This window comes from Orbicella faveolata, unplaced genomic scaffold, assembly GCF_042242905.1.
Source record: "Orbicella faveolata isolate gen_17 unplaced genomic scaffold, um_ofav_v1 contig_50, whole genome shotgun sequence".
NCBI classification, from domain to species: Eukaryota; Metazoa; Cnidaria; class Anthozoa; order Scleractinia; family Merulinidae; genus Orbicella; species Orbicella faveolata.
Window position 1 is genome coordinate 1,503,497 of NW_028301581.1, and position 61,814 is coordinate 1,565,310.

The 61,814-nt window shown below is 39.0% G+C and overlaps 2 protein-coding genes and 1 long non-coding RNA gene across 5 annotated transcripts; 1 reads left to right on the top strand and 2 right to left on the bottom strand.

Moving 5' to 3' along the window:
• Positions 1-25,518: 25,518 nt before the first annotated feature.
• On the bottom strand, positions 25,519-31,191 carry LOC149095541 (uncharacterized). 3 transcript variants are annotated; one of them, XM_089281915.1, is made up of 6 exons: positions 29,916-30,952; positions 29,485-29,541; positions 28,732-28,779; positions 28,439-28,485; positions 27,349-27,391; positions 25,519-25,567 (listed from the first exon to the last, which is right to left on the bottom strand). In XM_089281915.1, exons 1-6 carry the CDS (start codon positions 29,958-29,960, stop codon positions 25,550-25,552), a joined length of 258 nt encoding a protein of 85 aa, XP_089138041.1. In that variant the 5' UTR covers positions 29,961-30,952; the 3' UTR covers positions 25,519-25,549. The 3 variants fall into 3 exon arrangements, with proteins under 3 accessions (XP_089138041.1, XP_089138042.1, XP_089138040.1); XM_089281914.1 differs by lacking the exon at positions 25,519-25,567 and adding an exon at positions 30,966-31,191 and having other exon boundaries at positions 27,070-27,391; positions 29,916-30,193; XM_089281916.1 differs by lacking the exon at positions 28,732-28,779.
• A 12-nt stretch (positions 31,192-31,203) lies between these two features.
• Positions 31,204-36,835, bottom strand: LOC149095542 (uncharacterized). The gene is made up of 3 exons (XM_089281913.1): positions 36,409-36,835; positions 33,536-33,802; positions 31,204-31,617 (listed from the first exon to the last, which is right to left on the bottom strand). Exons 2-3 carry the CDS (start codon positions 33,602-33,604, stop codon positions 31,330-31,332), a joined length of 357 nt encoding a protein of 118 aa, XP_089138039.1. The 5' UTR covers positions 33,605-33,802; positions 36,409-36,835; the 3' UTR covers positions 31,204-31,329.
• Positions 36,836-52,128: 15,293 nt separating this feature from the next.
• LOC149095543 (uncharacterized) lies at positions 52,129-56,465 on the top strand. Its single transcript, XR_016204846.1, has 2 exons — positions 52,129-52,489; positions 56,370-56,465. It is a non-coding gene; the product is annotated as an uncharacterized LOC149095543 (long non-coding RNA).
• Positions 56,466-61,814: the final 5,349 nt, after the last annotated feature.

The following is a 61,814-nucleotide window of genomic DNA, read 5'->3' on the forward strand; positions in this document are numbered from 1 at the left end:
TTAAAAGAAGATTTTTATTGTGGATTGTGCTTTATGCAAAGTCGGATAAATTTGCGCTCACCGGCAAACTGATAATACGAACACATCGTCTATACATACAACTTTAGATCTACAAGCAAGTTGCACACGCGATAGGTCAAGGGTCAACATTAAATTTACGTATTGGTGAGCGCTGTTTAGCCCGGACTTTTTGCTGTCTTGAGGTGAATTCAATTGAATGAGCACTGTCAGAGCAGTGTATTAGCACTGGAATATCTGAACTATGTTTGTCTTTGAACTGAAATAAACTGTATTGGTGAAAGTCTGGATCCGCCACTGGATTTCTCTTGGGGATCTATCACATTATTCTTTTACATTGTTTTATTTCATAAGTCTCACTGCCGGTCATAATTTGAAAAGTAAACAGAAGGGAGAAAGGTGAATTGTATTAATCAGCTCAAAGAGGAACAATGGAACAAAGGGAACAAGTAAGCATTACATGCCGTTTACTGTAGTCTGCATGATTGATACTCTTTTTGATTATGATTTTTTTGATGCCCTTGGCGGTTTTAGCATTTTCACCGTTGTCCTTGGTGTAAGAATACATCTTACTTCGAAGACCAATGAATTCTGTTATAATTATTTCTCCAGCAGCTTCATCCTTGAATTTGCCGATTACTTTCTTATTGGATTTATCGTAAAATTTACTGATTTCTGGATAATCACTGTTATCAAATTTGTCTTTATTTTTGAAGAAATCCTTATACACATCTTTTGTTTGAATTTCTTATGTTAAACTATCAGTGTCAGTGAATAATAACTTGGCTTTTGATTTATATTTTTGTTTGATGTAATTATAATGAAAGTCGTACATTAAAGTCTTACTCAAGACCAAAATACATATACCTATATAAGCAGGTCTATTCAAGGTGAGTGCTTCTTTGATTTTGTGTACTGCTACTAGATAGACTGTTCGCAGTCCCCTATTTCTCCGTGATATCGTAGATGTCGATCGTTGAGTTCGACGGGCCGCCATCTTGGTCTCTTGATGCCAGCGAAACTGGGGAGAGTACAAAATGCCCGTGGGTAGTGGCGGTGGGGTTTATAGCGTGGGAACGAAGGGGCGGAAAAAATAGGGAGACCGTAACAGCTTCCCTCTGTCTCGTGTTCGCTGCGTTAGTTGTTCCAGCAACGGCAACACCGGATTGGTCGAAGGGACAATAGAGTTCATCAGAGCGCAGCAGAGCGTTGACAACTTGAGTAACAGAAAGTAGACTACGAGTAGTCCCTCTTTCGCTTAGTCCGTCGTGCGTGACGCGAAAGAAAACCGCGAGAAAAAAATGGCCGCGCGAAATCCTGGAGGCGAGGAGCGCGCGAAAGGAGGGACTACCGCCTAAGCTCAAGAGTTTGAATTACGCGTTGGTCTCACAACGCAAAAATATGATTGGCTTATGTTAGGAGCGTTGACAACGTGTTGTCAACATTCGAGATACCTGTGACGTCTTGCAGGAATTTTTTGGAACCGGAGCAAATCGAAGCGTTGGATTCGAGCTTCGCAAGCCGTGATGTTCTTGCGAATCTGCCACCAGGCTTTGCAAAGATTTAAATTTATCCAGTGTTTCGTTTGGCAAAGCTTTCTGCCTCCAACTCGACTGCGAGCGTGTTAGTGATTTCGCCGCTCAACAGCATCGTCTAAGTCAGCAACGACTATAAATTCACTGAGCTTGGCCTTTTTCTGCCGTCCATTTGAAAGATTGAACCGGCTTCTTACTTGAAACCGAACATTCACCTGAAATTTTCCGCTGCTATCGGCAAACATTTCACCGCAGTTGGATGATCTCCTATGTATAATGTATAATGTATAATGTAAATAAATTCTCGGTTGAAACTCTGTTGAAATTTTCGCAATAACTTTTAGACGCAGCGAAAATCGTTACAAGAGGCCTCTTTCGCCGTCTTCTTTTTAAAACTTCTTTGGCTGTTTCGCTGAATGAACACTGAACGCAGATATACTTCTCACGGCATATGTTTTTGCCTGGCTACTTGAAGAGTAGAGTAGAGCAATTTTATTCAGATCTCCTGGGGCTATTGATAACAGGCGATAATAAGAGGACGTCAAGATGAGAAATCCTACACCGAAAAATCACTCGGCCGTGAAAGGGCAAACTCTTGGGCTTAGGAGGTAGTCCCTCCTTTCGCGCGCTCCTCGCCCCCAGGATTTCGCGGGGCCATTTTTTTCTCGCGAATTTCTTTCGCGTCACGCACGACGGACTAAGCGAAAGAGGGACTACTCGTAGTCTAAACAGAAAGTGACATTCATCACTTCGCGGCTCAGGCCAAAATGGCGTCAGTTTCAGGAGAATTTGCTGGAGAATGTTTTGATTTTGATCGTCTGTCTGCTTCTTGTCTTGGAGGATTGGTGTTAAAGTGCGAGCAAAAGGAGGCTGTTTCTCGTTTACTCGAAAGGAAAAGATGTTTTGGCGGTTCTTTCAACTGGTTTTGGCAAGAGTTTCGAATATACTAGTATCAAAGTTTCGTTTTGGCGAAGGAAATGGCTGAAAGCTCCGTTGGTTGTTCTTCAGGCAGACCTTCCTGCCTTGTAATTGTGCCGCTACGTAGCATCATTAAGGAGCAGATCAGGTTTCTGAGGTTTTTTGATGTTTCATTGCGGTGAAACGATGTTCATTCTTTTCAAACGCTGTTCATCTTGACTTTCCGCGGCGGTGTTTTCGCGATTAAGAGCTGTCCTGATGAACTCGATCAAGGTACTTGCATTGCGAATCTTTAATGCGCACTTCGCGCAAACACGAGAGATTTCTCATCTTGTTGACTTCAACATCAAGATGTATTTTCAAAAGATCTCGCAAGGGAATTTTGTCAACTCCAACCCTTTGAGGGATCTTTAATAAATTTTCGGTCGAAATGTACTCTTCTTTCCCCCGAACTCACTCACTGAAATTTTATAATTAATGCCGCAAAGACGGCACGCATCTGAATAATTGGAATTCTCTGCGGGCTTTGCCGCTTTTTTTGGAGTCAGAGAAGAGTTCTTCTGTCCCGCATTCATTCGACTCAACTTAGTAAACGTTCAAAATGTTTCGAAATTCACAACACAGTAACATGTAATATCATATTTCCCTGATTTGACAGGTTTTTTTCTCAGGGGAGGAGATTGTTAATTGATGTGATTAACAGAGGCGCCAAAATTCGGCCGCGCCCCTTGAACACGAGACACATTGAAGCTGTTACAGTCTCCCTATTTTTTCCCTCCCGCCGTGCCCTCCACCACCCCTACCCACGGGCATTTTGTACTCTCCCCAGTTTCGCTCGCATCAAGAGACCAAGATGGCGGCCCGTCAAACTCAACGATCGACATCTACGATCTTACGGAAAAATAGGGACTGCGAACAGTCTAGCTACTAAATTTTTATCGAAAGTTTTGGATGAAACATAAGTTGGCTTAACAAGTAACAAGCTTCACATCAACTCACTTACGAACATTCTCCACTGTCTTACCAAACACTGCATTATTCATCGGTTTGAAGAAGTCTTTTTCAAACGAGTTTTTAGCATTAGTTGTTTTCTGTGAGTTGAAATCAATGTAGCTCTTCAACCAGGGTGATTGATTGAATTTTAAAACACGATGGATTTTGGTCAGCTTCAATCCCAAGGAGAGATACAATTGTAGATTCCTATAGTGGAGAACATATTTTTGTTTGTTGCTTAATGTGGGGATCAATTTATGAACCTGCACTATTGAGATATTAAATTTGTCTTTTATTTGCCGGCAATATTCTGAAAGCATATTTTCGGTGACTTTTACCTGTTCAGGAGCAAGAAGAAAATCATTGTGTAGATCATGCAATTCATGAGGGTATACCAGTTCCACTTATAAAATCAATCCTGTTTTGCCATCATCTGTGTATTTACTGAGATCTACTTTATTGGCCTGTTTGTCTGTCATCCATCTGAATTTACCAGTTAGAAGATACTGACTCATAGCCCAACCATATAGGTTATTAGCATCAAGATAAGTGATGTACTTTGACGGTTTGGTCTTGTCATATGATTTCATGTACTTGTTATTAGCCCCACCAAATCTGTTGGCGATATAGCTTGTTCCTCCACGCATACCCTTCTCAATAAATTGAAACATATCAATATCACTCATTAATTCAAGTTCAATCTTTGTCATCTTAAGCATGGCATCCCGAGATAAACCTGGACTCGTGAAATAATGAGCTGGATCGAGCTTATAGTATTCAAGGCATGGTTTCCTGAAATTTTCAAATCAACAGAATATCTGACATCAAATATAGATCATGATACTCACCCATATTCTTGAGCTCAAATCCTTTCCAAACACGCTTGGCATGTTTATAGTCATCATCAGAGATATGTTCATCATTTAGAATACTGTAGAATTAATCTTTTGTTGGTAGCTTGGTTTCATTGAACTTTTCAAATGAGTCCATATAGTCGTATGGATAAACACCTTTCTTTGACATCAATTCAAGTGCTTTTCCTTGGAAAACTTCAGATGTGTATTTTAATGATTCCTTGGGCAGATTATCGACTAGTTTATCCAAACTCATGAACTGGAAACTATCAATAAATACCAAATTGTGGCCTAACATGAATGCCATATATTTCTCCATACTATTCGGGATGCAATTAATCTTCATTTCTTGCTCCTCACCTTTCTTATTGGTATAGGTGTTATTCTTAGCTATTTGACCAATCTGCTGCGTTATAAAATGGCTGTCATAACCTCTAAGATTATGAAATATGACTGGTATCTTAACTGTTAGTTGAAAATTGAGGTTGCAAGCCTCATGAGCAGACCCTCTGTATTTACCTGTCACGTGACAATGATCTCTGACTCTTTTGTCCTTGTTGTTATACTTCTTGCCACAAATATGGCACTCTGTTGCTTGTTTGAAAGTCTCTTCGTCAGCAGGAGTCATCTTGATTGGTTTATTGAACTTGTATTTGATAGTATTTCTGCAGTATTTCACTTCATCTATTATTTTTTCCATGAATTTGCAAACCGCATTTTCACCTCGGTAAATTTGAGCTGGTTTGGAATACTTATCATCATAACAGCAGACGACTTTATAACTGAATCCACCATCAGTATGTTTTTGATAAGCTTCAGTATATGAATCATTATCATTTGGTTTACAAGAATCTACTTTTTCTGTAATTGCTTCGAAATCAGCATAAATCACAAATGGTGCTTGTAACTGTGGGCTGTGATTTTGAAACTTAATTTTCTCACCCTTCTCAGGCATTTTTATTGCTTGTTCACCGTTAATAACAATACACTCAGTCTTGTGTTTACTAAGAAGATCTTCAGATGACAAACACTGTAGACAGTACATACAAGAGTGTTTTCTATGCTCATGTTTGGTTTGATTGTACATGAATCTATCAAAGTCTTTGATCAACAAATAGCGTTGTTTGTCCTCATTGGTTATTAATAGAAGATTCAAATGATCATCAAATCGTTCTTTGGAAACATACATTGGATATGCTTGTTTATTTTCATAACCGAAAACATTAATTCTGATACTGTTCTGTTTCTCAATTTTATTGAAACTAGTGACTTTAACCGGAAATTCAACATTAGAATAATCTAACTTATTAATAAGTGATCTGTCTGATTTCTTGATTCTCTCCGGATGAATCTCTTGTGGATTCAAATACCTGATATGACACCATCTGAAACATTCCGATTGTCCTTATTTTTCACATTGATCAGGCGTTTTTTTGGGTTTCTCAACTCTTTCGGAAGTTGGATATATGACTTGGCTGACAGTGGAACATATTTGACAATATTCAGATAATGGTTATCAATTTTATCGATTATCCAACCACTACCCTCTGATAGCCATTGTGCAATCTTTTTCAGAATCTCTTCCTGAGAAATTTTCAATTGTTGATTTAAATCAATGATATTTGTGACAGTCTTGGCTTTACTATTGAAATGAGCAATTTTTCGTTTCAAACAATGCTTACCACCCATATTATCAATTTCAACCTCGATATCATCCCTTTTCTCATTACTAGGAACTTCTTTGATGAAAGTTACTCTCATAGTTTCATAAAATTTGAAATTCTTACTTTTTTCCAAGTGAGATTTATTAAAATGATGACCAATTGCTTGTCTGGTTGTTTGTAATTGAACCAACGGATCACTTTTATTTTTCAAATTAATCTTATAAGTTTTAACAGCATCTTTCAGAGCTAGTTTAACCAGCGCTATTCTAGTTCTTGGAGCTGGTATTGGTTTTTTAGATTTGATACGAGGTTTAGGGATTGGTTTCTCTATCTTCAACATAGCTCCAATAGATAATTCTACTACTTTTGTTCTAGGTTTTGGAAAAGGTGGTTTTTTGGATTTAATACGAGGTTTAGGAATTGGTTTATGTCTAAATTCCAGAGGTGGTGCAATAATATTTTCCTCATAATCTTGTATCATTTGTGTTACAGTTTTCCGAGGTGCTGGAATAGGTTGTTTTGATTTTTGTTGATCTTTCAACAATAGATCAACTAATTGTTTCTTTGATAAATTATTCAATTCTGATTTATTAATCTATATTATAGTTGGATAATTTTTTATGTTCATAATTTCTATTTTTCTTACTCATCATTGCCACTGTATAATTGTCGATTTCTCTTTAAGTGTCAATCAAAAGCTCTGTTTTGCCACTTGGTGAGCCATTTTTTGATTTGCGGAGACCCGGGACAGCCCAATTTATGCTGTTTCTGGCAGAAGGATTTTTATGATTTCTAGAGGGGTGGCAAGAGTATTTTTTGGTAATGAGCCGATTCCGCACAGTGTTTCTAGCAGAAGAATTGTTTGATTTCTAGAGGGTTGGGAGACATGAAATTTCCTCATGAGAGGGCTTAGGACGGAACATACTCTTAGAGGCCTGAAAATGCATTTTTCGAGTTGAGGCCCGGCGAAGGTATTTTTTGGTTTCTAGGGAAGTAAGAAGGCCGCTTTTTTGCATAATGTCCTAGTACCGCCGTTTACTATACTACTATCAAAGTCTTCTTGAATTAGTTTAGAGTCCCTAGGGCTGAAAAAATATCGCCCAAGTTCCTGGAAATCGACCCAAAGTTGGTCAAAATCGCGCTGCACGTAGCCCGCTCTCGGCGACACTCTAGTCATAATGATTGGACGGGATTACTGGTCATCGCTAACGACCTCCCAGGGGACTGCGGTCATCTCAGCAAGCCCAGAACATCCCCAGCAATGGTATATACTTCATGGCAGAATACCATATATGCATCCGCGTATAGTTACATGTAATAGTGAGTACTTGGTGTACAGCAACATATTATGTCCCCAGTTACTGTACGGGCTTCCTGTACTTTACTTACTTCGTATACTTAACTCGCTTGATCTACTCTGCTTGCTTGGTGACCTTTACTTTCTTGATTTACTTTACTTGCTTGATATACTTTACTTGCTTGGTGTCCTTTACTTGCTTGGTGTCCTTTACTTTCTTGGTGTACTTTACTTGCTTGATGTACTTTACTTGCTTGGTGTACTTTACTTGCTTGATGCACTTTACTTACTTCATATACTTTACTTGCTTGGTGTACTTTACTTGCTTGATATACTTTACTTGCTTGGTATACTTTTCTTGCTTGGTGTACTTTACTTGCTTGATGTACTTGACTTGCTTGGTGTCCTTTACTTGCTTGGTGTACTTTACTTGCCTGATGTACCTTACTTGCTTGGTGTCCTTTACTTGCTTGATGCACTTTACTTACTTCATGTACTTTAATTGCTTGGTGTACTTTACTCGCTTGGTGTACTTAACCTGCTTGATGTACTTTAATTGCTTGGTGGCATTTTTGCAAGTGCGGCGCATTTTGCCAAGTGTGGCCCGTTTTTTTTTTTTAAGGTTGCGCATTTTGACAACTTTGCCGCGTTTTTTGAAGTGTAGCACATGTTTCCAAGTGTTACTCAACTTTCCAAGTTTGGCACATTATGGCAACTTTAGCGCATTTTTCTAAGTGTGGCGTAGTTTTCCAAGTGTGATGCATTTTTTCAAGTTGGGCACATTTTTCTAAGTGTAGCGCATTTTTCCAAGGTTGCTTCATTTTACCAACTGTGTCGCATTTTTTCAAGTGTGGCACATTTTTCCGAGTGTTGCCCATTTTTCTAAGTGTCGCATATTTTTCCAAGTCTGGCGCATTTTTCCAAAAATTGCGCAGTTTTCCAATTGTCGCGCATTTTTCCAAAAATTGCGCAATTTTCCAAGCGTGGCGCATTTTTCCAAGTGTGGTGCATTTTAACAAACGTTGAGCAATTTTCCAAGTGCTGCGCATATTACCAACTGTTTTGCATTTGTTTACAAGTGTTGCCCAGTTTTCCAAGTGTGGCACATTTTTTGAAAGGGTTGCGCATTTTTCTAAGTGTGGCGCAGTTTTCCAAGTGTGGTGCATTTTTCCAACTGTGCCGCATTTTTTCAAGTGTTGCCCAGTTTTCCAAGTGTGGCACATTTTTTCAAGTGTGGCGCATTTTTCTAAGTGTGGCGCAGTTTTCCAAGTGTGGCGCTTTTTTCCAAGTGTGGCATATTTTTCCAAGTGTAGAGCATTTTTCCAAGGTTGCCGCATTTTACCAACTGAACCGCATTTTTTTAAGTGTGCCACATTTTTCCAAGTGTGGCACAATTTTGGAAGCGTGGTGCAGTTTTCCAAGTTTGGTGCATTTTGCCAAACATAACGCAAAAACAGTTCCACGCTCGGTTTCGAGCTTCTAGTCCCGAAATATAGCCCCACTTTATTTTCAGACTTAAAAAGTAGCCCAGACCGCCTTACGCGTAGCGTGATTTTGACCAACTTTGAGTCGATTTCCAGCATGTTAGGGGATATTTTCCCGTCCTGGGGACTCTAAACTAACCCGTGATGGCCTTGGTTTTCGGTGAAATGGAGAGAGGTAAAACGATGGCACGCTCGCTTTCGAGCGTCTAGGCGGAAATATAGCCCCACTTTATTTTAAGACTGAAACAGTAGCCAGGACCGCTTTACGCGCAGCGTGATTTTAACCAACTTTGGGTCCATTTCCAGCAGCTTGGGGGATATTTTTCAGTCCCAGAGACCCTAAGCTAACTCGTAATGGCCTTGGTTTTTAGTGAAATGGACAAAGGAAAACTAATTAAACGCTCGGTTTCAAGCTTCTAGGACAAAATATAGCCCACTTCATTTTAAGACTGAAAAAGTACCCGACACCGCCTTACGTGCAACGTGATTTTGCCCAACTTTGGCTCGATTTCGAGCAAGTTGGGGGATATTTTTCAGTCCCGGGGACTCTAAACTAACTCGTGATTGCCTTGGTTTTCGATAGAAAGAAAAAAGGAAAAATATTTGAACGCTCGACTTCGAGCTTCTAGGCCGAAATAAAGCCCCACTTCATTTAAAGACTGGAAAAGTAGCCAAAACCGCCTTACGCGCAGCGTGATTTTTACCAATTTTGGGCCGATTTCCATCAACTTGGGTGATATTTTCCAGTCCCAGGAACTCTAAACTAACTCGTGACGGCCTTGGTTTTCGTTGAAGTGGACAGAAATAAAAATAATTTAACGCTCGGTTTCGAGCTTTTAAGCCGAAATATAGCCCCATTACATTTTAAGACTAAAAAGCAGCCCAAACCGCCTTATGCAAAGCGTAATTTTGACCAACTTTGGGTGGAGTTCCAGTAACTTGGAGGATATTTTCCACTCTCAGGGACCCTGAACTAAATCGATGTGGCCTTGGTCTCCGGTGAAATGACCAGAAAAAAATTTGAACGCTCGGTTTCGAGCTTCAAGGCCCAAATATAGCCCCACTTCCTTTTAAGCCTCAAACAGTAGCCGAGACCGCCTAAAGCGCATCGTGATCTTGACCAACTTTGACTCGATTTCCCGGAACTTCGGAGATCTATTCCAGTCCCGGGGACTCTAAACTAACTCCTGATGGTCTTGGTTTGCAGAGAAATGGACACAGGTAAAACGATCGCACGCTCGGTTTCGAGCTTTTAGGCCGAAATATAACCTCATTTCATTTTAAGACTGAAAGAGTAGCTTAGATCGCCTTGAGCGAATCGTAATTTTGACCAGCTTTGGCTCGATTTCCCGAAACTTGAGGGATATTTTTTAAACCCAGAGACTCTAAACTAACTCTTGATGACCTTGGTTTGCAGACAAATGGACACAGGTAAAACGATCTTTGCTCAGTTTTGAGCTTTTAGGCCGAAATATAGCAAATCGAAAGGAAATCGAGCAGATGTTGCTTAAGATCGCGATGTGCGCAAGGCGGTCTCGGCTACTCTTGGGGCTATATTTCGGCCTAAAAGCTCGAAACCGAGCGTGCGATCGTTTTCCCTGTGTCCATTTCTCTGCAAACAAGGGCCATCAGGAGTTAGTTTAGAATAACTCGGTCTAGAAAATATCCCTCAAGTTCCAGGAAATGGAGCCAAAGTTGTTCAAGATCACGACGCGCGCAAGGCGGTCTCGGCTACTCTTTCAGTCTTAAAATAAAGTGGGGCTACATTTCGCCCTAAAAGCTCAAAACCGAGCGAGCCATACTTTGACCTGTGTCCATTTCTCTGGAAACCAAGGCCATCAGCAGTTAGTTTAGGGTCCCCGGGACTGGAAAATATCCCCCAAGTTCAGGGAAATCGAGTCAAAGTTGGTGATAATCGCGATGCGCGCAAGGCGGTCTCGGCTACTCTTTCAAGTCTTAAAATGAAGTGGGGCTACATTTTGGCCTAAAAGCTTCAAACCGAGCGTGCGATCGTTTTACCTGTGTCCTTTCCTCTGCAAACCAAGGTTATCAAAAGTTAGTTTAATGTCCCCCGGAATGGAAAATATCCCCCAAGTTCCAGGAAATCGAACCAAAGTTGGTCAAGATCACGATGCGGGCAAGGCGGTCTTGAATATTCTTTTAGTTTTAAATAAAAGTGGGGCTATATTTCGCTCTAAAAGCTCGAAAGCGAGCGTGCCATCGTTTTACCTGTGTCCATTTCTCTGCAAACCAAGGTCATCACGAGTTAGTTTAGAGTCCCCGAGACTGGAATATATCCCCCAACCTCCGGGAAATCGAGCCAAAGTTGGTCAAGATTGCGTTTCGCGTAAGACGGTCTCGGCTACTCTTTCAGTGTTAAAACGAAGTGGGACTATATTTCGGCCTAAAAGCTTGAAACCGAGTGTGCAATCCTCTTACTTGTGTCCATTTCTCTGCCAACCAAGGCAGCCAAGAGTTAGGTTAGAGTCCCTAGGATTTAAAATTCTTCCTGAAGTTCCGGGAAAAGGAGCCAAAGTTGGTCAAGATCGCGATGCGCGCAAGGCGGTCTTGGCTGCTACTTCAGTCTTAAAATGAATTGGGGCTATATTTCGGTCTAAAAGCTCGAAACCGAGCGCGCGATGGTTTTACCTGTGTCCATTTCGTTACACACCAAGGCCATCAGGAGTTAGTTTAGAGTCCCCGGGACTCGAAAAACATATCCCAAGTTCGGCAAATCAAGCCAAAGTTGGTCAAAATCACGATGCGCGCAACGCGTTTTTGGCTACTCTTTCAGTCTTAAAATGAAGTGGGCCTATTTTCCGGCCTAAAAGCAAGCGTGCGATCGTTTTAGCTGTGTCCATTTCTCTGCAAACCAAGACCATCAGAAGTTAGTTTAGAAGCCCTAGAACAGGAAAATTTTGCCCCAAGTTCCGGCAAATCGAGCCAAAGTTGGTCAAGATCACGATGCGCGTAAAGCGGTCTCGCCTACTCTTTCAGTCTTAAAATGAAGTGGGGTTATATTTCGGCCTAAAAGCTCCAAACCAAGAGTGCCATCGTTTTACCTGTGTCCATTTCTCTGCAAACCAATGTCGTCAGGAGTTAGTTTAGAGTATCCGGGTCTGGAAAGTATCCCCCAAGTTCCGGGAAATCGAGCCATAGTTGGTCAAGGTCACGATGCCCGTAAGGCAGTCACGGCTACTCTTTCAGTGTTAAAATGAAGTGGGGCTATATTTCGGCCTAAAACCTCGAAACCGAGCGTGCGATCGTTTTACCTGTGTCCATTTCTCTGCAAACCAAGGCTTTCAGGAGTTAGTTTAGAGTCCCCGAGACTGGAAAATATATCCCAAGTTCCGGGAAATCGAGCCAAAGTTGGTCAAGTTTACAATGCGCGCAAGGCGGTCTCGGCTATTCTATCAGTCTTAAAATGAAGTTGGGCTATCTTTCGGCCTCAAAGCTCGAAACCGAGCGTGCGATTGTCTTACATGTGTCCATTTCTCAGTAAACCAAGGCCATCAAAAAATTAGAGTCCCCGAAACTGGAAAATAACCCCCAATTTACGGGAAATCCAGCCAAATTTGGTCAAGATCACGATGCGCGCAAGGCGGTCTTGGCTACTGTTTTAGTCTAAAAATGAAGTGGGGCTATATTTCGGCTTAAGCTTTGAAACCGAGCGTGCGATGGTTTTCCCTGTGTCCATTTCTCTGCAAACTAAGGCCATCAGGAGTTAGTTTAAAGTTCCTGGGACTGGAAAAAAATCCCCAAGTTCCGGGAAATCGAGCCGAAGTTGGTCAAGATCACGATGCGCGTAAGGCGGTCTCAGCTACTCTTTCAGTCTTAAAATGAAATGGGGCTATATTTTGGCCTACAAGCTCGAAACCAAGCGTGCGATTAATTTACCTGTGTCCAGTACTCTGGAAACCAAGGCCGTCAGGAGTTAGTTTAGAGTTCCCGGGATTGGAAAATATCCCCGAAGTTCCGGGAAATCGAGCCAAAGTTGGTCAAGATCACAATGATCGTAAGGCGGTCTAGGCTACTCTTTCAGTCTTAAAATGAACTTGTGCTATACTTCCACCTAAAAGCTTAAAACCGAGCGTGCGATCGTTTTACCTGTGTCCATTTCTCTGCAAACCAAGGCCATCAGGAGTTAGTTTAGAATACCCGGGACTGGAAAATATTCCCTAAGTTCCGGAAAATCAAGCCAAAGTTAGTCAAGATCACGATGCACGTAAGGCGGTCTCGGCTACTCTTTCAGGCTTAAAATGAAGTTGGGCTATATTTTGGTCTAAATGCTCGAATTCGAGCCCCCGATACTCTTACCTGTGTTCATTTCTCTTCAAACCAAGGCCATCAGGAGTTAGCTTAGAGTCCCCGGGACTGGAACATATCCCCCAAGTTCCTGGAAATTAAGCCAAAGTTGGTCAAGATCACGATGCGCGCAAAGCGGTCTCGCCTATTCTTTCAGTCTTAAAATAAAGTTGGGCTATATTTCGGCCTAAAAGCTTGAAACCTAGCGTGCGAGCATTTTACCTGTGTCCATTTCTCTGCAAACCAAGGCCATCAGGAGTTAGTTTGGAAAATATCTCCCAGTCCCGGGGACTGTAAACTAACTCCTGATAGCCTTGGTTTGCAGAGAAATGGACACAGGTAAAACGATGGCACGCTCGGTTTTGAGCTTTACGGCCGAAATATAGCCCCACTTTATTTTAAGACTTAAGGAGTTGCCCAGACCGCCTTATGCGCGTCGTGATCTTGACCAACTTTGGCTCGTTTTTCCGGAAATTGGGGGATATTTTCTAGTCCCAGGGACTCTAAACTAAGTCCTGATGGCCTTGGTTAGCAGAGAAATGGACACAGGCAAAAGGATCGCATGCTCGGTTTCGAGCTTTTAGCCCGACATAAAGCCTCACTTTATTTTAAGACTGAAAGAGTAGCCGAGATCGCCTTACGCGCGTCGTCATTTTGACCAACTTAGGCTCGATTTCCCGAAACTTGAAGGATATTTTTTAAACCCAGGGACTCTAAATTAACTCTTGATGGCCCTGGTTTAATTTGCAGAGAAATGGACACAGGTAAAACGATCTTTCCTCGGTTTCGAGCTTTTATGCCGAAATATAGCAAATCGAAAGGAAATCGAGCCAAGGTTGCTCAAGATCGGGATGTGCGCAAGGCGGTCTCGGCTACTCTTTCAGTCTTAAAATGAAGTGGGGCTATATTACGACCTAAAAGCTCGAAACTGAGCGTGCGATCGTTTTACCTGTGTCTATTTCTCTGGAAACCACGGCCATCAGGAGTTACTTTAGGGACCCGGGACTGGAACATATCCCATAAATTCCGGGAAAGCAAGCCAAAGGTTGTTAAGATCACGACGCGCACAAGGCGGTCTCGGCTACTCTATTAGTCTTAAAATGAAGTGGGGCTATATTTCGACCTCAAAGCTCGAAACCAAGCGTGCGACCGCTTTACCTGTGTCCATTTCTCTGCAAACCAAGGGAAACAGGAGTTAGTTTACACTCCCTGGGACTGAAAAATATCCTTCAAGTTCCGGGAAATGAAGCCAAAGTTGGTGAAGATCTCGATGCGCGTAAGACGGTCTCGGCTACTCTTACACTCTTAAAATGAAGTGGGGCTATATTTTGGCCTAAAAGCTCGAAACCGAGTGTGCGATCGTTTTACATGTGTCCATTTCTCTGCAAACCAAGACCATCAGGAGTTAGTTTAGAGTTCCTGCGACTGAAAAATATCCCCCAAGTTGCAGGAAATACAGCCAAAGTTGGTCAAGACGACGATGCGCGTAAGGCGTTCTTGGCTGCTCTTTCAGTCTTAAAATGAAGTGGGGCTATTTTTCGGCCTAAAAGCTCAAAAGCAAGCGTGCGATCGTATTACCTGTGTGCATTTTAATGAAAACCAAGGCCATCAAGAGTTAGTTTAGAAGCTGTAGAACTGAAAATATCCCCCAAGTTCCGGAAAATCGGGCCAAAGTTGCTCAAAATCACCAAGGGCGTTAGGCGGTCTCTGCTACTCTATCCGTCTCAAAATGAAGTGAGGCTATATTTCAGCCTAGAAGCTCGAAACCGAGCGTTCAAATATTCTTCCTCTGTCCATTTCACTGAAAACAAAGTACATCACGAGTTAGTTTAGAGTCCCCAGGACTGAAAAATATAACGCAAGTTCCTGGAAATCGACCCAAAGTTGGTGAAAATCGCCCTGCGCGTCAGGCGGTCTCGGCTACCTTTTCTTTAAAGTGAAGTGGGACTATATTTCGGCCTAGAAGCTCGAAACCGCGCGTTCAAATATTTTTCCTCTGTCCATTTCACTGAGAACCAAGACTATCAGGAGTTAGTTTAGAGTCCCCAGCACTGGAAAATATCCCCGCAAGTTCCAGGAAATCGAGCTAAAGTTGGTGCAAAACGCTCCACGCGTAAGGCGGTCTTGGCAACCTTTTCTCACTCTTGATATGAAGTGGGGCTATATTTCGGCCTAGAAGCTCTAAACCGTGCGTTCAAATATTTCTCCTCTGTCCATTTCACTGAAAACCAAGGCCATCACGAGTTAGTTTAGAGTCTCCAGGGCTGGAATATATCCCGGAAGTTCCTGGAAATCGATCCAAAGTTGGTGAAAATCGCTTTGCGCGTAAGGCGGTGTCGGCTACCTTTTCTTACCCTTAAAATAAAGTCGGGCTATATTTCGGCGTTGAAGCTCCTAAACTGAGCGTTGAAATATTTTACCTCTGTCCATTTTACTGAAAACCTAGCCCATCACCTGTTAGTTTAGAACTCCCGGGACAGGAAAATATCCCGCAAGTTCCTGGAAATCGATCCAAAGTTGCTTAAAATCGCCCTAGGCGTAAGGCGGTCTCGGCTACCTTTTCTCACCCTTAAAGTGAAGTGGGTCTATATTTCGACCTAGAAGCTCTAAACCGTGCTTTCAAATATTTCTCCTCTGTCCATTTCACTTAAAACCAAGCCCGTCACGAGTTAGCTTGGAGTTCCCGGGACTGGAAAACATCCTGCAAGTTCCTGGAAGTCCACACAAAGTTGGTGAAAATCGCTTTGCGCGTAAGGCGGTATCGGCTACCTTTTCTTACTCTTAAAGTAAAGTGGGGCTATACTCGGCCTAGAAGCTCCTAAACGGAGCGTTCAAATATTTTACCTCTGTCCATTTTACTGAAAACCAAGGCCATCACGAGTTACTTTATATTCCCCGGGACTTTAAAATATCCTGCAAGTTCCTGGAAATCGACCTAAATTTGGTGAAAATCGCCCTGCGCATAGGGCGCTTTCGGCTACCTTTTCTTACTCTTAAAGTGAAGTGGTGCAATAATTTGGCCTAGAACCTCAATATCAAGTGTTCAAATATATTTCCTCTGTCCATTTCACTGAAGACCACGGCAATCACAAGTTAGTTTAGAGTCCTCGGACTGGAAAATATTCCGGAAATTCCTGGAAATCGACCAAAGTTGGTGAAAATCGCCCTGCACGTAAGGCGGTCTCGGCAGCCTTTTCTCACTCTTGATATGAAGTGGGACTATATTTCGGCCTAGAAGCTTGAAACCGAGCGTTCAAATATTTTTCCTCTGTCTATTTTACTGAAACCAAGGCCATCACAAGTTAGTTTAGAGTCCCCAGAACTGGAAAATATCCCGCTAATTCCTGGAAATCGGCCCAAAGTTGGTGAAAATCGCCGTACGCGTTAGGCGGTCTGGGCTACCTTTTCTCACTCTTAAAGTGAACTGGAGCTATATTTCGGCCTAAAAGCCCTAAACCGAGCGTTCAACTATTTTTCCTCTGGCCAATTCACTGAAAACCAAGGCCATTACGCGTTAGTTTAGACTCCCCAGGACTGGAAAATATAACGCAAGTTCTTGCAAATCGACCCAAAGCTGGTAAAAATCGCCCTGCGCGTAAGGCGGTCTCGCCTACCTTCTCTCACTCTTAAAGTGAAGTGGGGCTATATTTTGGCCTAGAAGCTCGAAACCGAGCGTTCAAATATTTTTCCTCTGTTTATTTCACTGAAAACCGAGGCCATCACCAGTTACTTTAGAATCCCTGGGACTGGAAAACATCTCGCTAATTCCTTAAAATCGGCCCAAAGTTGGTGAAAATCGCCGTGCGCGTTAGGCGGTCTCGGCTACCTTTTCTCACTCTTAAAGTGAAGTGGAGCTATATTTCGGCCTAGAAGCCCGAAACCGAGCCAAACAGAGCGTTCAACTATTTTTCCTCTGTCCACTTCACTGAAAACCAAGGCCATCACGAGTTAGTTTAGATTCCCCAGGACTCGAAAATATAACGCAAGTTCCTGGAAATCGACCGAAAGTTGGTAAAAATCGCCCTGCGCGTAAGGAGGTCTCGGCTACCTTCTCTCACTCTTAAAGTGAAGTGGGGCTATATTTTGGCCTAGAAGCTCCAAACCGAGCGTTCAAATATTTTTCCTCTGTCCATTTCACTAAAAACCAAGGCCATCACGAGTTAGTTTAGAGTCCCTGAGACTGGAAAATATCACCCAAGTTCCGTCAAATCGAGCCAAAGAAAAAAATCACGATGCGCTTAAGGCGGTGTCGGCTTTTGCTCAATTTGCCGAAACTTGGGGGATATTTTCCAGTCCCGGGGATTCTAAACGAACTCTTGATGGGCTTGGTTTGCAGAGAAATAGACACAGCTAAAATGATCGCATGCTCTGTTTCGAGCTTTTAGGCCCAAATATAGCCCCACTTTATTTTAAGACTGAAAGAGTAGCCGACACCGCCTAACGCGCATCGTATTCTTGACAAACTCTGGATCGATTGGCCGGAACTTGGGGGATATTTTCCAAACCCAAGGACTCTAAACTAACTCTTGATTGCCTTGGTTTGCACAGAAATGGACACAGGTAAAACGATCTTTGCTCGGTCTCGAGCTTTTAGGCCGAAATCTAGCAAATCGAAAGGAAAGCGAGCCAAAGTTGGTCTGGGCTACTCTTTTAGTCTTAAAATAAAGTGGGGCTATATTTCGCCCTAAAACCTCGAAACCGAACGTGTGATCTTTTTACCTGTGTCCATCCCTCTGCAAACCAAGGCCATCAGGAGTTAGTTTAGAGTCTCCGGGACTGGAAAATATCCCCCAAGTTCCAGGAAATCGAGCCAAACTTGGTCAAGGTCACGATCCGCGCAAGGCGGTCTCGGCTACTCTTTCGGTCTTAAAATTAGGTGGGGCTATATTTCGGCCTAAAAGTTCGTAATCAAGCAAGGGATCGTTTTACTTGTGTCCATTTCTCTGCAAACCAAGCCCATCAGGAGTTAGTATAGAGTCCTTGGGACTGGAAAATATCCCCCAAGTTTTTGGAAATCGAGCCAAATTTGGTCAAAGTCACAATGCGTGTAAGGTGGTCTCGGCTACTCTTTCAGTGTTAAAATGAAGTGGGGCTATATTTCTGCGTAAAAGCTGGAAACCGAGCGTGCGTTCGTTTTACCTGTGTCCATTTCTCTGCAAACCAAAGCCATCAGGAGTTAGTTTTGAGTCCCCGGGAATGAAAAATACCCCGCATGTTCCAGAAAATCAAGTCAAAGTTGGTCAAGATCAGGATGCACGTGAGGCGGTCTCGGCTACTCTTTCAGGCTTAAAATGAAGTGGGGCTATATTTTGGCCTAAAAGCTCGAGTTCGAGCGTGCGATCCTCTTACCTGTGTCCATTTCTCTGCAAACCAAGGCCATCAGTAGTTAGGTTAGAGTCTCCGGGAATGGAAAATATCCCACAAGTTCCGGGAAAGCAAGCCAAAGTTGGTCAAGATCACGATGCGCGCAAGGCGGTTTTGTCTACTCTTCCAGGCTTAAAACGAAGTGGGGCTATATTTCGGCCTAAAAGCTCGAAACCGAGCGAGCGATCGTTTTACATGTGTCTATTTCTCTGCAAACCAAAGGCATCAGGAGTTACTTTAGAAAATCCGGGAGTGAAAAATATCCCCCAAGTTCCGGCAAATCGAGCCAAAGTTGGTCAAGATCTCGATGCGTAAAAAGTCCGGCAAATCGAGGCAAAGTTGGTCAAAATCTTAATGCGCGTTAGGGGGTCTCGGCTACTCTTTTAGTCTTAAAATGAAGTAGGGCTATATTTCGGCCTAAAAGCTCGAAACCGAGCGTGCGATAGTTTTACACGTGTCCATTTCTCTGCAAACCAAGGCCATGAGGGGTTAGTTTAGGGTCCGCGGGACTGGAAAATATCCCCCAAGTTCCGCCAAATCGAGGCAAACTTGGTCAAGATCACGATGCGTAGAAGGCGGTCTCGACTACTCTATCAGTCTTGAAATGAAGTGGCGCTATATTTCGGCCGAAAACCTCGAAACCGATCGTGCGAACGTTTTATCTGTGTCCATTTCTCTGCAGACCAAGACCATCAGGAGTTAGTTAAGAGTTCCCGGGACTGGAAAATATCCTCCAAGTTCCGGGAAATCGAGCCACAATTGATCAAAATCACTATGCACGGAAGGTGGTTTTGGCTACTCTATCATTCTGAAAATGATGTGGGGCTATATTTCGGCCTAGAAGTTCAAAACCGAGCGTTCAATAATTTTTCCTGTCTCCATTTCACTGAAAACCAAGGCCATCACCAGTTAGTTTAGAGCTCCTGGGATTGGAAATATCCCCCAAGTTCCCGCAAATCGAGCCAAAGTTAGTCAAAATCACGATGCGCGTAAGCCGATCTCGGCTACTCTATCAGTTTTAAAATGAAGTGGCGCTATATTTCGGCCTAGAAGCTCGAAACCAAGCGTTCAAATATTTTTCCTCTGTCCATTTCACTGAAAACCAAGGACATCGCCACTTATGTTAGAGTCCCTGAGACTGGAAAATATTCCTTAAGTTCCGCCAAATCGAGCCAAATTTGGTCAAAATCACGATGCGCGCAAGGCAGTCTCGGCTACTCTATAAGTCTTAAAATAAAGTGGGGCTATATTTTGATTTAGAAGCTCAAAACCGAGCGTTCAAATATTTTTCCTCTGTCCATTTCACTGAAAACCAAGGCCATCACCGGTTAGTTTAGGGTCCCTCGGACTGGAAAATATCTCCCAAGTTCCGGCAAATGGAGCCAAATTTGCTCAAAATCAAGATTCGCGTAGGGCGGTCTTGCTACTCTATCAGTGTTAAAGTAAAAAGGGGCTATAGTTCGCTCTAGAAGCTCGAAACGGAGCGTTCAAATATTTTTTCTGTGTCCATTTCACTGAAAACCAAGACCATCACGAGTTAGTTTAGAGTCCCTGGGACTGGAAAATATCTCCCAAGTACAGGCAAATCAAGCCAAAGTTGGTCAAAATCACGATGCGCGTGAGGCGGTCTCGGCTACTCTTACACTCTTAAAATGAAGTGGGGCTATATTTCGGCGTAGAAGCTCGAAACTGAGCCTTTAAATATTTTTCCTTTCTCCCCTTCACTGTAAACCAAGGCCATCACGAGTTAGTTTAGAGTCCCTGGGACTGGAAAATATCCCCGAAGTTCCGGCAGATCGGGACAAAGGCGGTCTCAGCGGTCGATTTTCAGCAACTTGAGGGAAATTTTCCAGACCCAGGGACTCTTACCTAACTCGTAATGGGCTTGGTTTTCGGTAAAATTGACAGACGCAAAGGGATCGCACGCTCAGTTTCGAGCTTCTAGGCCAAAATAGAGCCCCACTTCATTTTATGACTGAAAAAGTAGCCTAGACCGGCTCACGCGCAGCGTGAGTTTGACCCAACGTTGGGTCGATTCTCTGGAACTTAAGTTTAAATGCTTGGTGTACTTTACATGCTTGGTGTACTTTACTTGCTTGATGTACTTTAATTGCCTGGTGTACTTTACTTGCTTGATGTACCTTAATTCCTTAATGTAGTTTACTTGCTTGGTGTACTTTACTTGCTTGGTGTACTTTAATTGCTTGGTGTACTTTACCTGCTTGATGTACTTTACTTGCTTGGTGTACTTTACTTGCTCGATGTACTTTACTTGCTTGATTTACTTTACTTGGTTGGTGTACTTTACTTGCTTGGTGTACTTTACTTGCTTGATGTACTTTACTTGCTTGATGTACTTTACTTACTTGATGTACTTTACTTACTTGATGTACTTTACTTCCTTGATTTACTTTAATTGCTTGGTGTACTTTACTTCCTTGATGTACTTTACTTGCTTGATTTACTTTAGTTGGTTGATGTACTTTAATTGCTTGGTGTACTTTACTTGCTTCGTGTGCTTTACGTGCTTGGTGTACTTTAATTACTTTGTGTACTTTAATTGCTTGGTGTACTTTACTTGCTTTGTGTACTTTAATTGCTTGATGCACTTTAATTGCTTGATGTACTTAATTCCTTAATGTAGTTTATTTGCTTGATGTACTTTACTTGCTTGATGTACTTTACTTGCTTGATGTACTTTACTTGCCTGATTTACTTTAATTGCTTGGTGTACTTTACTTGCTTTGTGTACTTTAATTGCTTGATTTACTTTAATTGCTTGGTGTACTTTACTTGCTTGGTGTACACTACTCGCTTGATGTACCTTACTTGCTTGGTGTACTTTACGTGCCTGGTGTACTTTAATTACTTTGTGTACTTTAATTGCTTGATGTACTTTAATTGCTTGGTGTACTTTACCTGCTTGATGTACCTTAATTCCTTAATGTAGTTTATTTGCTTGGTGTACTTTACTTGTTTGATGTACATTAATTGCTTGGTGTACTTTACCTGCTTGATGTACTTTACTTGCTTGGTGTACTTTACTTCCTTGATGTACTTTACTTGCTTGATGTACTTTACTTGCTTGATGTACTTTACTTGCTTGATGTACTTTACTTGCTTGATGTACTTTAATTGCTTGGTGTACTTTACTTCCTTGATGTACTTTACTTCCTTGATGTACTTTACTTGCTTGATGTACTTTACTTGCTTGATTTACTTCAATTGCTTGGTGTACTTTACTTGCTTGATGTATTTTCCTTGCTTGGCTTACCGTACTTGCTCGGTGTACTTTACTTGCTTGGTGTACTTAACCTGCTTGCTGTTCTTTACTTGCTTGGTGTACGTTAATACAGGTGAAACTTGTATTAAGCGGACACCCTTTGGACCCTCGCTAATGTCCTCTTGATATGGGTTGTTCGCTCTAAGCAGGTTCAAATATATTGTGCAATAATATTAACCCGTTTGTAACATATTGTAACATATTGTAAGATCAAGGACTGCCGGTAGCACAATGTCCAGTCATTCAATGCATCAATCTGGAATAATCTGCTTAGCTTTAATATGACATCGGTGAACAATGTTGACGGAGTCTGAGCCGGGCTTTCAGAATTAAAAAGCCCTTGAAGTGTCTGCTTATTACAGGTTTTGTGCAACAAAATGGGTTAATATTGGTGTCCGTGTCCGCTTAACTGAGGTGTCCGCTGAATGCACGTTTATTTTGGAGTAAATGTAAGAAAAAAAGGTGGGACTTGAGCAGGTGTCCATTTAATAGAGTGTGTCCGCTTAATATGGGGTCCGCTTAATACAGGTTTCACTGTACATACTTGAGACTTTTCGCTATCTCGATCGAGATGTTTTTGCGTACTGTTAATTCGTTGATTACTAAAGATGCGTTCCTTACTTTCCAGCTGTTGTTACTGAGAAGAAGCTAATTCAGGGCGTGGGGAGAGGGGTTTCTACCCTATATAAGGTATGTGCCGCCTTTTTGAAGGCTATGGCTTGTCAACCGTTTTGGTTTGAAAATGGGTAGAATGATTTCGCCGGTTTGGTCCGCGAAAGTATGGCTTAATTTTAAATAAACCATAATATAGACATTACTTGAAATTTATGTCTCTTTTTGTCGAGTTTATCATCTTCAAACAAAAACGAGAGGAATCAATTTTAATACCACGATAAAGCGCGATTTGCCTCGCAGAATACACTGAACGGTCATGCATATTTGAAAACAGCATTTTAGAGGTCAAGCCTAGAAAAGGGTATGAAAAGTGACATTTATTGGTCTGAAATGGGGTCAGGATTTAGAGAACTGGACGGCACGCGCCTGCCAATGATTCCAAGGAATACTGCACCCCCTTCCGGTATTTGGGAAGCCTACAGTGTTTATTATTTTAAAGTGCTCTACAGCCTGCGAATGCAGACGTATTTCCGCCTGTCGCTTGTCTACACCGAAAAATAACGTCAGCGAACTCGAGCCAGAAAACGGTTCTGTGGCATAGCAACTTTTGTTTTCTGTTGGCCAATCAGATTTCATGATAAAATTAAACTCGAGTGGCTCGCGGCTAATCTCATACCCAGATTTCACTCTGTTTGACCCTGAGAAGTGAAATCTCCCTTCTGCTTGGTCTTGGAAGATCTGGGTTCTAGATTAATTCGCGGCTCCCCCGCTCGATGGTCGATTAATAAAACACCAACGAATATTTCTCATGTTTTCATTCCGCCGTTCCTCACTAACCAAACGCCTGGCACAGGCTATTTGCAGTTAACTGTAAGTCCGCATGTGTTAATTACACTGGACACCAACCGGAGGTGCACCAATCTCTGGTGGTTTCAAGTACGAAATTTGAAGCTAAAATTTGAAAGTTCTAACAAAAAAATTCTGTAATAGGAGATTTCGAGTCCACATGGAGGAGGGTGGCTCACTATGGAAAAGCACTACTTTTCGGCGGAGAGGGGGACAAGACATGCTTTACAGCTGAAGAGTAAATGATTGCCATGCCGTCCCACATGTTTGATACCAAAAGAAAATATTCACTGTCAGTTTTGCTTTTTGTGCTCATGTTGACTTCATAAAATATCCAAAAACACTGACGTTCTCCTTTCAGCGCGCGCGGATTACTCGACTTTTCGTCCTCAGTGCGCGTGCGATCGTAAAACTATAGGGAGCCACCTTAAATATTGATTATGTGAAAAGAGTTTGGGGAAATACAACACTAAAATAAGGTGGCATTGTGGGAAGCTTTATTATAACAAAATAGAGAAATTTACAGAGACCGTGGTAGTGTGAAATTCTTCAGAATGTGCAATGCTCTTACTTACAAACACTATTGAGTACAAGCTGAATAATGCGATAACAGCCAATATCCCTCATTGGCACTGTTCTTGAAAAACACTTGCCAGGAGTTGTAAAATAAGCCCTATTTATATTCGATTTTAAGTAAACCAGTAATATTAGTGTTTTAATATAAATCATTGACTTAACGCTTTTCTCAGTACTGTAAAAAAATCCAATTTCATGTTAAACCACACCTGAAAAAAGTAAAAATCGATCTACATTTGTCAGGAACGGGAACGAGAACGATGGTTAAAATTGATGAAAAGAGCATTTCGACATTATTTAGCTATTCGAAGGAAGATATGATTATCAATCTTGTTTGACCATGCAGTCGTAGCCACCTTAATTGCATCCTCCGCAAGGCCTTTCGTTAGTACAATTACGAGACAAAGTCAGTTGGATGAATGATTTACAGTTCCCAGAACTGAATTGTCAGAGAAAAAGATTAATCCTCTTCAAGGTTTTTCTTCCAACTTTTTCCTTACGGTTCCTCTTGCCTAGAAGATAATAAATTATAAAAGGTGAGTGCCTTTGTTCTTATTTGTTGTGTCTGTTGACTACTTGATCCTAGCAACTTTGAAGAAAAGTATCCAATGAAGACGCTTATTGAGAATAAGGGGAACCATCCTCGTAAATGGATCAAGAACGTTAAAGGTTAAGTGTCTTTTCTTTGGCTCTTTCAAGTTAAAATACTGTGTATAATATGTAATTATGAATCATAGTTGGCCAGGAAATATGGGATCCGTAGAGTAGGCAGCATAGAGGTTTCGGTGCTTCACAAATTCAACTGTATTCGTTCTCAATTGGTTTCAAATTTTCTGGACTCCTAAACGACACTGGTCTGTATACGAAAAAGATCACCTTCCCTGGTTCCGATTGGTCATTTTTCTTCGAAGTGGCCAAATTCCATGCAGGTCAGAAATGGGTCGAGGGCTTCATTTTGAAATATTTGCAAAGCTCTATTTCAGTGCCCTCCAAACCGTCCACTTAAGTTCTATTCCTGTCTTAACATGTAATTAACGGCCTGTTGAGCTGATCTCTGTATACTGGAATTCAAAATGCTTCATTGTGCCCATACTAGTTCCACTCCTTTCTACAGCTAGAGACAATTTATGTATTTAAAAAGTAATTAGTTTTGCTCTGCTCCACCCCTTTAAATGTTGAGCTTACTGCAAAATTACCTACATGGAATTGTTTTGTGTTGCTACAGCATTGGAAGAGGAGAGGGAGGGCAGCCTATCAAAGAGTTTATGTTTGGTGTTTCCTGGGTTGAGTTTGCAAATTGCTGGAAACGTTATACTTTTAAAACAATCCCAAGTGCGTTTGTCTTTGGAGAAAGCTGCTTTAGGTAGCCTTGCTGATAGCTTCAGTACAAGGCAGGAAAAAAAACACCACTTGCGATTGCCCAGGGCAAGTAAATTTTGCTCTTGGACTAGTGAAAATGGAAGATTGATAGTCCGGTGGGCAAGTGAAATTAGCCTCAGCAGTCTTGTTAAGGCCGCCGCACACTAGCCGATTTTTTGTCGGCCGACAAAAAATCGGCTAGTGTGCGGCGGCCTTTAGTTGATAAGGAATGAACAAAGCAGACTTATTGGGCAATTAATATTTTAGTGGGGGCAACTGAAAACTGAAATGTACTGGCCCACTGAGCAACAGGATTTCATTGTTTTCCTGCCCTGCAGTACCATTCATTTTCTATTGGTGCCATTTTGTTCAGTTCATTCTTCCACATTTACTTTGATGTAAAAATACCTGTTGTAAGACCTTGGTGTAGGCCATCTACTAACTGCTTGTCAGCACCTAAAACAACAAAGAACTGAGTCAATTTAAATCACTATTACTGTTACTGTTATTAAAAACCATAAAATGTAACCCCTTTACAACGACCACAGAGGAGAAACAAAAATGGGGTCGTATAACATGTGTACGAGGGTAGATTCTAATTATGATAGCAGTACTGATGTGCGTAATGAAATATGCATTTTCCTTTAAATCATGTGACCAACGACTACCTTTTGGAGTCCGAACATCATGCTTTCACTTTGAATAATTTACTTCTTTGATACCATCATCCAAAATGCCTGATGAGCAATTATAAATTAGGGACAAGAAAGGCGGCAAATAGTAAAGATCAATTCCATTGACGTCATGACGCACGTTCCAGTACGACTTTCCGGCCTTGCTTTTCCCTCGTGTAAGCCAGCTGTTTACTCCTCATTTTAACGCTTTTTTCACTGTTTAAACAGCCTAGTTCGAAGATAAAGTATGGAATCATAAAATTCCGTCCAAAATAAATGTTTCTTTGTCATTTCTGCAGAAAATTTAAACGATTTAACCATCTACCGTGAGCGACAGTCGTATTTGTACCGGGCCGAACAGTCGCAGATGACGAGCTCCGTATGTACTGAGCTGAGCTATAACTGTTTTTTGCTGTTCAAAATGTATTTTATTAGGATCAAACTTTTTTTCTTGCTGATCACGTTGTACAAACACCCTGATCTTGCTGTAATCGAGCTTTTTATCAGTATTATTTTGTTTTGTGGTTGAAATTAAGCCTGAGAGGCAAATCTACATAGGTCTCGCAGATGTAAAATGGATGCAGGAGAAAGAAATCCTCGTCATTAATCAAGCCTATGTGGTAGAATAGAATAAATTCCCTGGTTTTGGTGAACGAAGCCATTTTTGTTAAGACTCGTAGAGGCCGCACACGCCGTTGCGCATGCCGTACAGCACAATCTCAATCAAGTCCATCCTTCATTCATTCATGAGCGCGCACTTAAATAAATAACCACGCGTGACACCACGCGCGTTTTCCTGATTTTTTTGACGTCAGCGTGACCAAATAAATGCTAATTTTCTCGCGTTCCCTTGGGTGAATTTTTCTTTAATTTGGCTCAGTTCTAACCACAAACAATTCCAATAAAATACCCTATTTTTGTGAAAATCTCTCAGAGCTAATCTAATATATTTAGAATAATGACAAATTACAGATTATTGGAAAAACCGTCTGAACAACCTTGACTTTTTACCAATTCAAAATGTCAGGCAGTATCGTTTCCATGATGTGGAGAAGTATGAAACAATTTCACCAAAGGAAAGTATAAATATTAAGGAGTTTAGGTCAAAATGAGGAATACATCTGCCTGTCATTAGATTAGATGTTGCCATGGTAACGGCGTTAATCCAAAAGTTGACAACCAAAACATAAGCCTTATTTTAACAGTACCCATACTGGTAAATCTCTTCGGGTAAAACTTTAAGAGAAATTAACTAAGTTTCGTTTTCTAACTCACGCTCTATAGGGAGGGTGTTCGTAATTACCCTAGGGAGCCACCTTAAAAATAACCAATGAAAATGCTTCATGGAGGCTGCTTTTGGTGTTTTTACTTTATGTGCACCACAACATAAATGGTAATTTTGCAATATATTGCTTATTTTGTTGCCTTTTAACGCAGCCTAACCTTAATAAATCAGTAACTGAAAGACTGACTGACTGATTTACTGACTGACTGACTGACTGACTGACTGACTTACTGACTAAATTAATACATTAAGAAATAAATAAATATTATGACATTTACCTTTTCTAACCAGGGCAGCCTTTGTGAACTCTTCATCCAAAGCCTGTTGATCAGATGTTGATATAAGAATCATGAACAAGTACTGTGAAACTAAAACAACTGATATTTTACTAGGCAGAGTTCATACTTAAGTTTTCACTTGTATTAAATGATTCTAAAAACTCATCACATGTGATCAGTCAGTCACATTTGATGAATTTCGCATTCGGATGGTAATATTTACCACTAATTAACCGAGAGTGAGGTCTTTACGGGAAAATCTCAAACCGGGACCATGCCGCATTAACCGAGCAATAGAGAGTTTAAGAAAGCCACGACGGCAACGGCAACGTCGCTAAACAAAAGGTTTAATGAGCAGAACAATGACTGTGCACGCGCGTTATGATTCTTGGTACATTTCTTTGCCGTCCCCTGCAAAACAAGAACGTGAAATGGCCAAATTCCGCGTTGTCTGAACAACGTAAACCACAACAGCTAAGGTTTGAAATTTCTATTTCAAATTTATCTCTGTGTCCCAGATTCAGTTTCGTGATACTTTTGACAGTAATAAACAAAGTAAATGACTTAAGAGTATCACGGGATTCGTAGGTAACATATAAATTCATTTTTTAATCGACGTTTTCCTCGGCGTCGTCGTCGTAGCTTCTTAAACTCCCTAATAGCAAAGTCAATACGGCAAGGCCGTGGCTTGAGATTTTTCCTTATGGACTGAATGTTCGCGGTTAATAAATTGTTTATTATATGGCTTTTTGCTTCAGTTTAGCAGGCCCGTAATCGACCCGTGGGCATTACGGGAGAATAATGCCGTATAATAAGCTAATCAGAGCTCGCATTCTAAAGGCTACAAACACAAGCCATCTAACAAAGCGTTGTATTGTTTTTCCATTTTTTAGAAGAGAAGTTTTCATTCCTTTTCATCCACCTTATTACCAAATTACATCATTTGATTACAAACTTCTGCAAGGAATTACTTTCCAACATGCCTGTCTGAGCATTTACTTAAACCTTTTGTGTAAAACATTGTGGTAACTGAAAAAACGTCAGTACTGTAGTGCTTTAATACACAGCTAATCCCAATAAACAGATTTACCAATTTGTCCACATCATCCTGGTCCATTCTGGCATTACTGCTGGTACCTAAATATATAGAAATCAACAAAATTGAGACAGAATACTTAGTTGTTTGAGCCACTAGTTGGACATTTGTATAGAATTCTGTATAGTTTCTTTCAGTACCTCTCATTTCAATAAAAATATCATGAAATAAATATTTTAATTTTAATTATTATAACTTAGAGATATATCATTGCCATCAGAAAGTAGCGCAACTATTGCATTTCTAAAGTGCATTTATACTGCCAAATAAAATTTATAATTCATCACCTTCTTCCTTTCCAGTTTCTGGCCCTTTAGACCTATGAGATTCCATTTCTGCAGGTATCAAAGATGAAAAGACCACAGTCAATTATAACCATTTGTCATGGTTTGAACATACAAAGCGTATTACAAAGAGAACTGTTATTTATAGCATTAATTTTGATAGACAGTCAAGTCCTTTTTAGGACATAATTTGCTCTAACTTTGTCACGATAAAAGGGCATAATATTGTTCCAAAAAGGTATTTTCAGTATTTGGCGAACATTCTGAAGTAAAATTTCGTCATCATCAACAACAGTCTCCAAAGGGGTTGATACCTATAAAAACAATAATCTAGAACTTACTTTATTAACATATTACAGAAATTGATTATAAAAAATTCATTAATACTCAATATAATTACTTTTGTGCTCTTGCTTGTAAATATGAAGAATCATGCAACATGCAGGAGTGAAATTTTATAATTTATTTTATTTTACCTGAAAGACCCCTTGGAAAACTATTTTCAAAAATTATGTTTACAAGTCCTGCTGCATTTTTAGTTTTGTGAATTTAAGAAAAGTTCAAAATACCTACAAATGCCCATGTGGGCCCCCAGAAAAATTGTTAAAATCATACATCTTTAACAAGTTAAGGTTGTGTGCATAACTGAAACATTGTGTAGTTACGTCATTTCAACAGTGAATAAACCATCCACTTCCCTGTTCTAGAATATAAAAATTAGGAGTCAATGGGTTAAAGTGAGAAGCTAAATATTACCTTGTCATTTAAAATGGTATCCACAGGAACTGAAGTTCCACTGGCTGCTTCTTCACTCTTCAAAACAACATACAGTGTGTTACAGCATTTTTTCTTTATTTATTTATGGATTCTACAAGAAGTGATAATTTAACATGGGCCACGAGCATCTTTGTCAATATTGCTAGCACTTTACATAGGTGATGGAACTGTGTAGCACAAGACTTTAAATTTATTATTTATAATTCTATGAGTCCTGGATTTTTTTTTTTTTGAGATCAGGCGTAATGTCTCACAATATGGCAAAAGAGAAGGATTAAAAATTAATTTTTAATTGGCAGTACTTTATAAAGACAGACAGCACAGCTGTTAATGGGAACTACATTCTTTTGTTGTTAAGATTATTACTAACTGTTAGTAAGTTATAACTTGATCAATTTTAATTACTTTACCTCTTTGAGGACATCCCCAAAAACTTGATTCTCTGGTTTCTTCATATGCTGAACGAATGTTTGAAAACAAAACAGAAGAAGTGAGTTCTGTACATTGACTTTATTCCCAGTACTGGCAGTACTTTATAAAGACAGACAGCACAGCTGTTAATGGGAACTACATTCTTTTGTTGTTAAGATTATTACTAACTGTTAGTAAGTTATAACTTGATCAATTTTAATTACTTTACCTCTTTGAGGACATCCCCAAAAACTTGATTCTCTGGTTTCTTCATATGCTGAACGAATGTTTGAAAACAAAACAGAAAAAGTGAGTTCTGTACATTGACTTTATTCCCAAGTTGGTATATAGACCACATTTCAAAAAAGCCAAAAAATTATTTCATGGTGTCTGTTATTGTTATCTCAAAAAAGGCTTTAAACATGACAAGGAGGTAAAAACAATGATAATACAAAAACATCAAAGAAAATATATTTTTGACAGATAATGTTATCTAGTAACTTTAACAACAGTTCAAACTTATTACTCAGGGGGCTAATGCAACCACCACCATGACAGAAACACGAATGCCACCAAACAAAAGATTCAATAAGCTGTATAAGGGCTCTGCATCTGAGTTATCAATCTTGGTACATTTCTTAAATCAATCTACATTGTACAAAACAACAACTTGGAATAATAAAATTCTGCATACTGTTTGAGGAAAACGGAATCACTATCAATGGTGAATTTGTAAATTTTCAAGTTGGAATTCAACATGATCATATTTAGTTAGCTCTGACAGCTATAGACAAAGTGAATGCACGCATGCAGATTGTCATGAGATTATCATTATAGTTGTCCAACACATCACTGTCTTGGCTGCATAACTAATAACGGTCAAATGGAGCCAGGGGAACAGTAAATGCTAGTCACAGTGGCAGTCACTCATTGACCTGTGACATCATATATCCTCAGTTCCTAGCCCTGGACACCTTTGGTGTGTTGTTTACTATCACCATCAAAATCCTGTTAAAAGAATGTCACAAGTCTTCTCTATACGCATATACCTTCATCATTGTTGATTAGTATCTCGGTTGAAAAAAGGCACCTTTGAACGTGCAAGCATCCTGACAACTGTCCTCTTCCTGGCAAAGTCAGTCATCCCACACACCCTCTTCCTAGGGAAAACAAGTGCTTCATCTACAAGTACTTTAAATCCTAAGACATCGCCACACTTCCATTTGGTTAAAGATGTTTTTGGGATAAAGAAATGCTTTGTCTGAAAAAAAAAAAAAACAATTACATAGCCAAAATGAGATTGGTTAAACAGTATTAGGCTATAATGAGCAATGTGTCTTACATGTATGTGTGATTAATTCCTGCAGCCTGACTTACATGTAACTCAGGATTGTGTCATTTGTACATTATTTTTCACTCAAGCAAATTATAAGTTATTGCATTTGACATGTTATCCAAAAGTATGTAATAAACCAAAACCAAATTAAGCAAGACCTTTTCAGGAACAACGGAACAGCTTTGAACAATCCTGTTGACCACTGCCGTCATCTCTGCCACTTCCTCCTCATTATAATCAACAGCACTGTCTGCCCTCCCTTCATCATGATCCAGAAGCTGCATGTGCCTGGGCACTACTTTCTCAGAGAAGACACTCTCTACTATATTAAGATAGGCTTCTTTCAATTGGAGTTTCCCTAGTATCTACAAGGGAACAAATTTCAAAATTAAGCTCCCTTGCAGTATTTTATTGATGTCAGTCTAAGGTAAAGCTATTACAAATAATTTGCCAAAAGTACATGTTGTAAGATTTTTTTATTTTCTTACTGTTAATGAATAACCCTCTCTGACTCAATTCTTAAATACCATGACCACATCCATAACATATAACTGTTTCCCAGCTAACAGGCTAGGGAGTTTTGAAACCAAGGTTTCATAAATTTCATTCTATATTACTACCATTGATCTCATTCTTAATCTCCATAGCAATGTATGTCTGCTCAACAAAACTGTCTGTACAAAGATCAAGTCACAATCAAAAATATATAGTCTTGTGTTTGTAGCCCATCTTCATCTGTTGTCAGTGGTTATAGAGAGACTCAATTTTACAAGTACATTTAATTGTTCACAATGACTGCCTACTTTCTTGCACGATCACTGGCTTACATGTATTTTTATCATCAGTAGGAGTACAGACTCACAGCTGACATCATCGTGAACAGTTTCAGCGACATTTAGCATATGATTTTGCTTTCTCAATATAGCCAAAAATTGCATCTAAATAGCATTAACAGATAGCTAGCCTGAAGATCAGCTTGTGAACATAATGAATTCAACTGTGAAGTGAAAAAGATTGGGTAAATTATTGTAGTTTGGCATGAAAATTTACTGCAATACAGTAGAACCCTTTTTTTGCTGTGTTCGAGTATTTGATGAAACTAAACTAAACTTGGGAATAATTCAGTATGTTTTCAGGAATTTCCCAGTGGAATAAAGGCCGTGATTCTATGGATCATTTTGGCTTAATTCAATTTAGCTTTTAACCGGTGTTTTCCTCTAGTGAAGCCTCCATTTGACAATTTTGGATTTTGTTAACAGTGAAACCTGTATTAGGCAGACCCCATATTAAGCAGACACCCTCTTTTAAGTGGACACCAGCTTTAATAAGTCCCAAAATTTTTTCCCCACATTTACAGTAATTAAAAATCAACCGGCATTCAGCAGACACCTCTTAATTAAACAGATGCAGACACCAATATTAAGACATTTTGTTGCACAAAACCTGCAGTAAGCGGACACTTAAAGGGCTCATTTTACTTCTAAAGGTTCAGCTGAGACTCCTGTACATTGTTCAGCAATATCGTTTTTAAGCTGAGTGATTATTCCAGATTGATGCAGTGATCAACTGGACATTGTGCTATGAGCAGTCTTAGCTATTCTTTGATGTTACATGCTAAGTTGTGTTACAAAACGGTTAATAATTGACTATTATTGCACAACATACTAGAACCTGTTTTGAGCAGACAGCCTGTGTTAAGCAGACACTAGTAAGGGTGTCTGCCTAGCAATCACTAGAAGGGTGTCTGCCTAATACAGGTTTCACTGTAATGAAAATAAAAAACACAGCAAGCAGATTCTTATGCATCTGTGTTCTTATTGATGATAAATTTGGTCATAAATATTACATTGTCAAAGTTGTATGGATGAAGGCAAGTGGATCTGCAGACTACTTTGACAATAAACTTTATGATGCAATTTATCATTAATAAGAGGACAGATACTTAAAAAACCAGTGTCAATTTGTTAAATTTCACAACTTTTATAAGACCCACATTCATAAATATCACATATTTTTAAAAGTATGGTATGGATTCACATACTTTGCCCTGGCATGGAAACCAGAATTCAAATAACTTCCACTTCTATAATATTACTGACATTTTGATAACACAGACAATAAACTCTACTCCTTAGGTTTAACTAAATTGAAAATTGGAGTACAGATCAAACTCTGAAAAAAAAAAGGAAATTTCTCTTACTGATTCTCTAAAGTATTTTCAGAGAACCGAAAACAAAATCAAGATTGTCAGAATTTTGTTGCATTACCTGCCTATATACTTACCTTTCCAGTTGCAAACAAAACAAGAGCATAATTCATTTGGCTCCTCATATCCAGTCTTGTTTCTCCCATGATGTTACATACATCTCTTTAAAAAGGTCATCTTCTCTCATTGTTGCAAAGGAGGATCCCAGCTCTATCAGTGTCCCTACACTGAGAAATGTCCTTTCAAGGACTGGCTGTAATTCAGCTTTTAAACTAAGGCAGTGTTCCAACCTTTGTTTCCCACCAACTTTACTGATAGGAATAACTGCTATTCTTGAAAAAACCCTGGAATGCACATTTCAAAACGAAACAATCAATTACAAGTACAAAATACTTGATGCACTACACCTGAAACTGAGAATGCAATTCTCTTGGAATGATGGTTACCTATATGCAAAATCGTGTAATTGATAAACTGGTAAATAATTATCCATGTTGCAGTTATGCAACTTTAACATACTAATAACAAAACTTGTAATTATATATACAAATTTATACCAAAAAATATCTTACCATATTCATCTATACAGGTGATACTCTGAATCTCCACAGACAAGCAGTGGTGATTACATTTTTTCAAAATGAAATGATTTAGAAAAAGAGGAACAAACATTCCATCCTGTGCAAAATCATAATAATAACAATCACATTCTAACTGGCTGCAGTACTACTACAGTGAAGCTCAGATATATCCGAACCAAAAAATACGCGTAATTCGCGTCAGCCCAATACGCGTATGTGCGCATACATACATATATACGCACATACGTGTATGCATATACACATAATTATACAGTATATACGCATATGCCTGATTAGTACATGTATGTATGAGCTAACCTATTGTTTTTTTCTTTTCTTAACAGGTCATTGTTGTTTTCAATGGCTTGACAGCTTGCCCCAGAGCAAGAAAGAGTTTTCTTTATTTTGAACACATGTATACAGTATATGCACATATGCCTTCAGACGAATTATTAGCAAAATGTAAGCTGAAACTAACATTTTGCAATTGGGCACTTGACACAAAATTAACTGACTGAATATTAATTAAAAGAGAGAGTATTTTGCCGTTAAATCATAAATTTACTGTTTTTTTGTCAAATAGAACCGGGGATACACGCTTCAGCAATTTCATCTTCATGGAGCAAACACAACCGAAAGATAACATTTTTTGACGCAAAGTGAACACGGGTCCAAGCAAGCAACTTGGAGACGTGTGCTGAAACACCAACTTTTCCTTGAAGAAAATTAAAAATAACAAAATGTGAGCAGCGCACCATAGAAACTTCGAGTATTTTACCATTTGAATGAACGGTTTGTGTCAGATACATGTACATGTATAATGGGAGATATCACTTTTCCACAAGGTCTTCGGAATACTTCAAAGTAGCCTTCAAACAGTAAACATCTCGCAAGCGACTTGCCGACGCATGTTGAAACACAGAACTTTTCCCTGAAGAAAAAAATAACTAGATGTGAGCAGCGCGCCATAGCAACTTTGGTAAACAATTCTTTGGCTAAAGAAGGATTATTTCACAGTTTAAATGAACCAGAGATATCATTTTTTCAAAAAAGATCCTCAGAACGGTTCAGACAATAAACATTTTGCAAATGACTTGCCAACGCGTGTCGAAACACAGAACTTTTTCTTGCAGAAAAAATAACTAAACATGAGCAGCGCACCATAGAAACTTGGATAAACAATTTTTTCTTCAAGGAAAGAGTATTTTACCATTTGAATAAATGATCTGTGTCAAATATAACCAGAGATTTTATTTTGTTGACTAGGATCTTCAGAACGCTTAATTCAGACAAAGAAACATTTGCAAACAACTTGCCGACACGTGCTGAAACATAGATCTTTACTTGTAAAAACATAGAGTTCACGTGTTAAAATAGGGAGTTCAAGAGACTGCTTCAATTTTCTTCCCATTTTTGGTAGCTAAAGATCAAGCAAGTGTTAATAAACGGTAGTTTGTCAGCGAATTTGCGAAGTGATTGAAAACTCAAAATATAATAGCTTTCATTGATTGGCACGATGTTTTAACAATATGCAAATTTCGCTTTGAAGCATTTTCATTCCCAGAAATATAATGTCCTTTGTTTGACTAACAATGCTTCACATAAAGAAACCTATGGGAATGCATAACAAAGAGACATATATGCACGTATATACGTGTCTATGTGGGCATATACACGCACATATGTGCGCGTATTGACGTATGCGTATATGCAAAATATGGTCGTATAAAATGCGTATGCGTAGTTTGCATATATCTGAGCTGCACTGTAATTTGGGGTACCTAACTAACCTAGCAAGAAATCAGGCAGGCTCCTAGTGCATACAACTATATTGGAAGTAATATACTAGGCTAAATAAAAATACATATGATTAAACAAGGGTAAATAGATTATGATGAAACATTCAAAATTTGTAGTGGCAATGTAAAAAATATAGTGCCAGCAATTATAACTGATCTGTTGTTTCTGGTTGTTTCTAGCTATAATTAGTACACTAGTACAATTTGTTAGTTTTATAACATTGGCTAACATGTACGGTCAATGGCCTTAAACCAGCTTACACGTAAACTATCACGATGTAGCAGGATGTATCCTGCTACATCGCTGCCAGTCATTAGCAGATAGCAGACTGAAGTTTGAATTAATAGTGTTGGCAGATAAGGTTACTTCTGAACTAGGTGGGGTTAAGATTAATTTCTGTGTGATTGTTCTTGGATAAAACGTATTTTACTACACAGATGTTTTACACACGGTGTAAGCTTATATATTAAAGCTAATAGTTTGCAACAACTACATGTACGTATAAATGTACATTGAAGTAAAGTGAGTTAATTTTTTTAAATAAAGAGATGATCAGGTCATTGCTGTACCTTCTACAACTCTAAAACATGGTATGTGGTGATACTGGAATGAAGTTTCCTAGCGCATTCGCGACACAAAAACGTTTGAGGCCCACAGTAACGGCATCTTATTGCAGTTGAAGTTTTCAGGCACCAAATACAAACCGCCCCAGTTGGAAGGGAAGATTTCTCAATGGCAACATAACCAAGGCGATCTCTGATCTTAGTCCACTTTATCTCTTGCTGTATTCGGCGATTTTCATGAGTAGTAAACGCTCCTCCACTACTCTGACGGCCTAAGGACAAAGAAATAGCTTGCCTTCTTGAACCCCTTCTGTCAAGGAAAGTAGCTTTGAAAGAAACAGCCTTTCAACGCTTCAGGATTAGGGGAACAAACTACCCCATAAGTAGAAATTCGTCCGCCATGTTGGATTTAGATTGGGAAATTTTAAGCTAAACGAGGATTGGTCAGATTTCTAGTACGTCCCTTTCCATTGTCAGAAACCGCTGTCAAACGAGACTGTACTCGCAACCACTCGGTGTAGGCCTACTCCTGAGGAGGTTAGTCCGAATGTGTTCAAATATTCAATTTGGGGAAGACGCGGGAGTTTTTAAATCAAGTAAGCTGCAGTTATTTCATCGTGCTTTTGACCAAAGATGTTGCTCATGTTTAGTTTACGGTCATTTGAAGGAAGTCTAGCTTTGATATCTATGTTTAACCAGGTCACTACAGTAGCTGTCGCTGCTTTACAACCCTAGCTTGAATTGAAAGTAAAGTGAGTTAATTTTTTTAAATAAAGAGATGATCAGGTCATTGCTGTACCTTCTACAACTCTAAAACATGGTATGTGGTGATACTGGAATGAAGTTTCCTAGCGCATTCGCGACACAAAAACGTTTGAGGCCCACAGTAACGGCATCTTATTGCAGTTGAAGTTTTCAGGCACCAAATACAAACCGCCCCAGTTGGAAGGGAAGATTTCTCAATGGCAACATAACCAAGGCGATCTCTGATCTTAGTCCACTTTATCTCTTGCTGTATTCGGCGATTTTCATGAGTAGTAAACGCTCCTCCACTACTCTGACGGCCTAAGGACAAAGAAATAGCTTGCCTTCTTGAACCCCTTCTGTCAAGGAAAGTAGCTTTGAAAGAAACAGCCTTTCAACGCTTCAGGATTAGGGGAACAAACTACCCCATAAGTAGAAATTCGTCCGCCATGTTGGATTTAGATTGGGAAATTTTAAGCTAAACGAGGATTGGTCAGATTTCTAGTACGTCCCTTTCCATTGTCAGAAACCGCTGTCAAACGAGACTGTACTCGCAACCACTCGGTGTAGGCCTACTCCTGAGGAGGTTAGTCCGAATGTGTTCAAATATTCAATTTGGGGAAGACGCGGGAGTTTTTAAATCAAGTAAGCTACAGTTATTTCATCGTGCTTTTGACCAAAGATGTTGCTCATGTTTAGTTTACGGTCATTTGAAGGAAGTCTAGCTTTGATATCTATGTTTAACCAGGTCACTACAGTAGCTGTCGCTGCTTTACAACCCTAGCTTGAATTGAAAGGCCCAAGTTGTGCATGCTATTTCACGGTAAGATCACAAAATGTTTTTAATTGTGCAGGTTATGGTTATGAACAAGTAAAATCTGGATATGGGCTTTATGAGCAGTGCTTCATTCCACTGAAAATTATGGTCACAAGATCAACTTGTGAGCTAGGCCCTTCGGTATATACTTGAGCGAACTACAAACTATAAATTTAGTCTTAGTGAAGTATCCATCATACCTCAATGGAAAGTAGATATTTGTTTGGTCGGTTGTTGATTTTTTTCCCAAAGTTCCTTGTTCTCTTGCAGCATTTCATCGCTGTTGCTCGCATTTTGGTGGATTTGCAAAATATTCTTTCCTGCCTCGAGTGTGTTTATTGTCCATTGCTCACTGATAGTTAGATTGTTTGATATTGCATTATATTAGTGTACTTAACAGGTAGTGGATGCTGCCTGTAAGTTAGCATGTATAGAACCATATGTCGTGGAACAGAATAATTTTTTGTGGATAAGATACAGCAATAAAGAGGGGTGAGGCGTTGTGTGACACCTAGTCACAAAAGAGATAGGTGAAGGTGAATGAAGAGGGTTAGCAGAAGAAAGGAAATTAAATAGCCCCCAAAAATGGAATAGCAAAATTGTGTTTTGTTGTCTTGCTCTTGTTCTGAAAAAGAATGAAAAAAATTACCAACAGGGCTCTACACTCAACCTCGTTCCAAGGGTCTCTCATCTTACCGCTCCCTGGGGTGAGTGAAGAGAGACCCTGGTTGGCCATGTTGCAAGAAGAAATGGAAATTATCAGTTGAGCGGAGTCGTTTGATTATGTTACAGCATTTTTAGAGGTCACAGGTCTGCATGGTTTCCGCTGTTAAGTGCACGTCGCTTCTCAGAGTTTGACACCTCTGTAATTTGCCATGCCGTGCTTATACTTTGTTTAGGTTCGTTTCTATTGCAAGATATCTTTTAAGGCTCTAAGTATTGGCTCTCCAGGGACAAAGATTAAAATATTCCACGAAGATATTGCTTACTTGCACTCGATATTGTGACACCGCAGGTGACGCCGGGCCCGGCTATTTGATTAGAACTGTTTGCAAAGTGCGTTGCACGAATATCATATTTATCTTCGTCCAGCTTTTCTTCAGAGACTGTCGTAGCTTTACTTTGGGAAAGTTATACGTTTTCCTGGAGACATTCTTATGTTTTTTGCACCAATTTGATCGTGTGCATTCAGAGGAGAAACAACAATTACTACGGGATGAAATTGTGCTGCTCGACGCCCACAGTTGAAATATGAGTGACTTTCCATAAATCCAGTGGGTAAGACGGCCACACTGAAAATCACGACCACTAAATTGCCTGAGACAGACTTGCTTAACCTTTAGGTAAACATTGGAGTAGATATTATTCAAAATTTCAGCCTGAAAGCTAAGTATTGATAAACGCCATAGATAATGGCAGTCGCAGGGCAATACTTTGAATTCGACAAAGCTCAATGCAATAAATTGCTGATTACAGAGGACCCCTCCCTGATGTTCTCAATTGTCAAAGTGGGATGTGACCAGACCCAGCCAGGGTCTCTCGTCGCTTGCTCCAGAGGGCGGTAAGATTAGAGACCCTGGGAACGAGGTTGCTCTACACTAGATTTTCAACTTACTAGCTTAGTGGCTAGTGACACCTTATGTTACTAGTCAAATAAAAATAATTAACTAGCCAAGTGTTGACGTTGGCTGGGTAAAACAACAGCAGAATTACTTGTAAGACTTGAAAGCACAATGCAAGCGACTCTCTTTAATACCTATTGTTGGTAATTACTTTGTGTGTAAACCAGCTCCAATCGATTCATGGGAGACTCTTGCCAGTGACAGGAGTGCGTGGAAAACAAATTGCACCAAAGCCCTACGAGAGGGAGAAAAGCTTCTGCACATCACAGCGGATACCAGGAGAGAACGTCAGAAGGCCAGGGCCCTTGCTCCATCCACTGATTCCACTTATGTCTGTGGTTCTTGTCATTGCATCCGCCGATCACGAATCGGACTCCAAAGCCATCTCAGAAAATGTTTAAGGAAATGTACAATTACTAACACACGCTAAAATTATGGACTAGATTGTCCAATAATGCCAATACAACTACTAAACCAGTTCCAATAAAAGACTTTCAGAACTCTGTTTTTCTTTGAGACTTCCTTGTAAAAAATATCGATATCCCAAGACGTCATTGTAAAAACTGTCAAGGCCTCCTCACTCTCTTCACAGACAGGAGCTGTAGAATTCAAACTGTTTCAAAAGCAGCATTAGTGGAATTTGACTAATAATAAATGTCAAAGGAAATAAATCTTTCTCACGTAATTATTTCTGCAGTAGTAAGTTTTGTCAGTATGGACACAATGACAAATCACTTATGTTGTTATGCTACATAAAATGTTATCCCTTTGCAGTTCTGTACGATTTTGTGCATGATTTTCTCAGTTCAAGATGCTCAAGTGTATCTCTTGCAGGAACTACAGTGCAAGGATTTTCTGGCTGTGATGAAGGAAAATCATCCATGCATTGAGGAAAAGTACCAGGTGATGAAATGACACATCTTGATGAAGAGGTAGCTAACAGCAATTGTGTGAACTGAGGAGGATTCAGGTTGTCTGCCCAAAGGTGTCACAGCAACAAAGATGCTACACATGCACCCCTGCCCACACACGCCAACCTTTGTCTCCAACCATGCACTCCAGTGTTGCACCATCACCACAGCTGCATTGCCTCCACGTTTGCTGCTGTAACACCTTTGTGCAAAAGCATGGTGAATCCTCTCCACCTCATGTCACTGGTGTAAGCTACTTCTTTGTCGAGATGTGTCAGTTCATTGCTTGAGACTAACCCAAAGCAGCTAGTGGAAATCAGAAACCTACTAGCCACAGGGCTCGACATTAATGGTAGACACCTCGCCACAGACTAGGAGACATTTTGTTTTGACCAGTAGGTTTCTGATTTCCACTAGCCACTTTGGCTAGTAAACAAAATGAAATTGGCCAAACTAGTTGCTGTCTTCCTCAATGAAGACAAACACTAACACTTTTCTCGGAAACAAGGTAAGAATTTCATTGTGGTGTTATCATGTTTACTTTTCGTTGTTTGGTACTTGAAAGGGTATAAAAACTGAGCATGTTATTATGTTGAAAGAAATATTTGACAAACAAGACAGCATTTTCTGAAAGCATACATCGATGTTCTTTTCTTGTTACAAATTAGTAGCACAAAACATGAGCACCCTGATAAAATCATGTACAAAATCGTGCAGAACTGTAAAGGGATAACATTTCATTTAGCGTAACAACATACAGGTGATTTGTTGTTGTTTCCATACTGACAGAACTTACCACTGCAGAAATAATTATGTGAGAAAGATTTATTTCCTTTGACCTTTATTAGCAGTCAAATTTTGCTAATGCTGCCTTTGAAACAGTTTGAATTCTACAGCTCCTGTCTGTGAAGAGACTGAAGAAGTCTCGACAGTTTTTACAATGACGTCTTGGGGTTTGGATATTTTTACAAGGAGGTATCAAAGAGTCCTTAAAGTCTTTTCAGGAAAATCACTGGATTTTTCTTTGTGATCTGTTGGCTTGAGAGATTTGATGTGAGGAAAACATGAGGCCATTGAACAAAATTAAAACCAGTGCAATTCGGTCATAAATTGGTTCGCCCTTGTGTTTAACATTACCAGTCAAGCGTGACACAAGGTGTGTCAACTGTATGTCAACTGGTCAAGAGGTTTCAGATGCAAAATTGCATTGTGTATTTTTTCCTTTAAAATTAATTCCATAATGTATTAAAGAGAGTTGCTTGCATTGTGTTTTCAAGTCTTGCTAGTGATTCTGCTGTTATTGCACCCAGTCAACATCAACACTTGGCTAGCAATTTTTTTTTTGTTTAGTGACATATAAGTTGTCACTAGCCACCAGGCCAGTAAGTTGAAAAAATAACGCCCAGCTCTGTAGCCAAAACTTAATTCCTACTCTAGCCTGTGGCAAGTTGGCTACCATTAGTGTCGAGCCCTGACCAAATTAACAGGATAAAGCAAAACAAACGTCTAACCATAGGAAGAGAATACATTAAGAGTTCACTGGTTACTCTACTGAGAATGAGCCAGGCAGCAAAAGAGAAACAATTGTAGTCTATATACATTGCTTACTGGTAAGCCCTAAGTTCGCTCACTGCTTCTAATAATCAACTACATGTATCAAGGCAGGCTAAATTTGGCTACTTGAATATCAAATTTAATATATGGCATGTCACTGAGATGTTTTGTCAGAATTCTTCTCAAGTTAAAGGTGTTATCGCAAGTGTGCACTGTCAGCAATTACTTTTTGGCAATGTTGGGAAGGGGTGGTGGGCCGGCCGGGGGTTGTAGGTTGGGGTGGTGAGTTGATGGCCTAATGGTTAGTTAGTTGGACTTTGGATCAATACGTCCAACATGGAGCCCAAGCTGGGGTTGCTGTGTCATGTTCTCAGGCACGACACCTTACCCTTGCAATGCCTTTCTCCACCCAAGAGTGTAATGGTACTGGCCAATTTGTTAGGGCAACCTGACAATTGCTGGGGGTCACCTGCAATGGACTAGCATCCCATCCAAGGGGAGAAGCAACACTCCTAGACACTTCATGTTACAGAAACTGGAGGGGAGCACTCGTGCTGATGATCCATCTGGCTTCTCTGTTCCCTTGGGAATGGAACAGACTTTCGTGCCCTGTAGCCAGGGAAGACATCACTGGAATGTACCCATTCTTAGCCACAAAGACTGGCAGGGGGATTTGGTGTCCTGTTTGAAACAAACCTTTCACCATTTAAGTCCAACACCCTTTACTGGATATACCATGAAACGTTTAAGTGAGGGAGGGAAAGGGCGTTTGTTAACATGCACTTTTAGCAAGCAGTTATGCAACAGACGACTGGAAATGTGAAATGGCAGATTGGGACCAGGGCAGTTGTGGATTGTGTAATGGGGTGGGAAATCAGGGAATGGTACCCCTTGAGTCTGGTGGTACAGACAGGTTGATTCAGGAGTCCACAGTGAAGGAGAATTCCTCAGTAGTGATTTGGTTAGCACATGTTATTGTGGTCACCAAGGTTAGAATTCAGACCTCTGAATGAGTCTTTTTGTTATAGGAAAAAGATAGGTTATAAAACAACAGTTATTCGTGCTTGATATTCAGATGACACACCTTATTTGGATGATGCGCAGCTTCTGATTGGCTGTTGAAAATTGGGAAAATGATGTATTGCATGCTTGGTTGGGATGATGTCACATGTTTTATACTATAACAGAGCAGCAGATGGGGTGGAAAGAAAGTCATGGTTGGTGATCCTTTTATCATTTCAGAGACGCCTCCATCCTTTTGGCATTTAGCTCAAGATGTTTGAGTGTGTTCTTGCAGGAACTACAGTGCAGGGATTTTCTAGTTGTGATGAAGCATTATCTTCCATGTATTTAGGAGAAGTCTCAAGCAATGAAGTGACACACCTCGACAAAGAAGTAGCTTACATCAGTCACATGAGGTGGGGAGGATTCACCATGCTTTTGCACAAAGGTGTTACAGCAGCAAAGGTGGAGGCAATGCAGATGTGGTGATGGCGCGGCACTGGAGCGCATGGTTGGAGGCAAAGTTTGGCGCGCGTGGGCAGGGGTGCATGTGCGGCATCTTTGTTGCTGTGACACCTTTGGGCAGATAACCTGAATCCTCCTCAGTTCATGCGATTGCTGTTAGCCACCTCTTCATCAAGATGTGTCATTTCATCACCTGGTACTTTTTCTGAATGCATGGACGATTTTGCTTCATCACAGCCAGAAAATCCTTGCACTGTAGTTCCTGCAAGATATACACTTGAGCATCTTGAACTGAATGCCTGAAGGACAGAAATGTCACTGACATGAAGGAAAGATCCACCACCATGTCTCACTCTCCACCCCACCTACTGCCATTATGGCTTGGAACATGTAACATTATTTCTACTGGACATGGAATGCATTATTCTCCCAATTTTCAACAAATATCAAAAGCTGAGTTTCATCCCTATCAGATGTGGCATTTAAATATCAAAAGGAATAACTGTTGTTACAAAGGCTGCCTGTCTTTTTTCTATAATAAGAAATGGCTCCTTCAGAAATCTGAATAGTGGCCTTGGTTACCACAACACCACATGCCAACCACATCACCACTGGGGGATCATCCTTCATTGTGGGTTCTTGAATCAACTTGCCTGTACAGCCGCACTCGAGGAGCATCACTCTCCGATGTCCTCTCCTCATTCCATGATCCACCATTACCCTGGTCCCAAGCTGTCATTTTACATTTCCAGCTGTCTGCAGTGTAGCTGTCTGTTTGAAATGCATATTAACCAATGTCCTTTTCCCTCCCTCACTTGAACGTTTTGTTGGTACATCCAGTCAAGGGGGTTAAACTTTTATGGGAAAAGGTTTGCTTTAAACAGGAAATCAAATCCCTCGTCTGGTCTTTGCGGCTCGGAATGAGAACACTCTAGTGATTATTTCACCGGCTGCAGGGCAGGGAACTCTGTTCCACCCCTTCGGGATATGGATAAGCCAGATGGCTCATCAGTGCTGGTGCTTACCTTTGGTCTCTGCAACATGAAATGCCCAGGGGTATTGCCACTCTCTTTCTGGATGGGATTCTAGTCTATCACAGGTTACCCCTTGTTTTTGTCAGGTTGCTCCTACAATCGGTCAGTACCATTTTCACTCCTTGGAGGGGAGAGGTACTGGGAGAGTCAAGTGTCTTGCTCGAGAACATGACACAGCAACTCTGGCTTGGGCTCCATTTTGGACCTATTGATCCAGAGTCCAACTGATTTACCATTAGGCCATCAGCTCCTACCTCCGCACAACCTCCCACTACCCCTTCCCAACATTGGCAAAAAAGTTATTGTCAACAGTGCACACTTGTGATGTCAACTTTAAATCATGAAGAATTCTGATTCAACATCTCAAAGGCAGACCATACATCAATTTGGATATTCGAGCAGCCAAATTTAAGCTGGCTAGATACATGTACATGTAGTTGACTGATGCTAGCAGCTGGCAATGAATTGACTTAGGACTTACTGGTAGGTAACGCTTAAGTATAGTCCTTTCCCACCTTTTCCAGTGAATTTGTCTGGTACAGTTTATACCTTATAATGGGACTTTGGCTTGGGAAGCATTAATGGATATGGAAAAGACAAAATTTATAAGTTGGCCAGACTGCCACAGGCTATTTTAAGGGAACGTCCATAGATAATAAAGAGTCTCCAAGCAGCTTTGCTGGTCAAACCTAAAATTTTATATTATAAATAACTTTTAAGCAAACTTCCCTTCATTGGGTGGATTTAAGTTTGGGATAGCAATGAGAAACAGAAAACCTCTAAATTAGTAAAACTTGAAGTTGTGCATCCAGATTGGCATGTATTGGTATGGTGGATACTTTGCTCATAATTAATTTTAAGTCTGTTCTTGATCAGATTGATCATCTAAAATGGTGATAAGAGTGAGGAGTTTAATATGAAATCGAAGGTCTGTAGTGACTGGATCTTAAAGAGCTCATGTAACTCTCATGACTTGTAATTTAATACCAAGCAGAATTTTGCAAGACTCAAAAGCAAGATGTCGAAGTCAACATATTTTGTCAGTGTCTAATCTTCCAACACATGCGAAAGAAAATGGCCAGCCTTTCAACCTGTTTAGGTCCAGCTTTGAAATGAAAAAGTGAGGAAAGAAGTCAGGATGGATAACCCCACCTTCCCCTTCCTCTGCTCTAATTTTATTGCAGAATATATTTGTGATTGTGACAAATGTTAATGTACTTTGCATTTTTAGTATGGAACATGAAACTGAATATGAAATATTCTTGGAGGTATTTTAAAACAGGCATGATTCATGACAACTATATGGGAAACTACTTGAGAAATTCAACTGCATAGGATGGGATCAGTGATGATGTTATTAGAAAACTGCAAGTGGCGATGGAGCTTGTGGAGTTTCAGGACAGCACAACAGCGTCAAGTTGATGCAAAATGAATCACCAGCCCTGCGTGTTGTCGGAATGCAGAGTGTGAATACTTGGTTTGGTTTAAGTTGCTTGAGGTAGATTACAGTACATTCAAAGTGCATTGTATGATGAAGTTAATGTTGTCAGTCTTGTTCATTTGCTTATTCTTTGGTAAGAAGGTTTAAGGGGTTTATTTCAACACCTGCAGTGCACCAGGTGCTAAAATTTTCCCCTTTACTTGATCATGCAACAAAAAGCTAACTGTTGCGTTAAAAAGGCAGAAACAGCTGTTTACAAGTGTCTTTGTAAGGATTAGATGATAAAAATTCCCCATAATCTTTTTTTTTTATTTTAATTTTTATAGAGAGACGATAGAGTATTGATTTGAAAATAATATACTCTATCATCCAGTTTAACATTTCATGCTCTGAGCAATCAGGGATGGTTAGACCAAATAGTCTAAAGCTGTGAAAAGTCCTCTGCAAGGCAGGGATCACACAGAGTGCGCAGATGTACATGTACACATAACCACACATTGTATGCTTGAATGCATGAATGTAAGGCCTCAATATAAGAAATGGTATGTTTCAACTAAGTGGAAAAACAGCAATCTTACATCATGCCTTTTCGTCTCAAAAGAAATTTTGAGACAAAAAGAATTTGAAAATTACTCTGCAAGAACAAAATTCTACTGAAGATTAGTCATGGTAGATGAGCAGACCTCCAGCTCCCCTCTTATGCAAATCCTATGGTCTCAACAACTTTTCATTAAAGAAGATTATAAAGCATCGCATGTTTAACCCAAAGGATCTATAACAAAGGGCAGAATTATATCTATGGCTTCCTGGGTTTTATTTGTGTTAGTGTCACTCACCTCTTGAATATGTCAAGCTTCAATCTGGTGTCAGAAGGGACGAGGGGCAGCAAATTTGTGTATTAGTAGCAGAGTGTGATCAAGGAATTTTTGCCTTCAAAAGCACCAGAACTGTGAATTTGAAGTTATGAATATTGCTATCTTAACTGATGCAGATCAGGAACACCCTGAAAAGATTCTGTATTCCTCAGTTAAGCAACCATGTTATGCCACAGAAACATGTTATTTTAAGGGGTCAAGTTTCAGAACAACTCGCATTAATATCGATCGAATTAATGTTAATCCTAATGATTATTATAATCCAGCAATGGTTTATTATAATCCAGTAATAGATCATTATAATCCAGTAATAGATTATTATAATCCTTTACTGAGGTTCGAGCCATGCCTTAATTAATCAGGATTAATATTAATCTTATGTAAGATTAATATTAATCTGATAAATATCAATCCTACATAGGATTCCTATTAATCCTTTGTAGCATTAATATTATTCCTACCTAGGATTAATCTTTGACCAAAGCTTCTGAAGATTGACATCATTTAACAATCTAAGGCATCCTTATCACTATCTCTTGGCAATTTGTTAAATAATGGTATCAATCGCTTTACATAACTATATAAGCTGTGGAAATATTTCGTTCATATGACACAGACTTGGCAGCACAAATTTGTACAAGTCTGTCAATGAAGAAAATATTCTATTCCAACCACAATGGATATGCTTCTTGTGCTAGTAGTTTGTGAAGAAAACTCTTTTATGTTGTTACACTCAGTCAACTTTTGCAATCTTTATTAATGGTTATGATATTTTAGTAGCAGAAGTTGGCAGTTGTGTCAGCTCTGCTGGTTATACAGTACAGTTGCAACTGACTTTTTTGCAGGACCATGAAAATTCTTAATGTAGAATAGAATAAAGATCTTGAGTAACTTAAAAAGTAACAAAGTGAAATGGATGTCAGTACGCACGTCATCAAAGGAAATCTGTGAATCCCTTCCAGTTATTGCTGAAAGACTTAGCCTTTCTGAGTTGGATCCATAGAGATTGCCATTTCCTTGGGAGCATTTCATAAAATGGACCGTCTACGTATATACTGGACTTAGAGTAGGAGTTTGTGATGAAGGACAGGGTTTCAGGATTGATGTCATAGAAGGGGCTATTGTTGCTGGTTGGTTAGCTGGTGAGGTCCACGAGCGCGCCTGACTTACTGAAGAGCTGCCGCCAATCTCAGCTGTACAGAAGAACCCTAGCATTATGTTGGCAAGTGACCTTGCTGATAATATATCCTGTATGCGTTGATAATGATAATTTATACATGTCTTGTTATTCACTGTAATGAGAATGTTGCCACTTCTAACCTGGGACAATGATGCCAACTGTTCAACTGCTTCAACAGTCCATAAAATTTGTATCTAGAGAAACATATAGCTTTCTTGAAGTAAAGCTACAGCATCTCCGAAGAAAACCATTCGAGGACAAATAGTAGGATTTCTGTGATAAGGATGTACCTACTGCTTGCAAACAGTTCTTATCACAGCCTGGCCCGGCGTCATAATATATAATGCAAGTAAGTAAAATGTTCACGGGAAGCTTCGTATTTTGTCCCTTGAAAGCAAACATGTAGAGACTTCAAACAAATCTTGCAATAAAAATGAGTCTAAACAATGCGTAAGTACATGACAAATGCTAAAGGCAAAAAATACGCATTTGGGTACAATGGGAGTTGTGCAGGCCTGTCGCAACTTTTTAATTTCTGAGATTAATATTAATCCAAATGATATTAATAATCTAATCCTTCCAATTTTTTTGCCTTGCCTTAATCTATTACTGAATTATAATAATCTATTATTATTATAATCCATGGATTAATATTAATCCGAGTTGTCCTGAAGTTTTGATGAATTCAACAATCAAGCTGAACATGAGGTTATTGATTGATTATGATGTGAGTGGGCCAGCTGGCAGAATCCTGTGAATTTGAGGACCTGTGTGAAAGTTTAATCATGAGATATTAGTTATTGGCTTTCAAGATTCCAGTATTAAGAGAACGGCCAGTCTCTGCCTCACCACTATGCATACTGCACACCGTGTCCATTGTAATGTTGGGATGTCACCATTTCATGCCCCCATACTGATGGCTGAAATGGTAGTGCACAGGTCTACGCACACAAGTGGTTTGGACATACATCCTGATCTAATCTCGGTTAGGTTGTTTTGTTTCATGCCTTATTGGGTATTTGATCCAGACTGAGGGCAAGTCACTTTCTCTTTACTATATAACATTGGACTTGGTTGGTCGACTGGACAGTCTGATATATTTTGAGATGGTGCTGCCATTGGTTCAGGGGCTGTTTCTGTTATGCTCTCCTGTGTTGGATTACCCAGGGTGTTTAGCTGAGAAGCTTGGGGTTTGGAGGAGAGCAGCACAGGCACAGGATTACTGTGGGTAGTATGTCAACAGTCGGTTGCTTCATGAAGACCATGGAAAGAGAGCATATATTGTTGGGGACATTGCTGGAGGCAAAACTGCTTTTTAGATATCTTTTTAATCATTTTATCTTTTATTAATTGTAACACTTGATATGCATTTTTATCAAATGAATAAAGACATTATGATTATTACTATTATTATTACTGTTGGAGGTAACTCTTTGACATTTATTTTGTAATTGTAGGTTGTGGACCTAGGACTTCTTCTTGTTCTAGATCTGTAAACTTTGCACCAATTAAAGGGCTCGTGTAACACTAGAAAGTACAATACAAATATACAAATTAATAGAAGTAACAAGATGAAAGAGTAAAACAAAGCAATGACAAATGATTAGTCACAAACAGAAGTAAATAGGCACCCTGCAAGGAAGTAAGTGAGGTTGGCCATAATTGAAAACTACCTTGAAATTACAAACATGAATGAAGGGAAGAAAAGCAACACCAATATAATAGTAAGATAGTAAAAATCATATGCAAGCGTTTTGCAAAAGTAAAATTATATAAATACCTAAATGAACTTCAAGTTCATTTTTGAAAGCTGACAAATTGCCTGCTATAACGACAAGTGGTTGGTCGTTCTATGACTCAATTATCCTGGTAAAGAATGCCGAGTAATATTATATACATTAACCTTCCTGCCCTCAACGTTCAGCTTTTACAGAATGATTTGCTTTTGTTGACTTTAATTCAAAAACATCGTTTGAGTTGAGATGACTTCAACAGAAAACAACAAACTGCAGCATGCTGAAACATACAGTCACATTTTTTTTGCAAATCAAGTGTGAAAAATATTTCTCAACAGGCTGATGTTGACAGAAACTTTGGCTAAGTCTTGCACCTTACATGGCTGCTTGATTGGAACATACAATTTTATTCCCCTTCAGGTCCATCATTTGTGTACCTGATTTATCTATCTCCTGCAATCAGCCCACCCTCAGCTTTTTCAGCCATGCCCAAGTCAAAGGTCTGTTGCACTAATGTGTGCATAATTCCTCTCTTGCAGTCAAGAGGTGAAGCCAGCTTGACTTTGGACATAAAACGTTGTCCAGTGGATCTTAAAATTGCAACTGCACCAGGGACTGTTAGGGAATGTTATTCAGTAATCAGCTTTTAGGGCTGCCTTTGGTAGATGAAATAGCTGTTTTAAACACTGCCAATAGATTACAATTGTTGTTGGCAATGAGAGATCCTGGTGTAATGAGATGATACAAAGCTAAATATGCTAAAGTAATAATTAAACTGAAATAGTTGCCTTTATGAAATATTGTATGCAGTAGACAATATTATGTTATATTCATCAAGAAATAGTTTGTTTCACAGCTTTCGTGAAAACACCCTGAAAAGAACAAGCCATTTATAGGAATCAGTTGGTACAAACCGGTACACATAACAATTAAAATGAAATGAAATAATTTCCACAATAATGATATGATGACAAATTACTGGTATATAATAATGAAAGGTGCATAGAAGAAACATCACTCAATTATTTTCATGCAAATGAAAATAATTTATTGCAAACTTAAATAAAAAAGATGAATAAGCTACACCTGTGCCATGGTCCTTAATTAATTTTGTTACTGGATTTTGTTTAGTTATATTGAACAGGATGATGGCCTATGAACTGATTTTTTTTAAACACAAAATGCATCCAAATTGTGGTCGAAGACTAAAAGAAGAAACAAAGAAAACATGTCTTAGCAACAATGGACTCATCATGCCCTGTAGGGTACAGGGCATTGTGAAGACTGGTCATCATTTTCATCTGACTTGCAGTCTTTTTGTGGCCTTTGCCCTGGCCATGTGGCAGTGCATTTAGCTTGGAGAAGTTTCTCTGATTAGCTCTTGCAACCTTCCTTCCTCAGCAACATCAGAGAGAGAACTTCCCCAGATTTCGGCGTGGGCGAGGATTGGTGCTTGTAAGATGATCAGAGCTCAACGTTGTGACTGCTGGGGTCACCAATGCAACCCAATTTTTTCACTGGCAACTACCTTTCCATGCTTTTTGCTGACTGAAATACTTTTGCTGGTGACTAAAATTAATATGAAAACTAAGGGGCCAGCTGGCCCCAAGGTTTTTTCCTGAAAGTGGAGCCCTGCTGAAAGTATCAATCAGTCATCTTTCATGTTTTTAAGAGAAAAGTTGTTGGCAGCTGCTGTCATTTTGTGTAGCATACGGTGTTGATCCATTGCCTTAGTGGTAATAAGTTGGCAAGGCTTTTACAATAAGGCGAGAGATCTTTCCTTTCTAGTTTGCAGCCTTTCTTTTGCAATAACTGGTAGCACACTACAGACAACTCTTGCCTTGCAGACCCCCTGCTATTATGGACAGCCTGATGTTACTGATAGAGGCTATATATGAAAAACCATAATTTAGATGTCAAAATTGGCAAAATAGAATATAACTACATCTGCACTTAGTTAAGTCGGTAAAAATCCTGTGATATCACACCAACTGTAAAAATCTCAGAAAAAAAATATAATAGGATATTAAAACTGAAACATTAAAGCTAATATTAAAACTAATACAATGGACTACAAACTACTAAGTGTTAGAATAAAAATAGCATTTATTATTAAATCTTAATAATAAATCTTAATCACTTTGTGAAACAGACGGTGTCTTATGGCATTAATGAATGAAAATTAATCTGTCAATTTTCTGACACTGTCTGGCAGAGAGTTGAATGATGGAGCAGCCATTGATTTATGGCTATTATCCTATCCCTATTGCAAAATTGTGAACACTTCATATGATCCCACACTGATTCTTTTAATGTTTCTCAATCATTACGAGGGACACCTTGAATGTATTGAGTGATTTGTCATTGTTCTGTTGTCTTGGAGTGTTTACTACTGGTAGTTTGTACACTATTTTGACCTATACTACATATATTACAATTTTTTGCTTAAAAGCACAAAGCAGTATGTGCACTGCATGTGGGTTTATATGACTTGTATTGAGTCATTTTCATCTCACCCCTCTACTGCAGGCAGCCCTGCTATAACGGCAACAAATGACGATCTCAAGGATGTGCACTATAACAAGAGTCAACTGTATTGGTGTCCACTTCTATGGTGAATTTGATAGAGGGATGGTAGTTGTTGAGGGTTTCAAGGAAAGTTACTGCTGAACTTGAACCAGTTGTTAGTGAAGTGGTTTTTCTAAGGTAATAAGTCTGATGTCAGAATCTGTGAATTGGGTGATGGTTGGGAGCCTCATTTCTCGATAAATTTTATGGTTTAGCTTTCTGTGTAATAGTTAAAACAGGGGTGCCACACCAGGTCAGGAAATGGTCAGGAAAAAATTCTTCTAAGGTCAATGAATTTTTTGTTAATTTAGGGAAAATTGGCATTTTGAAGAAGAGTCAAGGAAAATATTCAGCACGACTGGTTTAATACCTGTAAAAGCTGGAGAACATTTTGGGTCACTGTTATCTCAACTTTGTTTTTTCCTTAATAAAGAAGGAAAATCTGTTGAAAATTTTAAGTTTAATGAAAGGGTAGAAATGAATGAAGCCACTGCTATCTGCTATGTGACATTTATCTGACAGCATTGCAAATCTTACTTTGGGAACATTTGTGGTGATAAGGAAAGCACTGGTATTGAGGAAAGAGTTCCCTAATTTGGATATGTTATTAATATTCCTGAAACTGTGATCAATACGATGTCTTGTAACTACTGAGGATTTAATGATAATAATAAAAAAATAATAATAAACTGATATTTTAAAAGGAGGCCTCCAATCACCTAAAGGTGGTTTCCAGGAGGGTCCTCTAAAAAATACAAGTCTAAAATATACATTAAAATTAATGTCTAAAATACAGAAGTAATAAAAAATAAAAACGTGAGACTAAAACTAAGGTTTTAAACTAGAACTAGGATTAAAAATCTACTTCCAACTAAGGTTAAAATGATTAACCAAGGAACAAGGTAAGACTGAATGGCAGTCAGTGAGGAGAATTACAAAAATATCAGTTATGACACTGGACAAGATAAAAATGAAGGACAATCAGTATAGAGAATTCCAATATCGGTTCTGACACTGGACGAGATAAAACTAAATGACAATCTGTATGGAGAATTGCAATATTTATTCTCACACTTAACAAGATAAAACTGAGCGACAATCAGCATGAAGAATTACAACAATTCTTTTGACAACGGACAAGATAAAACTGAACGGCAGTCAGTGTGGAGAAGTACAACATTATCAGTTCTGAGACTGGACAACACAAAACTGAATGGCACTAAGTAGAGAGAATTACAACAATCTCAGTTCTGACACTGGACGAGATAAAATTGAATGACAATTTGGATGGTGAATTCAACGATATTAGTTCTGATACTGGACAAGATAAAACTGAACGACAACCTGTATGGAGAATTGCAATATTTATTCTCACACTTGACAAGATAAAACTGGAGGACAATCAGTATGAAGAATTACAACAATTCTTCTGAACACAGACAAGATAAAACTGAATGGCAGTCAGTGTGGAGAAGTACAACATTATCAGTTCTGACACTGGACAACATAAAACTGAATGACAATCAACATGGAGAATTACAACAACATCAGTTCTCACACCGGACAATATCAGTTCTGACACTGGATAAAAAATGAATGACTATTGGTATGGAGAATTACAACAATATGAGTTCTGACAATGGACAAGATAAAACTGAACAACACAATCAGTATGGAGAATTACAACAATATCAGTTCTCACTCTGGACAAGACAAAACTAAAGGACAATTAGTATGGAAAATTGCAATATCAACTCTGACACTGAACAAGATAAAAATGAATGAGAATCAGTAGGGAGAATTACAACAATATCAGTTCTGACACTGGACAAGATAAAAACAAAGGGCAATCAGTATAAAGAATTGCAATATTAATTCTGACTCTCGACAACATAGACCTGAATGACAATCAGTATGAAGAATTACAACATTATCAGTTCTGACAATAGACAAGATAGAAATGAAGGATGAGTATGGAAAATTGCAATATTAATTCTGACACTGGACAAGACAGAACAGAACAACAATCAGTGTGGAGAATTACAACAATATCAGTTTGGACACTGGACAAGATAATCTGTAAGGAGAATGACAACAATATCAGTTCTGACACTGGACAAAATAAAACTTAACCAGTATCAGTATGGAGAATTACAACAATATCAGTTCTGACACAGGACAAGATAAAACTGAACGACAACCGTAGGGAGAATTACAACAATATCAATTTTGACTCTGGACAAGATAAAACTAAATGAGAGTCAGTGTGGAGAATTAAAACAATATCAGTTTGGACACTGGACAAGATAATCTGTAAGGAGAATTACAACAATATCAGTTCTGACACTGGACAAAATAAAACTTAACCAGTATCAGTATGGAGAATTACAACAATATCAGTTCTGACACAGGACAAGATAAAACTGAACGACAACCGTAGGGAGAATTACAACAATATCAATTTTGACTCTGGACAAGATAAAACTGAACGACAGGTAAAATGGAGAATTACATCAATAGTTCTGACAATGGACAAGATAAGACTGAATGGCAGTCGGTGTGGAGAATTACAACAATATCAGTTCTGACAACGGACACGATAAAACTGAGCGGTGGTCAGTATAGATCATTACAACCACATCAGTTCTAACACTGCAAAAGATAAAACTGAATGACAGTCAGTTTGGAGAATTAAACAATACCAGTTCTGACACTGAACAAGATAAAACTGAACGGCAGTCAGTGTGGAAAATTACATCATTATCAGTTCTGACAGTAGACAAGATAAGAAGTGACAATCAGCATGGTAAATTACAACATTTTCAGATCTGACACTGCAAAAAATAAAACTGAATGACAATTCGTAATGAGAATTACAACAATATCAGTTGTGGCACTGAAAAAGATCAAACTGAAGGGCAGTCAGTGTGTAGAATTATAATATCAGTTCTGACACTAAACAAGATAAAACTGAACAGCAGTCAGGGTGGAGAGTTACAACCACATTAGTTCTGAAAATGGGCAAGATAAAACTGAACGACAATCAACATGGAAAATTACAACAATATCAGTTCTGACACTGGACAAGATAGAAATGAATGACAATCGGTATGGAGAATTACAACAATAACAGTTCTGAAAATGGACAAGATAAAACTGAACGACAATCAGTATGCAGAATTGCAATGATATCAGTTTTGACACTGGACAAGTTAAAACTCAACGACAATCAGTATGGAGAATTGCAATAACAATTCTGACAGTGGACAAGATAGAAATGAATGAGAATGAGAAGGGAGAATTACAACAATATCATTTTTGACACTGACCAAGATAAAACTGAAGGACAATCAGTATGGAATATTGCAATATTAATTTTGACTCTGGACAACATAGAACTGAACGACAATCAGTATGGAGAATTACAACAATATTAGTTCTGACAATGGACAAGATAAAACTGAACGACAATCATTATGGAGAATTACAACAATATCAGTTCTGACACTGGACAAGATAAAACTGAACAGTAATCAGTATGGAGAATTGCAATATCAGTTCTGCCAACGGACAAGATAAAACTGAACGACATTCAGTATGGAGATTTACTATTTAAGTTCTGACACTGGGCAAGATAAAACTGAATGACAATTAATGTGGAGAATTACTATCTTAGTTCTGAAATGAGCAAGATGGAGCTGAATGAACATCAGTATTGAGAATTAATATTGCAGTTTAGTTGACACTGAACAAGATAAAAATGAATTACATTCCATATGCATGGTGAATTAATCCTTAGGTTCTGGCCCTGGCTAGAGCAGGAATTGTTTGTAATAATCTGTTGATCGATTACCGAGATGCTGTTTCGCATTGTAAATGACCTTTTATTGAAAAAAAAAACGAATACTCGAGGTGATGGCAAGACTTGGCTAAATGCAGCTTAATAGTAGTGTTCATGAGAAGTATTGAGTATTTTGGCCTGTTATTGACATTGCTCCTTTTGTTTTCCTCTTCGTAGATATGGATGTGTTTCCAGCTTTTTTTTAGATAATATTACCATCCTCTGTTTGCTTTGGAATGTTTTAGGAATAAAAATTAATTTGTGTTTGCTGTACATTGTGGTATTTCTTTTCTGTTACCTTTGCAGCCGTGTCAATGAAAACATTATTTTACGGCTGTAATGATATTTTTGTTATTTTTATAATGATAAGCCATGTATACATCCTGCATAGCAGGTGTAAACGGGGAGGGAATAGGGGGTATCCTTTTATGGGGCGCCGTTTGTAAATTTATTATTTAGACCGAATTTATGCCATTTTCCCCTTATTTATAAATAATTGGAAACGCCACAAAATTTGTTTATAAATAAGACACAAGAACTTGTCCGTTGATACGTAAATAATTATTTTAGGTACCTTCTGATTTATAAATAATCTTTTACCATAGAGTTATTATATATAAATAATAAACTAAACAACTTCAATTATTTATAAATCAGGTCATCTCTAAAATAGTTATTTACATATCATAAAGTTTGTAAATGCCATTATTTATAAATAAATTACTTCGCCGGGGATGTAAATTCATTATTTAGAAATAATAAATTTCACCTCACCGAGTGTAAATTTATTATTTATAAATAATGAACTTCACTGAGTGTGTAAATTTATTATTTATAAATAATGAACTTCACTGAGTGTGTAAATTCATTATTTAGAAATAATGAATTTCTCCTCGCCGAGTGTAAATTTATTGTTTATAAATAGTGAACTTCATTGAGTGTGTAAATTCATTATTTAGAAATAATGAAGTTTCATTTCGCCGACTGTAAATTTATTATTTAGAAATAATGAATTTAACCGTGTGTGTAAATTCATTATTTAGAAATTAATTATTTAGAAATAATGAAGTTTCATCTCGCCGAATGTAAATTTATTACTTAGCTCTTATTAACCGAGCTGGAGGTCTGTATGGGAGAATCTTGACCGAGGTCGTGAGTACAGACCGAACACAGTGAGGTCTGTACACACGACCGAGGTCAAGATTCTCCCATACAGACCGACTTAGCTCGGTTAATAAGATGTTTATTATATGGCAAAGAAGAAAACTTTAATTCGTTTAATGTAACTGGTTTGCCGACAGTTTGCTTGCGAACGGCGATAAGCTTAACTTAAACCTGCCGAAATTTGCTCGTTCTCTTTACTTGTTTGTTTTGTCATCAGGCTTTTTGGCAGTGCCATAAATGATTGAGAAGAAAATAAAAGAAAATGGTGAACATTTTTGTATTTTAGTTTGCTACTTTGTCAACGCAAAATGAAACCGGTCTAGTTAGATGCCGGTCTAGATGGGAAAATCTAGACCGCGGTCAATATCGATTTCAGCCAATAATATTCGTGAATTCGGTAGTTCCTAGTGTTTGTGAGACGCAGCCATATAATAATTAGAAATAATGAACTTCACTGAGTATGTAAATTCATTATTTAGAAATAATAAAAGTATGAATGACTGACCCAGCGTCTCTTGCCCGATCGATTTCGGAGGCTTTTTCTCGCGCTATAAGTGAGACAGTTAATGCTGCCCTTGCTCAGGTACGTATGCAGCCTGAAATTCAGCAGTGGCGGATCTAGGGGAGGCCCCCCCCCCCCCCTATTTTGGTTAATTGAGTTTAAGCGAGAATCACGCTTCAAATATCTATTATGTAGTTCTTATTCACTCAACAATTCGGCAGCTCACACTGCAACAGGAACAACGACAACGACAACGACAACAACTACTCAAAGGCCGAGGTAACAGGTAAATTTCAAGCCAAGAAATTGCTGCATGAAGAAAATGCAGAACTTTTAAAATCGGGAAATCGAATAATGTCTTTAGATGTTTAGATAATTCTTTGTAGCCTGTGAACAGGCTCACGTTGGAGCACAAACGCGCTCGGCGTAGCTGAGAGCGAGAAATCCACGGGCGAAGCCGCGAGAGGAGAAAGTCACTTTCTTGGCGTCTCTTTCCCGCCGATCGCTATTCCTCTTCGTCACTCGCGTGTTTGATTCAAACGTGAGCCCGCTCGCAGGTTAAATTCTTTGTGACCTTTGTGACCTTTGGACGGATAGCTGTGTGACACACTTTGTTTGGCTTGATGAAGTCACGGCTGGGCATGTCTATTCCAGGCAAGTCCAAAGATCGTACACGTGGAAAGCTAAATTCATTTACGTTTAAACCATTATTGAATTTCAATAGAAATCAGACCTTTCACTTAACACGCCAAGCGATTTTTATTTTCTTCATGCAGCAGTTTCTTTTCTTAAAATTTACCTGTTACCTCGGCCTTTGAGTAGTTGTTCCTGTTGCAGTGTGAGCTGCCGAATTGCTGAGTGAATAAGAACTCCATAATAGAGAGTTGAGGCGGGGGGTTGGGGGGGGGGGGGGGAGAACGGGCTCCCCGGGCCCCTTCCCCAGATCCGCCAGTGCTGAATTTCAGGCTACATACCGCCGCCGTTACCTACTTGAGCAAGGGTAGCATTAACTGTCTCACTTATAGCGCGAGAAACAGCCTCCGAAATCGATCGGGCAAGAGACGCTGGGTCAGCCATTCATACTTTCATTATTTCTAAATAATGAATTTACATACTCAGTGAAGTTCATTATTTCTAAGTAACAAATTTACACTCGGCGAAATGAAACTTCATTATTTCTAAATAATTAATTTCTAAATAATGAATTTACACACATGGTTAAATTCATTATTTCTAAATAATAAATTTACAGTCAGCGAAATGAAACTTCATTATTTCTAAATAATGAATTTACACACTCAATGAAGTTCATTATTTATAAATAATAAATTAACACTTGGCGAGGAGAAATTCATTATTTCTAAATAATGAATTTACACACTCAGTGAAGTTCATTATTTATAAATAATAAATTTACACTCGGCGAGGTGAAATTTATTATTTCTAAATAATGAATTTACACTCCCGGTGAAGTAATTTATTTATAAATAATGGCATTTACAAACTTTATGATATGTAAATAACTATTTTAGAGATGACCTGATATATAAATAATTGAAGTTGTTTAGTTTATTATTTATATATAATAACTCTATGGTAAAAGATTATTTATAAATCAGAACGTACCTAAAATAATTATTTACATATCAACGGACTATGGGGCGCCGTTTGTAAATTTATTATTTAGACCGAATTTATGCCATTTTCCCCTTATTTATAAATAATTGGAAATGCCACAAAATTTGTTTATAAATAAGACACAAGAACTTGTTCGTTGATATGTATATAATTATTTTAGGTACGTCCTGATTTATAAATAATCTTTTACCATAGATTTATTATATATAAATACACCTTTTGCTGTTCATTTACAGAAAACAAACCTTCATTTGTGTCCAAATTTCTTTCATTATGGTCATTAAACTCTCATTAACACCAATATGACCTTCATTTGCGCGTAAGAAACGTTCAAGAAAAACATTTACATATGCATTAACATTCAAAATCATCAAAAGAAAAACAATACCTTCATTTGACATTCATTGACTGTAAATGTATTTTCATTTTGGTGGAAAAAAAATTCGTTGTCACGAAACGACAATCATTTACACTTTACGACATTCAGTTTTCAACAAAAGACTTTCAATAACACAATTTGCATGAGAACTAACATTCAATTGCATTATCATGCAACCATATCCATGAAGGTAACAATCTTAAATGCGGTGAGACATACATTACCGTGTTTTCACCTAACGTTAAGAGAAAACAATCGCTCATTAGCGTAATTCTTTTGCACAGAGATATCTCGCCCAATTTTCCTCGAAAATTTGATTATAGAACAAGGGACCATATGTACTTTTTTCAAATCATAATTTCACAATCCTCCCCTTGCAGATATAAATTCGGCCACTTACGAAACTTTTTGCGTACAACTCAGAGGGCGCACTACAGTATCCGTGTGACATACATGTACATGTACATGTAGTGACAGTTCGATTTGTCCAGAAATGCCACGAAGAAATAGAATCGCATTTGAACACCGCGAAAGGATAGTCAGGGCTTTTGAAGATGTCAACGAAGACTATTTACTATTTACTAGTGAGGCAATTGAAGGATAAATCGTTCAGCGAATTTGATCTTCTATCTTTCAAAAATAAATGTTGTTATGGCTGTAATGTTTGTCTCGCCGCTTTAAAGATTGTTACCTTCATGGATATGGTTGCATAATAATGCAATTGAATGTTAGTTCTCATGCAAATTGTGTTATTGAAAGTCTTTTGTTGAAAACTGAATGTCGTAAAGTGTAAATGATTGTCGTTTCGTGACAACGAATTTTTTTTCCACCAAAATGAAAATACATTTACAGTCAATGAATGTCAAATGAAGGTATTGTTTTCCTTTTGATGATTTTGAATGTTAATGCATATGTAAATGTTTTTCTTGAACGTTCCTTACGCGCAAATGAAGGCCATATTGGTGTTAATGAGAGTTTAATGACCATAATGAAAGAAATTTGGACACAAATGAAGGTTTGTTTTCTGTAAATGAACAGCAAAAGGTGTAATAAATTAAACAACTTCAATTATTTATATATCAGGTCATCTCTAAAATAGTTATTTACATATCATAAAGTTTGTTAATCCCATTATTTATAAATAAATCACTTCGCCGGGAGTGTAAATCCATTATTTAGAAATAATAAATTTCACCTCGCCGAGTGTAAATTTATTATTTAGAAATAATGAACTTCACTGAGTGTGTAAATCCATTATTTATAAATAACGAACTTCATTGAGTGTGTTAATTTATTATTTATAAATAACGAACTTCATTGAGTGTGTAAATTCATTATTTAGAAATAATGAAGTTTCATTTCGCCGGCTGTAAATTTATTATTTAGAAATAATGAATTTAACCGTGTGTGTAAATTCATTATTTAGAAATTAATTATTTAGAAATAATGAACTTCACTGAGTTTGTAAATTCATTATTTAGAAATAATGAAAGTATGAATGGCAGACCCAGCGTCTCTTGCCCGATCGATTTCGGAGGCTGTTTCTCGCGCTATAAGTGAGACAGTCAATGCTACCCTTGCTCAAGTAGGTAACGGCGGCGGTATGTAGCCTGAAATTCAGCACTGGCGGATCTGGGGGAGGGGCTCGGGGAGCCCGCTCTCCCCCCCGCCCCCCATTCCCCGCCTCAGCTATCTATTATGGAGTTCTTATTCACTCAGCAATTCGGCGGCTCACACTGCAACAGGAACAACTAACAACCTCAAAGGCCGAGGTAACAGGTAAATTTTAAGAAAAGAAACTGCTGCATGAAGAAAATAGAAATCGCTTGGCGTGTTAAGTGAAAGGTCTGATTTCTATTGAAATTCAATAATGGTTTAAACGTAAATGAATTTAGCTTTCCACGTGTACGATCTTTGGACTTGCCTGGAATAGACATGC

Bases quoted from the DNA above. Each gene is read 5' to 3' on its own strand.
- LOC149095542 (XM_089281913.1), bottom strand. From the start codon at position 33,604: ATGGGAGAAACAAGACTGGATATGAGGAGCCAAATGAATTATGCTCTT. The intron at 31,618-33,535 runs GTAAGTATATAG...GTTCCCTTGTAG, and splicing joins TTTTGTTTGCAACTGGAAAG to ATACTAGGGAAACTCCAATT.
- LOC149095541 (XM_089281914.1), bottom strand. From the start codon at position 29,960: ATGAAGAAACCAGAGAATCAAGTTTTTGGGGATGTCCTCAAAGAG. The intron at 28,780-29,484 runs GTAATATTTAGC...TGATACCTGCAG, and splicing joins ATACCATTTTAAATGACAAG to AAATGGAATCTCATAGGTCT. The intron at 27,392-28,438 runs GTAAATCTGTTT...TCTGATCAACAG, and splicing joins AGGATGATGTGGACAAATTG to GCTTTGGATGAAGAGTTCAC.